The sequence below is a fragment of the Coffea eugenioides genome, chromosome 4 (assembly GCF_003713205.1).
Source record: "Coffea eugenioides isolate CCC68of chromosome 4, Ceug_1.0, whole genome shotgun sequence".
In the NCBI taxonomy this organism is placed as follows: domain Eukaryota; kingdom Viridiplantae; phylum Streptophyta; class Magnoliopsida; order Gentianales; family Rubiaceae; genus Coffea; species Coffea eugenioides.
In genome coordinates, this window is record NC_040038.1 from 17,616,326 (window position 1) to 17,688,414 (window position 72,089).

The following is a 72,089-nucleotide window of genomic DNA, read 5'->3' on the forward strand; positions in this document are numbered from 1 at the left end:
TCTTATTATCATTAGAATTTCGAAATCATTCACTTTTATAACAAGTTTTGATTTCTTCTTTTCCATTGGTAAACTCATTTAAGCAGAAACTCAAATTATCTATTCTCTTCTTCATATTTACATGTTCAACTTTTAAAGATTCATAAACCTTCATTTTTTTCTTTTGAATTTTTCATTTTCTTTCTTCAATTCTTTATTTGAAATTTCAATTTCTTTGTGAGACTCTTTTAACTTATCAATATTGACCTTTAACTTCTCATTTTTTACTTTAATTTGCTTTTTCTCCAAAATACTAGGGGGAAAAGCCCATGCGACTCGCGGGAGTAACTGTAATTAAGGATGGTTAATAATTATTATTTGGTATTTTGTAGTATAAGAATTGAAGTATGACAATTTTATTATGTGATATTAAACAGAAAAATTATAAGTTACATATTGAGTCAAAAAATATAATATGCAATGAAACATAATTATAAGATACGATCAACCACTTTGCGTATAATTTAATAGAATGAAAGACCTACTTATATCTGCTTATGCACTTTAGGAATATTAAAATCTATTGTTTAGTTTGAATTTGATCTTGATATGAGGGCAATCCACCACATTATCTTGTCATATAAGTGAGATTTGAACAATTAGCATACTTGAAGAAATCATTGCTAGTGGAATTTCGATTCTTGCAAGCCAAATTCTTGAATTTATATAGATTCCAAGGACATATCATCACGAGACCTCCACATTAATCAATCAATCAATTATGATTTATTGTATGATTTAGGACATATAACAAATCATCTCCTTCTCGATAGGAGTTACAATAATGAAACATCAGTTTTTGAGCTAGTTGCAAAGATATACAACAACTAACACACTAATTTAGAGGAATAATTGCCTCAAAAAAAAGTACTAAAGCATCTTAACCCACTCAATTCAAGAAAACAATTAAAAGTAATGGAGTACATACTTTAGATTTGCAACCAAATAGTTTTAAGTAGATAGTTAAACATATTGGCAAATTAAATGAAGTGAAAATTGCCTGAATGGAATCGTCAATAAAGTAACAAATGATTTGAAAATTATCGTAACTATAGTTAAAACAACAAAAGAAGTAGATGCAATCTATATATGGGAAAATTTATGATGATAAACTCATTTTAAACCACAAATAACAATTAACAAACGTGATCTCCTTTCTATCAAACCTGTCTAACATGGACAATTAAATTAAAATACTAAAAAATTATTGCACATACAACTTGCAAGATTACATATTTCTTACAACAAAAAAGGAGATTGGTTAAAGAAAACATACCTATTGAGAAAGGTGTTGCAAAATGGAAAAGAGGAGTAGCTAATATAGCAATATTCGAATTCAATAAACTGCATAATTGTGGTGGAACAAATTTGTAAGTAAATGAAATAAATTTGAATAGATGGGTGTTACTGTGACGTCCCCACTTCTCCCAAGGGCGAACCCAAAAGTATCCGCGGAACGCCTGCCCAACTCTCGCCAGGAGTCGGTACGATTAATACCAGATGACGTAAGAAAAGAAGTCACTTCCATACATAGATACTCAATCTTACATTACACGTTTCAAAATACATCCACTTTTCCAAAATAAACAACTCCCATAAGATGTTTAGTCAAGTACATTCTCAAAATTCTAGTAAAAAGAGCCATCAAGTAGGTTTCTCCACAATTCCTTCCTTTTTAACTCCTGTTAAGGAAAACAAATCTAACAGGGTGAGCGGATGCTCGTGAGGCCAAGAAAAAAAATAAAACATGCACATGCGAACATGTAGTTCAAGTTACAAGTAACAATAAAATATGTACAAGAATTAAAGCCAGAAAGTTCAAGTAATTCACAATTTATAATATAACACACTTGTTAAGGATACGGGAGCTCTCAAGAGCTAATTTCCACTTGCTTCGTCAAGACTCGATCCGATACTCCCCCGTGATGACACTCTGTCATTCGAGTACGTATTAAGTCCGTAGAAACTTCATTTACTACTTCCTTCATCCACCATTTCACCCTCTCGGATCCGTAACCAAACACGCACGAAAAGGGTGATACTACACGAGTATGCCGAAGAAGATCTCAAAAGATCAAGTTTTATTTTTAAGAACACGCACAAAAAGGGCGATACTCCACGAGCATGCCGAACAAGATCTTAAAAGATCAAGTTGTGTTTTGTAATATTCTCATGGTTTATCAAACTTCTCGACCAAACCCATGTCGGCTCAAGTCGCAAGATTGGCTAATGAGATTTGGGCGTCCCCACGAGTACACGTATAATAGTCGACGAGATTCACTCCAATCGACATACAAGTCATGTTCACATATAATACACGTATAAGTCAAATAAAAGAGAACGAGTGCGATAAAGTACACACTCGCCTCTTCAAGTTATGTTCACGTATACAAGTAAGATTAATCAAGTAAACATGACAAATCATGCACTTGACACTTACCGATTCAAAATAAGTGAACAAACAAAGTTTTAAATGTTCGCACCGAGATTCCCTTCGAAATCTTCTTGAGCGCCTGAACAATTAACAAGTATTTCTCACTCACAATCATGTATTAATCAAGAAAGAATGTACACTCATTTAGACTAGTCAATACCTTAAACAAAGAACTTTAGCCACTCAAAATAAATCTTCAAAAGTGAGGTTTTATTAACACAAGAAAAACTGATTTCCTTTATGAAATCGAGTTTAAAACGATCAATCATTATCAAAAGATAGGGAAGAGTTTCCAAAAACTCATTTTCCATCGTGTCGGAAAATTTCAGTTTTGCACATCAAACTTAGAAAAATCAGAACTTGCACTCAATAGGTCCAAAATTGAAAAACTTTATACCGTTGGAATCTTGGTTCAAAGTACTAAAAGTTCCCAGAAAACACCATTCCAAGATTCTAAACGGAAGATATTCAAATTTCAACTCAAAGTGGCTAACTTGAGCATACAAGATAGTTTTGATTATGTTTTCGGTAAACTTTGGAAATTCGGCAAAATTCACAGAAAGTGAACTAGCCTCTGAAACTTGTAACACAATAATAATTCTAATCAAGGTTTCGAACACAATAAGCGGAACTAAATTTGGAGTTTTGAGTACCAAAATATAACAGCTCAAAGTTGGCCAAAATTGAAGACTGTTCTGTGGATTTTCCAGATTTGAAAACAAACTTTGGGACTTCAGTTGGGTATCGAAATGGTCTTAGAATAATACCAAATTTGGTACAATTCAACTTCCATATGAGGACTACTTCTCTATCAAATTTCACATAAAAACTCGTACAGGAAGTTAGTTAACAAAACTACCAAGATTCAAGAAATTTCCCAAAGCAAATCTGTCTTTTTGGTTTTCTTTCCTTTTCAAACGTTTTGCACCACGAAATCAGTCCCATTTTGGTTCATTTGTGAAACCAAGGTCCAAAAAACATTTCAAAAATAATTGATAGTTGGTTGACATCAAAATTTTCAAAGCAAAGCATCTAACAAACAACCAAATCAGTTGGCCAGCAAAAAGTAGGGTTTTTCCAGCTCTGCTGCAGTTTACAAATTGTACCGTATCTCACTCAATACAACTTGGAATTGAGAATTATCAATGGCATTGAAAACTAGATTCAAAAGGTTACATTTCATCAGAAGAAGTAGTTTTGAAAATCAGTTCATAGGTAGCTCGAATTCAAGCGACAAGTCAGTTTCTCACTGCCATTCGAACAGAACAGCAGAACAGAACAGGAAACTTTGGTGAATCACTATGGATCACTCAATTCGAACTAAATGATGCATTTTATACCGTTGGAAAGCTACAACTGTCTAGTTTCAAATACCGTAAACGGCACTCGATTTCGACATCTGTACAAAAAGATATGTTTGATCAAAGTTACACAATTCAAGCTATCCGAACACAGTTTCCAGATTTGATTAAATTTCGAAATTTCATGTTTTGTTCAACCAATTCAAATGATTTTTGGTAGAAACTTTCTACACACCATATACAACATATATACATCAGTTTCAAAGTCATTTGAGTATCAAAAATTTGAACTAAATGCACGGCACAAACAGGACAGATTTCGGTCAGCAACCATGCGAAGTTTTCCTTCAACTTTACTTCGATTCTATATCCATAATCATCTTAACCAACACTTAAACAACTCAAATCAAGCATTATATCATCATATCAGCCCATACAACTAAGGTGGGAATTCATAGAGCCCACATCAACCATTCCAACCCAAGTAACAACAACAATAATGAAGCTACAAGATTCAAAACTAAGAATAAAACCCATTAAAGTCAAGAATGAAAAATTGGATGGTGTTGGATGGTTACCTCCTAGCTTTAAGAGAAACTAGAATTTTTTGATCACTAAAACTCCAAGAACACCGCCAAGATGAAGTCTTTCTTCTAACTCAAGTGAATTCCCAAGTGATTTTGAGGTTGGATGGTGATTTGTGAAGGATTTGAAGCAAGATTTGAAGTGAAGTGGTGAAGAGCTTTTCTTCTTCTTCTCCTTGAAGAGTTTCGGCTAGCTTGAGGGGAGGGGGGAGAGAGTGTGCTAATGAATGAAGCTTCTTAGAGAACCTTCGGTGATTTGTGGTTAAAATTTGCACAAAAGTCAACTATGAATAGTACTCGCGCGCGAGGGTTTCGTGTCCGTTTTCTCTCGGGTTTGTTTCACTTGTGCACTAAACCTCTAATGTATTTCCCTTAACATTATAATTATTTACTCGTAGTAGTCTAGAATAAATTTCTTAAATCTCCATTGGGTCGATTTGACGCGAAAACGCGAACTTCCGATTCGCGCGCGATAAGCGAAAATTAAAAGGAATTCATGTAATGATAATATAACTAACTAATACTAGGGTAATTAATCTTAAAAATAATTATTTTAAGAATGAAACATGAGTTCTCAAATCTTCAAGATCATTGCACTCTCGTATCGAATATTGCCTCGAAAACGTGAACTCGTTATTCCTTACCAAACGAGTTTTCGAAAAATAAATTTTTCTAACGAAATATCTTAAAAACATAAATGAGACATATATCCATATAAATGGATTTAAAATGGTTGAAATAAATAATTCGGAGAAAATGAGTGAATAAATATTTAAATACGCCAGTAAATAAGATAAAAATAAGAAAATTTTTCGGATCCTCACAGTTACTATGGTAACGGCCAAGAAACCAAACTTCTCTGCTAATTGACATTAATTGTGTCTTAACATCTATATATCAAAAGTTTACAAATAACTCATGAGAAAGGCTTTAGAAAATTAAGAGACTTGAATGTTAACACAATTAAATGAATAGAAGGGCTTTTACGTAATTCCACTAAAATACAAACTGAATTCAATTGTACCCAATGTTCAATTGCATATCAAACATTGTCACATGTCTAACTTACCCTTAGCTTTAAATGTTTGAAAGGACATCTAAGTAATTACAACAAAACCAAATTACCTATCATGACTGGTATTCAATACTCCAATTGCACTTCACATACTCTTAGATTCCCAAAATAGCCCAACCTTTGCGGTTGAAATCTAAAAACCATCTTTGCCCTAAACTCATTCTTATATAGTATAAGAACATTCATTTAGTTGATATTTTAAGGTTTTATTTAACTCATTAGCTTTTCTTAATTTCTCATATAAACTTCTAACAATTTTTTCAATCATTAAATCATCCATATTCTCTTCATCATTAAAATTTGAAGTTGAACATTCTTCCTCTTCTTCACTAAAATTAAGATTTTTATTCTCATAGGTTTCTTCCAATTTTCTCCAAATCTCTTGAGCATTTTTACGATCCTTTACTCTTTTTAATTCATTTTTATCCAAAACTTTACAAAAAATTTTCATAACTTGTATATTTTGAACTAGCATTCTTTTATCATTTTCATTTAACTCTTTCTTAGTCTTTTCTCTAGTTTTTCCATTCTTTGCGATTAAAATTTTATAAAAACCATCCACAACAATATACCATAAATCAAAATCAATGGATTTAACAAAGGTTTCTGTCATATTCTTCCACACATCATAATTTTTACCATAAAAAATTGGTGGCTTATTTGTGGATCTTCTTCACAGAAAATCGGTTGCCATAATATCTTTTCTCCTAAACCGGTTGAGCTTAATCTCTAGGATATCAAATTTTGATACTAATTATAAAGCCCAAATACAACCTAAGAGGGGCACGTGAATTAGGTTGATCACACAAATCAAGCAAATAAAAGTAAGTTTTCACCTAATAAAAGCACTGTAACTAATTGCACAAATTCACAATTATAAAACAAATGTAGAGTAATAAAGATTGCACAATTAAGTGACAAAAAAAAAAAAGAAACCCAAATCAAAACTTGAAATCAACTCCAATCTAATAGCCTCTTTAATTGATGGTATTGTAAACCACCTTGTATATAAGAACAATCACTCTTGCTCACCCTAAATACTCTTTAGTTGAGTTAAAGGGTTTTTCAACTCTCCTAATTAACTCTCACTATACTACAATTGATTGCAAACTAACTAACCAACCAAGAGTTATTATACAAGTGAAACTCACATTCATAAGATTTTAGTTCTCCTCTTGAGAAACCTCAAAAACCCAACTTTTTCCACATCTATACAACAATTAAAGTATTTTTCTTTCCAAATGTCACTCTTGAAAGCTTGTATTTTGTGTACGCAAAAGTTTCTATTTTCTTCATACTTGGGGGTATTTATAGATAGTGAAACTTTACCTCAAAAGTTTCTCCAACAGAACAAAAATTAGCTATTAGAAAACTAGCCGTTAGTAAAAATTAGCTATTATAGATAGTGAAACTTTGCCCCAAAAGTTTCTCCAACAGTAAAAAAATTAGCTGTTAGAAAACTAGCAGTTATGGGTATTTATAGATAGTGAAACGTTGCCCCAAAAGTTTCTCTAACGGTAAAAAAATTAGCAATTAGAAAACTAGTCGTTAGGAGTACCGGATGTCCGATCCTCTTCTCTGCGTTCGATACGTGCGTCTGATAGTATGTTCTAACTCTTATCAGAAGGCTGATGGAGTTTGTGTGTCCAACAAGTCTTGCATTCAATAGAGGTCAGAATATTGAGGTGTTTTTCACAAATTTATCGCATAGCCAATCCAAGGGATTTGTGTCCGATATGACTGTTCGATGAATTCTCCTGACTATCGACGTCCTACATCCTTGTGAAGTGTTTGACAGTTTCTGTTCGAAATGTTCGCATCGGTTATCCGACGTTCGATACTTCGAAGACGTTTTATACGAGCGTTCAATAGCCTCAACAAATTTTGCTCCATTTGATTCAAATCTTTTTTTCATTCTTTTGGACTTAACACTTGTTCTAGACAATTTCTTATATGAAACTATTAGTCTAAATCATCAATTTGTTTTGTTATCAATAAAATCAAGAATTGATTAATAGAAGTTTTCAAAATTATAGATAAAAATTTATTTTAGTGTTGAGGAACGGGACAGAGCAAGAGGCGAGGTATCCCCCCATCCCACATCCCATTTAAATGAGAGAAAAATTCCCCCATTCTCACCCCACCCTTGCTGCATCACTTTCTTACACGGACTTGCTCCCGTTGCCATCCCTAATTGTCATCCTCACCATCACAGCAAATGAAATCCATGGTTGCATTTTGAGACAATCCTTTAAATGTAAGGGCGTCAAGTCCAATTTACCCTTGTTCTGTTTATTTTTGTGGGTCTCTGATTGAAGTTGAAAATGACCTGTCCACACAAAGTCATAATATGCAATCCTTTTCCCTATAAATACTTGTTATCAGGTAACCAAAACAAAGCAGTCCGACACTGAAAAGTTCCCAAGTGTCAAAGACTCTACACTCCAAAGTCCTAGCTAAGCAAGAAAGATCAAGAAAGTTGTCAATGGCCATCCCAGTTCCTAGCCGACTTCTGTTCATCGATGGTCAATGGAGAGAGCCCGTGAAGAAGAATCGCATCCCGATAATCAACCCCTCTACTGAAGCAATCATTGGTGAGCAACCCTTTTGACCACTGCCCCTTCTCTCTCTCTCTGAATCTGTGTTAGTTAGTTAATCATGAAAATTTTGTTGCAGGGGATATTCCGGCAGCTACGGCGGAAGATATAGACATTGCGGTGGAAGCTGCGAGGAGGGCGCTTATTAGGAATGGGGGAAAAGACTGGGCCGCTGCATCTGGAGCACATCGCGCAAAATTTCTGCGTGCTATTGCGGCAAAGGTGAAGAACTTGATAGTTGTTAGTTCGTTTTGTTTGGATTGGAATGATGTGAAAGATTAATAAGTTCATCTGATCAGGCTTGGATCTTTCTTGCCCCAAATGAAATTGATTTTTGCTGCCATGTGCAGATAGATCTGTTGTTCTGTATCTGTTTGAGTGAGTAAAAGAGGAATTGTGATTGCCCTGAAGTTTGATGTTCTTCATATTTCAGATTAGTTAGAGCTTCTATAAAAATGGAAGTGCTGGAAGTTGCATGCTTAATAAATTTGCTTATATTTTTGGTAATCAGATAACTGAACGGAAGTCTGAACTAGCAAAGCTTGAAGCACTTGATTGTGGGAAGCCCCTGGAAGAAGCAGCCTGGGATATAGTAAGTTATGAATACCCAGAGAAACCTCTTTGCTGTTGTTTTTTTTTTTATTTTTTATGAGTTGCTTATATGGTTATCCATGTCGTTTAGGATGATGTTGCCGGGTGTTTTGAGTACCATGCGGACCTTGCTGAAACTTTAGATTCAAGGCAAAAGGCTCCTATTTCTCTTCCTGCGGAAACATTTAAGGGTTATCTGCTAATGGATCCCATTGGGGTGGTTGGGTTGATTACACCATGGTATTGGCTACTTTTTTTTGTCTGTCTATCTCTCTGTCTGTCTCTCTCGTGTGGTTTTGCTAGTCTTTGGATATGACATTCTTCAAACGGGACTAATCTGAAAGAACTGCTTGTTAAGATGAAGTATTGTCAACAGATTTTTAAACTACTAGGATGGAATATATTATTTGGTAAACAGATGGCCTAGATAAAATTGGATTTGAGTGTGCATATCATTCATTGATGTCAAAGATTGTGTTCGGCAAGGTAAAACCTAGGCACTGTGTACTGTGTAAAAACCAAAAGGGTTAAGAATACTTGTGCTTGCGTCTTCAATATTTGAAAGCGATGAAAAGACCGAGTGGAAATGCCCACGCAAGTAGAGACATGTCTTACTTAATTTGAAACTCAAAGATAACTTGGATTTCAACCATAATCAATCCATCTTTTGTTTAATTAGTGGTATTTTTAAAATTTTCTGGGATGTGATAAAAAGATGTTGCTACTGATTATGTCTTTGGAATTCGCTTTTTTATCCTGGTCTAAACTTTGATTACGTCCACCCCGGCATTAGCTTCCAGAGGATTTATTTGTTCCAAAGAGCTCGGAACTCTGTAGAATTTGATTCTATCTTTGGTTCATGAAGGGGCAGTCAAGGAGTTCTGGGAAAGGGCAGAACTTGCCTTTGTTTCCTCTAGTCTGTGATGCTGAGAATCTTTGAAAAGGCTAAAGCTAAGAATTTGCTGCAGAAAGGAAATGCATCTTAGTTCAAGCTCATTTTGGAGTTGGAATATCATGTGCTAGACTCTTGTAGATTTGGACCAATGAATTCAATCTAAAAGTATTGAAATGGAATTATGAGCCTAGTTTGCTTGTGAGTTTGTTGAAAGCAAATCTTGAATGGTTTTTATTGAACTTTCTCATAGATTTTTGCCCTTTACCACCAGATTAGCTGTCTTTTTGGGCTTGTTGCAAGACAATTTAACCTCTAGTACAAAGCAATATGCAATAATTGATGGGCTGGGAATGAGTTTTTCTGGCCATTATTGACTTAGTTGCAAATGTCGATTATGTTGATGATTTTGAGTTTGAAACTGATGGTCTCCCTGGACTACATTATCCTGTCTGCTGAAGGAATTACCCCTTACTGATGGCTACATGGAAAGTTGCTCCTGCTCTGGCTGCTGGTTGTGCTGCAATTCTTAAGCCATCTGAATTAGCTTCTGTGTGAGTAACTCTCAATCTTCATTTCCTTTTGATTAGGAGAGTTGACGTTCTATGCATTACTTGACTATCCTGATATTACATCTTAGATCCTGCTTGGAGTTAGCTGATATCTGTATTGAGGTTGGTCTTCCACCTGGCATACTTAACATTGTCACTGGACTAGGGCCAGAAGCTGGTGCTCCTTTGGCATCTCATCCCCATGTTGACAAGGTTTAATCACTTGTCTTTTCATTATGGTTTATATGGAGACTGGTGCCTTTTATGACCTAGGGCTATTGAAATGATTGACCATTAGATAGCATTCACTGGAAGTAGTGCTACGGGGAGTAAAATAATGTCAGCTGCTGCTCAACTCGTTAAGGTTTGTTATCACTGCAAGACATCAAAAGTCATTTGTAAAAGTAATGTCATTTGTGGTCAAATTGAAAGTTTCTGATATTAGTAGTAATTTTGTGTTTTCTTGGCAGCCTGTTTCACTTGAACTAGGTGGAAAAAGTCCGATAGTTGTGTTTGAGGATGTTGACCTGGACAAAGGTGTGTGTATTCTGATTACTACATGGCGTTAATTTCTGTGTTTCTCCATTCTAAAGCTATAGACTATATTTCTTCAGCATGAATGTATCATTAAAGGAAGTAAGAAGAAAATGAATTTTTATCTCGAGAAATCCGGTGTATAAAATGTTGGAAATTTTAAAGCTGCCATTTTATAACAATATAATTCTTGAATATGAATATTCAAATATGCTTCTTATCTACTTCATTTAAACAGCTGCTGAGTGGACATTGTTTGGTTGCTTTTGGACAAATGGCCAGATCTGTAGCGCAACATCTCGCCTTATAATCCATGTGAGTAGGAAAGCTGAATGCAAATTATGTTTGATATAGCTTTTCAATTTCATCGATATGCCTATATTAATTTGATGGCTATCACGATTCTGTCTTGCATGGTATATTGCTTTTAGGCAATGCATGTACATCAAATTTATAAGCTCTTTCAGTAAAGTTAAAAATGATTTAAACAGTAGCTTTTCTTGTCCTTTTTCCTCATTGTTTTCCTTCTGTTTCTACTTACACTGAATAGCTGTGTAAGTTTCATTGCCCTAGTGAACTTAATATGTTATAGGGTAAAAAAAAAAAAAAACCCCTGTAGTAAACCTAATACATAGAAAAGCCTCTCGTGATTTCAAAACGTACAACATAACACCTCATCCTTTGAATTAAATTGTAAAGGTGACGGAATCCGTTGAACTTAATGGAAATGACTTATTGGAACCTAAAAAAAAATTTTTATACCTAATTTTTAACAAATATACCTATTCTACCCCTTAACCCTTAATTCTCTCTACTCTAGAGAATAAAACAAATGATTTTTTTGAGCTGTCTTTTGCTTAATTATATCAGGGCATTTTGGTCATTTTGTCTATTTCCGTTAAGTTTAATGGATTCCGTCACCTTTACAATTTAGTTCAATGCATGAGGTGTCATGTTGTACGTTTTGAAACCACGGGGGGCTTTTTTGTTTTTTACCCTGTGTTATATGCAAGTGTAATGTCTAAGCAAGTCTGAGATGCCAGCTGTTCAGGGAATCTCAAGTAAATGAAAATTTCCAGTTTGAGCTTCAGTTTGTAAACAAAGTGAAGAGCTTTCTTGGTTGAGATTTATCGCTAAATCACTTAGTTGGATCCCTAGTTATTCTGGTAAATGGGATGGGGACAATCTGTTCTGGCGCCTGTAGTGCTAATCTCTAGCCATAATCTCTAAGCATGTAATGCAAGTCCAAAAGAGAAACTACTATTTTCACCTGAATGACATTCTTAGTATCTATGATTCCATTAACTGGAGTATGTCTAAGACTACAATGTGCTATGGTGTCTCAAACCTGTCTGACCTTCCTCATCTTTTGCTTCCATCCCAAAATTCACAAGAATTCTGCTGATTTGCCGCCATGTTGAGCACCCATAATGTGTTGGAGTAGTCATTGTTATCTAGGAAGTAGTAACTGGGACGGTAATTTTCCAACCTAGCAGCTCTGATCACGGGATGAACTGAAGGTTCTTACTTTCACTAGCGTTAAGAGCATGTCTTTGAGAATTTCTGTGTAGTGTGAAGTGGTGAAAGAAATGGTAGTATGTCTTCATGTGTATGGCTTCAGCATCTGTTTCTGCACTTTTCTCGTATACTTTTATTTGCTGCATCTCCTGAAGGTGTAGTGACCTGTAAATAATGATTATCTGCAAAATATCAAGCTAAGAATTTATAATTTATTTGCCAAGTGATTATCTTAATTTTTTGCTCACTTGGCCAAGGTCTTATGGTGTCATTTTTGCATCTTCAAATGATGTTGTCATCTTCCTTGAGGACACACACTGTTCTCATAGCAAAAACCATTACTGCCTAGTGTTTGTAGCTCAGTGACAACTTTATTTGAGAACTGCTACCCTGATACTGCATAATTCCTATGCATATTGAGAGAATTTTATATAGGATCTCCTATTATTTCACTTTGGCATGATTATTAGACAAGATGTGAGAATGTAATAGTTTGAGCAAAATCATATACGGCCCGTAGAAGTTAAAGGTCCAAAGCTACCTAGACTGCAAGAGGCCAGTCAGGAGCCAAAGTGCAAACAGAAAGGCATGCTTTTTTAAAGCTGCGGGCACGTTATATGAATGATGATGGCCTAGAGTGATGTAAGAATAACACAATCAATCACCCAATTAACAAAATGAAAGTATATTAAATAAGATTCAAGCAAAAAACGTTGCAATTAGTGTGTTAAGGTTCAAAATAAAATTATGATGCCCTAATAGATAGGTATGCCTAGTGAAACAGAAATAATAACTAGCATAGCCAGCAAAAATAAAGTTTCATTCAAGTCTTAAAGATTCATACACTATTGATCTTCTAATCATCTCATCTCATCAACTAAGTCTACCACATCCAAATCTGTTTCTCATCTGCTAGTACAAATGCAGTAGATCAAATTGCAATTTTCATTTCCTTTGTTCCAAGTTGCTACTGCCCTTGCATTTGGATGGGACTGGGATTGGGATTGGTGTAGAAAATTAACAGGAAACTTAGCTAGCAGCACAAAGTACTAGGATTATGAAGAGTATAAAAATACAAAAATTTTAAGGAAATTAGCTTCTAGGCTGTATGAGAGCCCAAGTTAGCTAATACTACAACTTTAAGTAATTAACTGGTATGAAAAAGTTCTGGCTACAGTTCCTTATTTGGTAGTTATAGGGCTCCAAATGCACTGTTGCCTAAAGTGTCAAAGGACATGCCTAGTACATCTGTGCCAGCTACAAAAAAAAAAAAAATCTAAAACTACTACACTTGTTGAGAGAGCATAACTAATACATACTAAACAACAAAAATCTGAAATCTATGCTTTTGCATTAGAAATCTTAATGATAGCTAATTTCTTTGACTCCACTAGCTTTAGCATAATCATCCCATGTTGAGTCATTATCCTCAATTTACCAAGAAGGGGGAAAATTGAGGCAAAAACAATTTGAACATGGGGCTAGTAAGGTAGAGCAACATGAGAATGACTGCCATAGTTTAGGTAAAAGAGTGAGGATCATTAACCAAAAGAATGAAGAAGACAGGAGAAGAAGGCCAAAATCCAGGTGGAGAGAGACCGAGAGAATTAGATAGTGTGTGTATGTGAGAGAGAGAGAGAGAGAGGTGTCAGAATGGTTGTGTTTCCAGGTTCAGGAGAAGAAGGCCAAAATCCAGGTGGAGAGAGACCGAGAGAATTAGATAGTGTGTGTGTATGTGAGAGAGAGCGAGAGGTGTCAGAATGGTTGTGTTTCCAGGTTTAGCGTTCCTTTTGTAACATTTTCCACATCTTCTAGTATTACAATGTGTCAAAATTGTTGTGTTTCATTAGGGGCAAGCAATGTGTTTGTGTACTGCCGTTTGTTTTCGTGATAACTGGTACAATAAGTTTGACTGGCTTTGTACTTTTAGTTTCTGAATCAACTATCTTTTATTGAGTTCTGAATGTAACCTTGAATGTTTCAGGAAAACATTGCAAGAGAATTTTTGGACAAGCTTGTGGCATGGTGCCGAAACATCAAAATCTCAGACCCCTTAGAGGATGGTTGTAGGCTTGGCCCTGTTGTAAGCAGTGGACAGGTAAGAAAGCTGGTTGTTTAACTGCTCTAGCTGTTGCAATTGAAAAAGACACTTTATTTCTTTTTTTTCTATAAACATACAAGGGCTTCTGAATGGATCCAAGTGAGGCCGTTTGGGGTTGGGGCTGCTTTCACTTAAGAAGGGCTTCCAGACAAATTGTATTAATGTAGAGCTTTTGCTAACAGGAACTTCTATCACAAGCTCAATTGGTGCTTTTGAGATGGGTTTCCATCTCAAAGATCAAAAATGATGCTGGACTTTTTTAATCATAAATGTTGAACTGAATAAGGATAGAAGTACATTTGAAAAATTCAAACCATGTACTGTAAAACAGAGAAAGTACTTGTGCAAGTTGCTTCCAAACAACAAATTTAAGTACTTCCTTTGAAACATGAAGAGAGGTGCTTTGTGATAAGGCATCACTAATCCCAAATGAGGCCTGAGAGTTATATGCTTCTACTATGAAAATACAGCAGAAGTTTTAACTTCAGTGCTTTTGGTTTGACTGGGTCAAAACTGAAAGTAACAGAGATTCTTACACAAGTGTCATAATGGCTTGTGTTTCTTCTTCTTCTTCTTCTTCTAAATATTTATGAGTAAAATGATGCATGTTAGATAGATTGTTGTCTGAGATATTTCAATTGAAATTAGTTCAAAGTGGACTATTAATTTTCTAAGTGCTAATGCACTTATTTTAGTATATCATCTCTTTCCACTACCTTTTAAAAAATCTATGACCTCTTTTTTGTTTAGTGAAAAAGATCTATGATGTCCCACTCAATTATCGAAACCATATGTACAGACCCTAAAATAGAATCCTGATATGATTATATTCCTCATTCTTGCTTCATCTCTAACCTGCTTACTTGTATATACACTCTTTGATCTAATCTGTTAGTGTATCTAAACATAATATCCTTCCACTTAAATGATGGGCTTGCTTTACTCTGAGTAATTCTTATGCATCATATCATACGTTAAATGGATCTGAATATATTTACATGCATATCTTTTGAATATTTAAAACCTATTAGGAATGGACCTTGACGAACTCTCTGTTTGAATTATTGTATGGCTAGGACTGCTGTAAGCGAAACTAATTAGGGAAAGTTTTGTATTGTAGAGCTATCATGAGTTCTATTGAATCCCTCACTGTTTAGCATTTGTGCCATGTGAATTAATGGCTTTAAATTACACTTGCTAGAAGCCATTTTTACATTTGCAATTGGGTTTTCCATATTGACATTCACGTCTGAAACTGAGGAATTCTTGAGATTTCTAGTCAAAATATTTATAGGACATATTTAATTAAGAAAGTTGTGTAGAATAGAGCATGCAAAATGAGGGTATCAGTTATGAGTAGCTTCCAAACACAACTGGATATCTTCTGGGTTGTAAACTTGAAAACAGGCCAGTTTTCTTCTAACCACTGATTTTCAGTGTTGAAGTCAAACAAATGGAGGAGCAAAACTAATATTATCATCACCCTAGAAAAGTTTCTTAAACATTATAGTGAGCTTTCTGTTATTGTTTAGGAAATTTTGAAAAATTAAATTTGCGAACTAGATGACCATGGTTTTGCTTACTATTCTTTTGTACTCATCTGTCATTTTAAATGGATGTTATCATTATAAGCTTTTCTGAATATTGTTTCCGTACAATGTTGTGGACATGGATATTGAGAGTTGATTTTATACTTTCATCTGGTTGACATTTCAGTATGAGAAAGTAATGAGTTTCATATCAACTGCTAAGAGTGAAGGAGCAACAATTTTATGTGGCGGGAAACGTCCAGAGGTAATCTACCTACTTGTATGCAACTGGTCTATTAACACTTGCTCAAGAAGACTAATTTGTTTTACAGAATTTAGAAAAAGGTTTCTTTGTCAAACCAACCATCATCACGGATGTAAAAACATCTATGCAAATCTGGAGAGAAGAAGTATTTGGACCTGTTTTGTGTGTCAAGACATTTGCAACAGAAGAGGAAGCCATTGAATTAGCAAATGACACCCAGTGAGTTACTTCTTCATTTCTCTTAATTATTGTGCATCATGAGACCTGTGTGCATAATAGGGATTAATGTGGTTCATTTTCTTTAACAACTTTTCACAGTTATGGTTTGGCTGCGGCTGTGCTATCCGAAGATTTGGAAAGATGTGAGCGCTTGACAAAGGTGAGAAACTCAACTCTAATGGGATTACTATTTAGCAGGAGAGTGGTTTACCAAAATTGGAGAAGACTTGTGGTTTAATTGTGTTGGCTTCTTGGATTTGGCAGGCTTTTCAGTGTGGGATTGTTTGGGTAAACTGTTCTCAGCCATGCTTCTGTCAAGCTCCTTGGGGTGGTAAAAAACGTAGTGGTTTTGGTCGTGAATTAGGGGAAAGGTAACCTTCTTGATTCTGTAGGAGCTTTGGAAACATGTTAGCTATTAATGTCATTTTCTATATTGTGGAACAAGACAAATTCATTTTAAATCAATTGTTCAATGATATCTGGCTTGTTAGGGGACAAAAGATACTGAGGTATTACCCTACTCGAGTGTTGTGACCCTCGTATTCAGCTCGTTTGGAGAGTAAACAGCAAGCTGATATGGATATGACATGATACTACTATGAAAAATTTAAATTTTTGGCACCTTGCATCTCAATCTTTTTACTATGATATTATTTGTCTTGCTTGTCTTTTTCTTTGTAAGAAATTTTGTGGCACTCTGGTGGTTGTTAGTTCCATTTTACTTTTAACAGCAAGAAAGAATGAAACTTTTTACAGAATTTGACATGATATCTGGCTTGTAAATTTCTTCTTGGGAATCATCCCATGATCAAAAAGGTTAAATGTTCTTAGTTAATGACTTTCACATCTTAGAGCATTTATGGGTTTGCTTGGATCAAATCTTAAAATCTATCATTCCTTTCAGGGGACTCGACAACTACTTGAATGTGAAGCAGGTGACACAGTATGTTTCCAGTGATCCATGGGGTTGGTACAAGTCTCCTTCCAAGCTATAAAGTTCTTTTGTGATTGTACTACTTCAAGGAGCAAGGGAAAAATGCCATTTGGAATGTCTGGAGCAAGGGAAACAAGGCATTAGAATGCCTGGTACCGTATAAATCATGATTACCTCACTGGACTCTTACTTGTTTGCATTGTGGTTAAAACATTCTCTAAAATGTTAGATTGGCAACAAGTCGAAGCAGGACAGTGACAAAATATTTATCGGAATAAAATTTGCTGGTTGGAAGTAGCGCCTGTTTGGTAGCAAATCTTTCAATCCCATTTAGGCAAACTGTTGCTTATTGACATATATCTCTTTATTTATCTGCTTCCATATCGCTCTTTACACCCAGATGCATTGCAGTACCCTGTGCATGAGACTAGGGACAATCGAGGAGAAGGGGAGGATCTTAAGTTTCATGTGCTTTCGTTGAAGTTTACTGTCCATTCAGTGTTAGATTCTGTTATAGTTACAAAATTTAGGATTAACATTTTATGCACTAATAGTTCTAACTTTTTTGGTACATTGTCAGTGTATAATTTTTTTTACACTAGAAGATTTATATCATGTTATAACATAAATCCAAGTTTGAACTTTAAATCATGCATATGTGACATATATCAAAGACTATTAGTTTAAAAAAAAAATCACTACACTGATGCATAAAAAGTTATCCTAAAATTTATGAGTGCATTTTTTAAGATTGATTTTAGCAACTGAAAAGAAAATGTAAATATTGTAGATAGATCAGAAGCATGGACTGTCTGATACGGTTGCCACTTACAAACGGTCAGGCTCTTTTTTATTGTTAATTTTTATTTTTTTTTCACTTGCACCATACATGGGATTGATTTTGCACTGTTCTTGTTGCAATTTGTTTTTTCTTCGGGGAAGAGTTTCTTTTCTATAATTGGTCTTTCAGACAAAAAATTTTTTCGCTTTGTAGCACTGTGGGACTTCAATTTAAGAAGTGGGGATTTTGTTGGTCTTTAGCACGTATTTATTACTTTGTAAAAATACTTTCAACGTAAAATTATCAAATTTCAAGAAGCATTGGTGTGTAGAATTTGAAGTTTGAACCAAGAGGATTTAATAAACTGATAAGATAAGCCAGCCATCTTTGGCATATATTATATCAAGGATCATAAATTTATACAAGAGTTTTATCTACAAAAAGCGATTGAAAATCATGATTAGGGTAAACGATAGAAACATACATGGAGTTTCTAAATTTAGGAGGTATGCATGATTTAGTTTGTATCAGTCGTCATATAGGTATGTTGTTTAGAGTAGGATTTTTCTTAAATTGCTTGTTCTCTTCCATTTATTATATACTAGTGTGAATACCCGTACTACGTACGGTATTAAAAGAAATTAAAAAAAGGGATGAATAAAAAAATTAAAAAAATCGTACCAACATAATTAAAATATAAGATTTGTCTCATAATAGTTCGAAGTATGATAAAATGAGTACATCATTCGAGAATTGCCTTTCTTTGGAAGATGGATCTGGAAAGAATAATAGAAATTTATATTAGAAAATGAATGATATATGAATAGAAATGAATGTAATCGCATGGTTTATTTGATTTCAAAATGAAATAAGTAAACATTATGCATTTGATTTGATAATCTTGTATGAAGGTGTAAATATTCTTCATACCAATCAACATTTTAGTACAAAATTCAATATTGGTGGTTTAACTAACTCTGTTGAATTTTGTGGAGTTCGTACTATAGATGAGAAGACATGATTTTTTGCATGAATTGATCTGTTGATTGAATAGCCTTCCTCCATTTTTCTTAGAATTAAGACCGTACTGAATTCGAAATTAGTGTATTTTTATATAGTTTATAAATAGTATTATAAAAAAAATATGTATCAAGAAATTCTACCTTTTTTTTGCAATTTTTTAAGATAAGAAGCATCACAGCGAAATACAAATCTTGCATGTCTGTCTTGTAGATTAAAATGCAGGCAGGTTATTACTGGCATCTCTGATTTATATATTAACATTGTACATGGTTGAGAAGAAATATTATATACAGTACAGAAAAATATGTTGAAATTAAAGGTACATGAAATTAATTACTTGACAATAGTGTCGACCATATCATTACAATGCATACACACTGTTCTTGCAAAATGACCTTCACATGGGTGTCCACAATTTTTGCATAATTCATAGAACATATATAAGGGATAATTTCAGAAACCTCCCTTGAGGTTTCTAACAATCTCACTAGCCTCCCTGAAGTTCGTAAAATTACACAAACCTCCCTTGAAGTTAAGGTTTTGATAACAAATTAGTCCAATTTAAAAAAAGTAACATTAAAAAAATACTTTAAAGAGAGAGAGAGATGAAACTTTTATTTCATACATAAATACCCCTTATGCATGTATATAAGTTGTATTACTAAAAGAATGAAGATAATTAAAAGTTAAAAATAATTAATACACACATTTCACCACTCACGAAGTTCACATTTGATTAATTGGACAAACACAAATAAGTAACAAAATTATACTAATGATTACAAGATTCAACAAAACAGACTAGTCATCTCTTTTGACATGATATTTACTATAATTCTTGTGATTTTGAAAATAAAAATTTTCAAAATTTGCCTTTTTTTCTCTCCTTTCTCCTTTATTAATATTTGACGATTAAGTAATTAGATCACTAATTAACTATTAGTAACTAATTAATGAAAATAAATGTTGAAAAATTCTTTAATAATGAACGATGACTTGCAATGACAAAATACATCAATTGATATATTTAATGACATTATTTTGTGATTGATAGAACTTAACAATGACCAGAAATTAGTTGTACACAATGTAAGAAGAAGGGTTTTGGTAGAAGAAAAAATACAAGCCAAAAGAAGGTTATTCATGAGAATATTTTCTTTGAAACTCTTAAACTTGTAACAGTTGTAAAGTAATTTTGTAAAAGTAAAGGAGAAATGAGGAAAAGGAAAGACAAAGTTTAGAAATTTTTCTTTCTAAAATCACAAGAATCATAGCAAACATCATGTTAAAAGAAATAACTAGTCTGTTTTGATGAATCTCGTGGTCATTAGTGTAATTTTGTTGCTTATTTGTGTTGTCTAATTTATTAAAGGTGAACTTTTTGAGTGGTGAAATGCATGTATTAATTGTTTCTAACTTTTAATTATTTTTATTCTTTTACTAATACAACATATATATATATATATATGCATAAGGGGCGTTTATGAAATAAAAGTTTTATCTCTCTCCTTAAAGTACTTTTTTAATGTTACTTTTTTTTTTACTTTTTTTAATTGGATTAACTTTGTTATCATTTACTTAATCTTAGGAGAGGTTTGTATAATTTTACAAATTTTAGAGGAGGCTAATGAGATTATCAGAAACTGCAAGGGAGATTTCTGCAATTAACCGTATTTTGAAACGTGATTTCAAAAGTATAAAAGTCTAAATATCATCCAAGAATGGCATGTTGTGTTGCATAGATACCAATTAGAACTTTAGCAAGGAAATAGCCCCGAGTGCAGAAAAGTCAAAATATTCACATGTACATGGAAAAGTTGAGACGAGAAGCGTAATTATTATTATTACAAAGCTAAAACAATACAATACACAGTGGAACGGGAAGATCCCAAACTTGCAATTTATTCAATAGCTATGTTTACTTACAAATTCAAACACTAATTGGAATGTAGTGACAGAACAATTCCCTTTCCGGATCAAGAACAGGCATGAATGGAATTTCATTAGTTGCTTTCCTTGCCACATGCTACGGCTCATCAACCACGGGACAGATGCTTGCCTGGAGTGCTGACCAATTATTTCAGCTTGAATAACCAAGGACGGTGATATACAATTACAGATACAGATGCAGGGAATAGAACTCAAGGCCTGCAGGTATTCAAATCATCTGATATTGCATTATAGTATGATTTCCTCTTGAACACTAAGATTAAGGGTCTTGTTCGGGAGGACAATGCTGTTGATTACTACAACTTCATCTTCAACTGACACAGATTCACCTGTTTCAGAAGCATGGATGAGTTGATGAAATGTCACACTGAATTCAGTATCTGGTTGAAGAATTTAAGTATACAGACAAAGTTACCAAGAATTGTAACACCAAGCTTTGCATTGTAATCTCCTTCAGCCTGAGATAAGAAGATTACCATCACAAACTGTAGTCATCAAATCAAATATAGACAACAAAAGGAAGAAGCACAACAGGCAATATATTATCCAAATGATTTTTTCAATTCAGTTAGCCTGAAAAAAGGGTTTTGTCCAGCAAATGCAAGAATGACATACTGATCGAGAACTAAGAAACCAATATGGCATGACAGCAAAAGGAATACAGACAACTAATGCAACTGCTTCAACTCCAAATTTAGGATTACCATATATTTTAAGATACAAAGGAGAAGTTACTCAATTTTCGTTCACATTTTTGTTATTCTAATTACTGACTTCATTATAAGTTCTTACGTAGCAAAAGATCACAACATTGATGAAAACTTGAACAACAATTTGCACGCACAAGAAAAGCACTGGAAGTATGAATGTAAATCACGTCTATTAGGCTGGTATCATAGAAAGTCCACCTTGTCTTTTTGGGCCTAATCAAAGTAATGATAAAAGAACAAACAAGAGAGTTCATGCAGTAGGGCTTCTTTATCTAAAGGTTTTAAATTCAGAAAATTAAATAGTTTGTACCCTTGGACTTGTATGCCTTGACTTGGTCAACACAGGTCCATTACAATTAAAATTTTACTTCCATCCAAGTGCTATTGAAAATTTTTTCATCAGAAAAGGGTATCCTATTTGTGTAACCATATAGACTCACCTGCACTCTTGACCATCTCCCGATCATAGACTTCCACCCGACGATTGCATGGATGACAACAGCATTTTCCTTCACACCAAAAAGTCAACATCAGATCAATTTGTTATTTGCAAAATTTATCAGTTATTTTGCCGAGAATAATACCTTGATTTCAACGTCATCCAGAATAATACAATTGACAAGCCTTACACCAGCTCCTATACGAGCATTAGCCGAAATTGACACGTTGGGACCAATCTATTCAACAAATAGATAAGAAGTCAGTAGTATGTCTGTGTATTTGCATATGCAAGTCTCTGTGTGTGTGTGTGTGTGTGAGAGAGAGAGAGAGAGAGTAAATGAGAATGTTGGCCTGAGAAAGCAGAGAATCTAAAATTTTGGTTGCATGAAAGATTTGTTGGTTGGTAGCAGGAACTGGAATGGAGAGGGTAAAATGATGAGAAGGTCTGGAAATTCAAAAAATGCATCTGTTATTCTAATAAGATAGAAGGATAAAAAATCTTTTATAAATCAAAAACCACTGCATTGTGAAACAATGAATTACCGGTTGCGCACATTAACACCAATTTGGATCATAGGGAGGTCAATAGCCACAAAAAGGAGCTTTAAAGAATAATAAGAATGTAATAAGAATAGAATAAGAAGACACACAATCAGTTGCTTCTTCCAAGCATCGAGTTAACAAAAGATTATCATCAAGATTAGTATAGTGATAGTGATTCTGGAGGTCAACCATATTGACAACCTCTGAATTCACTACCAGGTATCACCTCTGAATCCAGGAACTAATCATCTCAGGCGTGTATAAAGACTTATTGCCAAGATTCAAGTATCAAGGCTAAGTATACTATAGATATCAAATTTCATCTCTCCCCAAGGTTCCAATCCCAGATGCAGCTCCCGTGCTAGAACTTCATGTACTCTGACCAAAATTAGTTTTGTTTTCTACATCACAATACAGCACTGATCCTCTACCAGGCCCAAATCAAGTATTCTGTGGTAAAAATTGCAGCACCTTTATTTATACAGGAGATGCTTACAGTTGGAATGCTCAAGCATAAAGGCTGCTGTGATGTTATAAGGCAACCAATATGTAGTAACATCTAAAAACTTAAGCCTCTCATAGTTCCTTTGATTGGAAAGAAAGACATTAGAGAACATTATTTAATTGAAGGCATTAGTTAGTAGCTTCCAGGATATTCAGTAACTGTTAGAAGTACATTGCCCCTTGGACAGGCATTCTTGACAGTGATGTACATTCAACTGGTGAAATGAATTGGGGGCCATGCCTAATGCTTTCGTGGTTATATTAAGTTGTCTAGTGTTTGAATATTTTTGGGGCCATGCCTAGTGCATTCTTGGCTCATACATACAACCTCTTTCGTCATAACCATTCAAGGATACATTCATTGTCAGCTTGCATTGTCGTTTCTGCAACTTCATTAACTATACTACAAAGAAAATGAGAAATCAGTTACATGCATGTCGGGGCTTAATTTTTATAACTCATAATATAGGGAAAATAAGTTGTGGATAATAGAACTAGAAACCACTATGTATTTGAATCCCAAGTTCCTCCAAAGGCTAACAAAAGAAGAGCAAGGAAAGAAGCAACAACATAGCCTGATAAATAGGAGAAACAAAAAAACTACGAATTAGAATACTGAAGACATTAATCAAAGAGCCTCCAAAATTTGAGCATCATTACCTTTGCAGTTGGATGAACTTTTGCTGATGGATGAATATAAACGTCACCAGTAATTGTTGCACTCTTTATACCATCTCCAGTTGCTAAAATATGGGGCGATGTGAACCGAAACTGGGCAAGATAAAGGGCAGAACTTCTCAAAGACATTCTGCAGAACATAAACTCAACAATCACAGGAAATTTCCAAGAATCAGATAAGTACAGAACTTGATAAGTATTGTGCATATTTTGTTTACCCAGGAGTTTTAATTTGCTCCCAAAAATCCATGGTTTCATATGTGTATAATTGCTTCTTCCCTGCAAGAGGAGATAGGATGTCCTGATCCAATCGAACAAAATCTGTGGGAAGGCTCCTGCAAAATACTATGCATGAGACAGGAAGCCAAATGAGATTTAAGTACCAACTAAAGTTTGAAACCTATTTACTTATTCGTATTGGTTCCACTAGGGGGGAGTGCCCGAGCATTGCATGGGTGTTTGGTGTCTGGGATTAAAGAGGATTTTTCATTGGACAAATAATAGTACATTCTAGAAAGAAATAGTCATCAAATATGACAAAATTAATAATAGTACATTCTAATTGCAGCACACACTTATACACTTTACTTTATCAATGATCTTGCAATTTACTATTTCCAAAAGGCCCCTATAGATGTCAGTTAAAAATCGCCCAAGAGGAGACATAAGTTGTTTCAAACAAAGGAATACCCTCCAACGGCTAGTTATAGTAACGTATTAATTGCACAACATGTTAACATGTTTTTGTGTTAATTGCACAACAAAAGCAATTAATATGTCTATTAACACCATTTCAGTAATTACACCAACACATAAGCTTATATGAGTTGTACTCGATGCAAAAACGGTTGCAAAATAACTCCATATTCCAGAAATATCCAGATGTCTCCATAAATCAAAGATTTAAATGTACCAAAATGAGGGCATTTCGGTAAATATATCTAAACACATGCTGCTCTCAGTTATATCAAAAGTTTTAAAAAAATTACACAACATTCCATATTTCCCAAAAAGCCTCTATCCATGCAGTTGAAATTCAAACCCCCCCCCCCCCCTCTTTTGACCACAACTCATTCTTATATAGTATAAGGAAACATTTAAGTCTAAACCATAAGAACAGATCAAAAGTAATAATTCTGCCTAGAGATGATTGTAATTTTTATTTCGTTATGGATAAAGCAGGTGACAGTTGCCAAGTAAATGAGTTTTGAGAATTTACTGCTTCCTCCTCTTATTGAAATTCAAAAATTTGTGGTGTTAGATTCCAATATAAAGTTTATTTCACCTCAAGTTTCTTTTCTCCATATAAAATAGCTCAAAAGAGGACTTTATGAAGCACAACACTGATCTAGCTGAATGACATCCATTGTAACAAAAAACAAATCCCAAATGTTGAGACAAGTGTGCCTAATGAGACAGAAAGTAAACAGACTCACACTTCACAGTTCTTCAGGTTCAAAGCCACAAAACATAGGTTAGAAAGAACATCATAGACATATGCATGACAATTTTCCACCCAGTTGGCAAGCAAACAGCAAAGTAAACAGACACACACTTCACAGTTCTTCAGGTTCAAAGCCACAAAACATAGGTTAGAAAGAAGAACATCATAGACATAAGCATGACAATTTTCTGCCCAGTTGGCAAGCAACCCTTTAAAGAGAGGAAAGGAACCAATATATAGTTCAAGCACATTCAAAGTCACATTTCAGGGGTATGAAACTTGCATACTTGCAGTAACAGCCCTGAAAATTGATGCACAGGTAGTTTGAAATAATTAACCACATGGGAATTCCCAAGCTGTAAAGTGACTCAGTCCTTTAAAAATCTCGTAAAATGGTTATAACCAGCATCAACACGCAACAGCATGAAATAAGTTAAAATAAGTTCAATCTAACTTGTGCACTCCATATTTAATTTTCATATAGTCCTAGAATTTTGTCATTAAAAATAACTCCAAGCTAAAATATGTAAATATTGCAAAAGAGTGAACCAACATGAGCTTTTGAGCTTCGTTAATAGCACATTCTGCCACCTTTTATAACTTTCTTTCTGCATTCTATTATCTAATTTATTGCACCAATCTTAAAGTTGCAGACCTAAACAAAACTACTTAAGCATGTCTTGATCTGAATGTACCTTTACAAGGAGCATAGCATTACCTTAAAGATATCAAAGTAAATTTTGAAAACAGGTGACATTAAGTGCAAAGAGTACCTGTTTGGGAGCTGGAGGGCTTCAAAGCTGGATACACGCCTTAAATTAGCTGCAGAATAGTGATAGAAAGTACACATCAGATTTCACAACCTTGGAGTTGTCTTATCAACTTGTGTAAGGTACTTGTAGCTTGTTCTATATGGATGAAACTAAAAGGAAAGAAGTTCCCTCAGTCCAGTATTATATTAGAAATATATTCCATGTCAGTGAACAGCACTGACAAGGATGAAAAACATATATAAACACTTGAAAGATAATTGACGATGGAAATAAAATATAAAATGTCATTGAATATATTATCCTCAATAATATGGAACTAAGCCCTTTAGTATAAAGACCACAACTTGACTCATATCATGGATCTTTTTTTTTTTTTCGGGCATCAACTTACTCTATTGTAATATGCCATAATATATATGATTATATACCTAAACATATATAGACACACATATGGCTGATCAAATAACATAATAAAGAGAATATCAAAAACTAAATTTGAAGCCTGCAATCTCATTGTTGATATAAGAAATGGATCCATTTAACAAACTACATTCCAAATTCTAGGTTAATTACTCCGTTTAACAAACTACATTCCAAATTCTCGGTTAAGTACTAGAATTTATAAAGCAAAACTTATTTGATTGGCAACTTAAATGAAGAAGTTATGAAGAACTAATTTGGAAGCTCACAAGCTCAAAGTGTTGATATAGACAATGAATACTCTGTTAACAAACTATTTTTCAAATGCCAGGTTAAGTACTAGGACTTGTAAGGCAACAGTTATCACATTGACAAAATGCAGGAGCAACATTGAGTAAGTTAATTAAAGCAGATCTGTAACATCTTCGAAGGATTAAATCTGAACAGAAAGCTACTGAGAGATAGCTCAGTCTCTGATTCAAATGAGTAATAGACATAGAAATTTATAAACAATGCAGGTACTTAATTATCTTACTGCAGATAGTATTTAGGGAGAGAAGACTGAAAAATCTTCACAGAAGTAGGACTCACCAAAAACTTCAACTAGAGAAGAAACAAACAACCAAGGATATAACCTCTTTATGCAAGAAGTTAATCTTTACAGTGCTGACACATCAGATTGACAAATCAAAACAAACAACAGCAGGATCTCAAAGCTTTCATGACACAATGCTGTAGTCTTTCTTGAACTAATTGTACCAAAGAGGATAGGCCAATCCCAAAGAATCTCAACAATCAAATATGTGTCTGATAGACCAATCAGACAGCATAATGTACTGTAATAAACTAAATGCTGCTAGCATGAACACGACAACCTAAAACCTAGAACTGACCTCTATCTTTTCTTTGTGTGGATACACCTTGAATGGCTGCAAAAACATCTGGTGTGAATACATAGACACCACAATTTATGTGATCACTCACCTGCATAAAATGAACAAAAATTGGAGTCTCAACCAAAAGCTGCACACATTAGTAAGACACCAAAATCACGGATCTTTTACGCACAAAAGTTTCTGGTTTCTCTGTGTAGTGCAACAGTTCATTAGTAACAGGATCAGCCACCAATTCACCAAACTGGTTGGCTGATTCGGGAGGAACCTGCGTGTAGGAAGTAAAGGAAGATGGCAAAACTCAGAAGAATCACAAATTAAAAGAAGAACTAGATTTTGCATGCCACCTAGAAATATAGCAACCTTGATCACAAGGATAGTTCCCATCCCACCATATCTTCTGTGAGCCTCTGCAATTGTTTCAATCAATAAGAAGCAATTCAAATCCTAGGATCACAATTAGTGACCACGAAATGTAAAACTAGTACGGCATGTGCTCCACTAAATGGATGAAAGCCAATCTTCACTTCTATGGAGAAAAGAGACATTAGGAAGAATAAGCCAATTACCAAGCATATCAGGCAGTGGAAAACTGCAGCAAACATCACAGTTCAGCAGAAAGATATGTGACTGCCATTGAAAACAAAGAAGATTTATTGAGGAGGCTTTTTTTCCCCTTATTTTGTCCTATAGTTCTTGATTTTCCACTTTGCTATTCCTATGAATATAAGAAACAAGAAGGCAACAATGAAGAAACAAACAATTAACGAAGAAGAGAATAGATTAAAACCGGACTGTCTTCCATGATTAGATCCCTAAAATTGTAAAGTCCACCAGCTGATCCGTGCGGCTTCTCCTCCTTCAAGTATCTAACATTGCACGATTGAATATTCAAATTAAGACAGGAAGTGAAAAAGATTCTACTGTACAAATAAAGCAAACCAAAAGTTTACCTGACTGGAACCTTGAGCTCATTAGAGATTGAAGACACAAACAATGCAAATTCACGCTCCTCATAGAAGCCAATAAGATAGATCTGTGCTAGATTTGGAATCTGACAGAAACAAAAGAACGTAAATTATGGTGCAGAAGTAACAAGACAATACACACAAAACTATTAGCATTCTTGGACTATATGCTTTATCTATCAATCAACTTCAAACCCCATTGATCCATAGACACAATGTACAATTCAATAAGTAAATCTATGTTGAAGCATACAAAATTTTAAACAATCTTCGATAGTTTTTTGCAAGAAATAAATCCTTATTAGCATACCCTTTTACAAGCAGAGATTGGATGATGCACCATTGGCTGTCCAGCCAGGGGAAAAAGTGGCTTTGGAATATTAAATGACAATGGCCGAAATCGAGTACCTGCAATATCCATCTTAGCATTATTTCACAAAACAGTAAAACAGCCTAAACATTTTACTAACATTAGAGCTCCCAAGTCATCAACAAGCAGATAGAAGTTTAGAATTTCAAAAAGGAACAAAGATCTTCAAAATTACAGACCATTTGCTACCAAGATCAGAAATCAAAATGTGGAAAATTGAATTGCTACCTTTGGTTGGTCCGCCCACCATGATGACTGCCACAACTTTCTCTTCTGAACTTCCCATCATTCGCACCAAAATTCAGAACCCAGATCCCAAATTCACTAGCGATGGATATCCTCTGACCAGAAGGAATCACTAACAACCCGTGATTCTTCTGCAACTACACCACATATAAAAGAAATTAAAAATGAAAAGAAAAAGCCACTATGGCTACTTAAGCGTAAAAATTCCAAGAATCACGTGATTGATTCCTCCATTATTTGTAGGGATTTTAGGACAAGGACAGAGGGCATACACTACTTGTTTGTCAGTATAAAAGATGGATAGGAACAGGAATAGAACTACTAACTATGAATTACCATCAGGGCATAATTTAGCAATTTAATAAGACTGAAGAAGCCCTTCCAAGTCAGTCGACCTGGTCTCACTGAGGATTAGTATAACTGAATTCCAGTGTTTCGAGTCTTATAACCAAAATGAAAAATAACCCAAAAATCTGAATAAGGGTTGGGGCTGAAGTGGGGTCAGGTCCTTGTATTTGTGGAAAAACAAATTTAATAAGATTAAAGAAGGACCAAATGAAAGAATTGTCAACTCTTTTCAACTAAATTGGTGTTTTCCTATTGTTATAAAAGCAAGGGTAAATTACCTTTTCCCTCTCTATAATTTGGTGATTTATCGTATAATCTCTATATATTTAACAATTTATATTTTAATATAAAGTCAAAATCAAATAAATAAATTGTTAAATGTACCCTTTCATTACTTCTTTTTTTCCTCCAAATATAAAATAGAAGAAGTTGAAATAAAAAATAGGTAAATAAGAACTAGAAAATACCATTAAAGATTTGGTATAATAACCTATAATGAGATATTTGTAGTAAAAAATAAATAGATACTAACTATGAATTACCATCAGGGAATAATTTAGCAATTTAATAAAACTAAAGAAGCCCTTCCAAGTCAGTTGAGCTGGTCTCACTGAGGGTTAGTACACCCGAGATCCAGTGTTCGAGTCTTGTAACCAAAATGGAAAATAACCCAACAACCCGAATAAGGGTTAGGACCTGAAGTGGGGCCAGGTCCTTGTGTTTGTGGAAAAAAAAAATTTAATAAGATTGAAGAAGGACCAAATGAAAGAATTGTCAACTCTTTTCAATTAAATTGGTGTTTTCCTATTGTTATAAAAGCAAGGGTAATTTACCTGTTCCCTCCCTATAATTTGGTGATTTATCGTATAATCTCTATATATTTAACAATTTATATTTTAATAAAAAGTCAAAATCAAATAAATAAATTAACAAATGTACCCTTTCATTACTTCTTTTTTTCCTCCAAATATAAAAAAGACCAAATATAAAAAAGAAGAAGTTGAAATAAAAAATAGGTAAATAAGAACTAGAAAATACCATTAAAGATTTGGTATAATAACCTATAATGATATTTGTAGTAAAAAAATTTTGGTATTTTTTGTTTCTTATTTATTTGTTATATATTCCCCTTTCATATTTATTTATTTATTATTTCTCTCTATCTCTTTTGTATTTGGAGAAAATTAAGATTTTATAAACCAAAGTATAAGTTTTCAAAATCATCTCTTTTCTTTCAGAGAGAGAGAGAGGAGAAAAAAAAAAGTAACAAAAGGATGAATTTGTTAATTTATTAGTTTGATTTTGACTTTTTACTATTGACCATTAGTTTTAACAGAAAAACTAACGATAATACTTCAATCCAAACTATAAGAAGTTATATATAAGTTTTTAAATTATAGGGGGTTATGTGGTAAAATACTAAATCATAGGGGAGTAAAAGGTAATTTATCCTAAAAGTAATACTAACATGAATACTAATTGGGTTAATTATAAAAACTCCCCCTAAGGTTTAACCGGTTTTCACTTTATCCCCTAATATTATTTTTTACTCACTTTACCCCCAAAACCGTTAGTCAACTCTAACATTGCGTACCGAAAATGTCAAAAAAATATTGATACCCTTAAAGGCTAATTATAGTAAATTCCCTTAAAGTATAGCTATTTTGTACTTTATCTGCTGATATCATATTTCTCTTAATTTGTTTATTTGTCCCGAAATGCAACAAAAAGGTTTTTAGAAAAATTTAGCAATTCAAATAATTTTTAATAGCATCTAAGCATGGTATATTAAAGAACAACTCTGAAAATTTTAAACTCCAATTCAATTATATTTCTCTTTTTTAGTATTACCAATGAAAAAATGTAGTGTACTTTACATCATACAATGCAAGTTCTTAATGCTTCAAATCTTTCAATTTGTTTCTTTTTTAAAAAAATTACTTAATCGTTGTAATGTCCTACATTGTTACATTAGGGGAACTAGGGATTTTATATGTTCGAAATCAAGATTTTACACTTTTCTTTCCTTCACTTTAACATTACATGACCTTGGTATTTGAAGAATTGTAAATAGAATTTTTTCTAAAAACAAAAATTGTGAACTCTACAAATATTTTGTTCATTATTTTCTTTTAAGTGTAAAGGGAATGTCATTATATTTCTAAATTAATTATATCTTGTAAACTAGAAATGTGCATTGTTAATACTTTCATTTTTTGTCAAAGCAAGCACAATAATCATATAAAGTTGTTAATTATGATGAGTCAATAGCTAATTAAAAAATGTGAATATCAATTTCTGTTGGATTTTGTTCATAATATCATTTTGCCTGATTCTCTAGCTAATTAATTAATAGTATTATGTGGTAGCATGTAGTCGTCTTCCATTGTGGATACGAGATTAATTTCAAGCAGATTGACAAAAAGTGGCGATTTTATTCATAGGTCTGTAATTGCCATGTACAACTAAGAATTTATAGAAAAATAAACAGCATACTTCTAGCCTAACGTACTGGAATACTATGCTAATTCTATCATTATCATACAACTAATTATATATTTATCATATAAGAATACAAAAACTAATTCTATTTTAATTGTATAGTAATTAAAAGAGATAACAAGATAAAGAATAAGGATGAGATACGCTAACAACCCCCTCAAGCTGGAGTGTGAAAGAACGAAACACCAAGCTTGCGCAACAACCGATGAAAAAGATTAAAACCAAGCACTTTGGTGAACAAGTCAGTAGGTTGATCCTCTAAACGGATGAAATGGATACAAAGCTCATTGGACTAAATCTGTTTGCGAACAAAGTGACAATCCATCTCAATATTTTTGGTACGCTCGTGGAAAATAGGATTGGCAGCAATATAAAGTGCGGCTTGATTGTCACAAAACAGATGCATCGGTTGCGAATGAGAAATGGTGAGATCAAATAATAAAACTTGTAACCATAACAGTTCACTAGTGGTACCAGCCATGGTACGATATTCTGCTTCAGCAGACAAGCGACTCACGGATGGTTGTTTTTTAGTACGCCAGGAGATAGGCGCATCCCCAAGAGAAATATAATAACTTGAGATGGAGCGTCGTGTCGTAGGACAAGCACCCTAATCAGCATCACAATAACCTCTAAGTTGTAAATTATTCTGAGAAGGAAAAAATCCCTAGCCTGGAGAATTCTTAATGTATCAAATGACCTTCATTGCTGCATCATGATGATCAAATGTAGGGGAATGCATGTATTGACTCAAAATATTAACAGGATACAGAATATTTGGTCGTGTGATGGTGAGGGACAAAAGTTGACCCACGAGACGACGATAAGATGAGGGATCGGCCATAGGTGTACTGGTTGAACGCCCTAGTTGATGTTGTGGAGACATTGGAATCGAACTAGTTTTGCACCACTGAGACCAGTATCTGTTAAAATATCTAGAGCATATTTTCGTTGACTCAGAAAAATTTCTTCAAGACTCCTGGCAACTTCAATGTCAAGAACAAATTTGAGGGGAACAAAATCTTTCAGATGGAACTGTCCATGCAAGAATTGTTTAAATTTTTGGCATTGAAAGGAATCATTTCCTGCAATTACCATATCATCAACATATACCAAAACTACAAGAAAACTATTATTAGTCTTCAAGGTAAATAAAGTAATATCTGCCTGAGTTTGAATAAAACTATATTGTTTAATAGCATGGGTTAATTTAGAAAACCAGTCCCTGAATGCCTGTTTATGACCATAAAGAGATTTATGAAGCCGACAAACCCACTTGTTATCAGATGTCAAATATCGAGGGGGAGGAACCATGTATATTTCCTCATGTAAATCATCATGGAGAAAAGCATTATTCACATCAAGTTGATGTAATTTCCAATTTTAACTGCACCAATAGCCATTAAACATCGCATTGTAGTTAACTTTTCTACAAGAGAGAAGTTTTAGTGTAAATTAGTCCCTCCTCTTGAGTATATCCTTTGGCCACTAATCAAGTTTTATAACGCTCCACAGTACCATCTGACTTATATTTAATCTTATACACCCATTTATAACCAATTGCTTTCTTTCCTATCGGCAAGAGTGCAAGATCCCACGTATGATTTGTAGCTAAGGCATCAAGTTCAATTTGCATGGCAGACCTCCACTTTTCATCTTGACTAGCCTCAGAGTAAGTGGAAGGCTCAGTCTCGGTTAATAATGCTACAAGAAAAGCTTGATGGGAAGAAGAAAAATGATGATTGGAGAGACAGGAATTAATAGAATAGGGGGTATCTGATGCTTTTGAAGTGAAAACTGAATTGGAGTGGCAGGAACTATTGGGAAGATCACAAATATAGTCTTTCAAGTAAGCAGGCGGTCTTCGGATCCGCTATTCCTAGCATGGTGGTGAAGTATGAATCTCTTTAACACGATTATCCATGGCAGAGAGCTTATGATTGGGAATTGAGGAAAAAGTGACATTAGAATTATGCACTTTATGACTAGAATTATGAAGAGAATCAACACACTAATCATCATTATCAAGAATAAGTGATGGAGTGTTAGGTGTTAAGGCGGAAGACAACGTCGAAGGTGATGTCCTAGAAGAGATTTTAAAAGGAAAAATTGTTTCATGAAAGTGCACATCATGGGAAAAGAAAATTTTTTTTGTCTCTAAATCATAAACTTTAAAACCCTTTTTATTTTAAGGGTAGTCTACAAACACACAAGGCCTTGACCTAGGTTGAAACTTGTCTAAAAGTTGTAAAGGATTAACAACATAACACAAACTACCAAATACTCTAAAATGATCATACGTCGGTGGTTTGCCAAAAAGCACTTCAAAAGGGGTTTTATTTCCAAGTGCTGATGTGGGGAGTCGATTGAGAATATATGTAGCAGTTAAAATACATTCCCCTCAGAATTTAATGGGCAAGTTACTCTGAAATCTCAGAGCACAAGCCATGTTAAGGATGTCTCTATGTTTTCTTTCGATGACCCCATTTTGTTAAGGTGTTCCAGCACAAGAAGTTTAATTAACAATCCTTTTATTTCTAAAGAATAATTTCATGTCACCTTTAGTAAGTTCTAATGCATTATCACTTCTGATTTGTTTAATTTGAAATCCAAATTGAGTTTGAATCAAAGAATAAAAATTTTCAAAAGCATGACAAGCTTCATTCTTGTGTTTTAATAAATATGTCCAAACTATTCTAGTACAGTCATCCACAAGAGCTAAGAAAAAATAAGCCCAGAACTCGAAGGTGTTTGATAAGATTCCCATATATCAATATGAACCAAATAAAAAGGAGTCACAGATTTATTAATACTTGGAGAAAAAACTCGTCTAGAAGCCTTTGCCAAAAGGCACACACTACATTCTTGACAAATTTTATCAAAACGAATATGAGAAAAGTTGGATATTGACGCCAACTGGTTGTGCGAAGGATGTTCTACCCTTTGATGCCAGAGAACACTAGATCCTGGAATCGTATTAGCTTTGCCATAAGAAGACTTAGCACAGTCTATGGTGAAGTAGTAAAGACCATCCTGTTCCTTGCTATCCCAATCAGTTTCCTCGAGTGTAGGTCCTGAACAACACAAAAATCAAGAAGAAATAGGGCAACACAATTGTGTTCTTTGGTGAGATGACTGACAGAAATAAGATTACAATGAAAACCTGGAGCATGCAAAATATTATGCAAAGTAATCAGGGAGTTCAAATGATGACTACCATATTCGTAAAATTGTTTCATAGTGCCATCGAGTAGGAATATATTAGTGGATTTTTTTTATTAACTAGGTCAAACAAGAAAGTTTTATCACCTATAAAGTGATGAGTAGCACCCGTGTCTAGTAACCAAGTGTAGCAAGAGGACGAGGAATTTGGAGTTAAAGAATGGGTTACGTTACCAACAAAATTAACTGAGCTAGAGCCAGAGTTTTTGTCACTATTCAACAATGACAAAAGTTGTTCATACTGTGTGGCTGTTAAACCACTAATTGAAGTAGTGAAAATTGAAAAATTTGTGGTGTCATCTGAGCACGCATTTGCAGCGGTGGGATTTTTTCTTGAAGACTGCCAATTATTCGGATACCCTACAAGCTCCCAAAACCTATATATTGTATGGCCAGCCTTATTACAATGATCACATCGTAATTTGGGCCATCCAGAAGATTGGTTTCCATTCTGACATGGTTGGCCTTGTTGTCACCGAACATGAAGCATCTTAGAACTGTGTTGAGATGGTTGCTGTTTGACAGAACTAGAACGTGGTTGCTACTACTGCTGAATAGAGAAAACTCCTACCCCATCAGAATCTTGTGGACTAAGAAGACTCAATTGCTTCTCTTCCATCTTAACCATGTTGAATATGCAATTAAGTGAAGGGCAAGACTTAGTTGCCAATATTTGAGATCGAATGGTTTTAAATTTTTCATCCAATCCCATGAGAAATTGGCGTGAGTGCTCTTTATCCATTTCAGCAAGTCATTCTTTCAATCCCTCACATGAGCAATTTGGAAAATTTGAATAGGCACTCAACTCATCCCATAAGGCTTTGAGTTTGGAGTAAAGTTGGTCACTGAAGCCGTTCCTTGAGAAGACAAAGCAATGTTCTTTCTTAGTTCATAGATTCTGGATTCATTGCTTTGACCAAAATGTTCTTCCAAATCCACCCAAAGTTCCCTAGCCGTGTCAAGATAAATGATCGAATCTTGCAGGTTCGGACTAATTGAATTGACAAGCCAGGAAAGAAGTAACCCATCACATTTTCTCCAAACTAATGCTTCACGGTTCTAGCTTTCGGTTGCAGCAATTCTCCATTCACAAATGATATTTTATTTTTGCTTCTCAAAGAATTCAAAATATCTCGTTTCCACCATTGATAATTGTCAACGTCAAGCAACGTTGGGACTAACGAAACATTAGTGTATTCGGCAAAAATTAAAAAAATATGGGAAACTTGGATCACGGAACAAATCACTAGTCGAGGAACATCTTGGATTCTGTGACTCAATTTGCTCCACCATTATTCCAAGAACTTAACAAGAAAAAACAATAAAAGATCAAAATATGGAGGAAAGAGCAAGAAGGATCATTGCTTTGATACCATGACAAAAAGTGGCGATTTTATTCATAGATATGTAAGTGCCATATACAACTGAGAATTTATAGAAAAATAAATAGCAGACTTCTAGTCTAACATACTGGAATACTATGCGAATTCTATCATTATCATACAACTAATTTCATCTTTATCATATAAGAATACAAAGACTAATTCTATCTTAATCGTGTAGTAGTTACAAGAGATAACAAGGAATAAGGGTGAGGCATGCTAACACAAATGGATGAACTTTTCTACTGTGCCTGTTATATAATCTGGATCAGGGGTCTCTTTACTTGCTCTTTATCTAATTCAGTCTAGTTGATGTAATTCTTACAACTTTTAGCGTAAACTTGGATAACTTTAATATAATCGTGAATATTACTCCAATGCAGTTTTATGAATTAATATACTCACGTTTATACAAAAGTTGTACTAATTTATACCAAGTGTTATGGAAAATTACATAAATGGAGATAACTGGACAGTAATTCAACTTGAGATTCAACTAGAAAGGCCCCTAATCCATATAATTTGCCCAGGATGCAGTAGAATGATTAATTATAGCTAGAGCCAAAAGAATATATACAATGGAAATAGGAGTTGTTAATATTATATCTAAGAGTGGTAAGAATCACAATAGTTCCATTTTATTAAAGATCTTGCATAGTGCGTACACGAATTTTTTCAATAAATGTTGTTAAATCAAAATTCTTAATTTATATTGGAATTCAACAAGAAAGTATATTGAAAAACAATTTCTTTAAATATGTAGTAACACTTACTATGTGTAAACGGGATAATTGAAATTGAGGTCGAGAATGCCATTAGTGCTTCTGAGGTTGAGACAGCCAATGACAATTGTACTGCTAAAGTTGGAAGTTTACTCATTAAGCACTAATTCTTGAAGAAAACTTAAAATCTAATCTTTCCTATGGTTTTTTATAATGACTATTACAGAACATATTTGTTAATATTGTATTCATTGGATGGCAATACACATACTTATAGCTTGGTCAGCTTGATTTGCTGTAGCTAGTTTATCATGATGATGAGGAGGTTCAATCTTTTTGGACACAAGAAACTTGATAATTCTTTTGATTAAGGGATCTTCAACCTGATGAGAAACTACGTACCATTCCCGAACTGCGTACCAGAGGGTAATTTTCTAATGGAAACAAATTCATTAACATCTAGCACTGCTTCAATGTACATCCCCTTCTTATCACTTGTCATCCCAATTCCCAACAAAACCTGCAAATGCAAGAACTTTTAGTACTATTTCTTTCCCTTGTTTTAATTGAATATATGTAGACAGAATTAGAACATGCAAATCATGCAACACAAGCCCTCTTGTAATCATTCATTAGACTAGCTAGGAGGGGATGCAGGCATATATTTAACTACACACACATATGTATATGTATGCATGCATGTATGTATGTCTCTATGTATATGTATATACATATGCACATAGGGTAAACTACCTAATGAACCCTTAAATGATTCTAATTTTTAATTTTTGGACTCTCAACAATAAAAAGTGCCACATTGTGATCCTTCCATCCATCTCTACTGCTAAACCTTGTAGATCTAAGGGCAAAATATGATGGATCGAATGGTAAAAATGGGACGGAGAATTAACATTTTATGCTTTTTATAAATGACGGGCTAATTTGAAACTTGAACTAGATGAAGAGCCAAAAGTTAACAATTAAAATAGGCTAGAGACTTCCTAAGTAACTTAGTGTGCACACAAATACATAGATACACACACACGTGTGTGTGCATGTATGTATGTATTAGAGAAGGCCAGGTATATAGGGTGAAATATTTAGTGCCATAAGTTTTACGTGTGTGTGTATCTATGTATGTATTAGAGAAGGCCAGGTATATAGGGTGAAATATTTAGTGCCATAAGTTTTACATGGCATTTGGCTTGAAAGATCGATAGTACAGGGTGAAACTATTCATATTATAGCACTGCTGCCACCTTTCATTTGGAGAACTACACATTTTTTTTCTCATGTTAACGATCTAATAATGCATCCATGACTATTTGAATATAAGTGCATATGTTTAGAAAAATTACAAGAATGCCACCATTACGTACAGGATGGATCAATTACATGCAGGAAAATCAATCAGAGAGGAAAAGTAAAATCTAAGGCCTAATACCTGAAAAAAAATCTAAGCAAAACATCAAATGTGCCACTCTGATATGATTCATATGAAGTAGTTATTAATATGGTATTGATTTAAGAGCAAACATGAGTTATCTATCCTTATCCCACAGAACACTAGTGGGAGTTCTCTGTTTGTTTTCTTGCTTCCAAGTCTTTTCTTCATGATTCTTGTCTACATGAATTAAAAGATGATAAATCCAATACTTGAAATCCTTTTTTATTCCATTAATCACTACACAGAATAAGTCATGAAACCACACAAAAAAGTAGTTTTTTCCATAACAAATACTGTTTGCAAAACAATAATATGCTTCAAGTTTCTATAAAATAGATTAATGTAGTTTTCTAATAATGAGCAAACTAAAAGAGTCTTTGTATTGATCAAAATTCATTTTGTGATAAGATTGCGAAAGAAATTTTTTTCTAGAATTTTCCATTAGTAGTTCTTTTGATAAGTGTCAAAATTATAAGAAATTAACCAAAACTACAAATGAAGAAAATTGGAATGATTGGTTTTAAGATACCAAACTTTCGCAAATATAAAATATAGGAAAAGCCAAATTTTCTTCATATGATTGAATCCATTTGCTATAAAACAAATGAGCTTCCAAGCAAGTGATAAGGCTGTGTAGAGTTTATGCATTGGACATATGTGGCTTTTTTTTTTTAATAAAATAGAGAATTTTATTTATTAGATTGTTTGATATCGTCCAACACGACTTGGTTGACAAAACTTGAAGGAGAAATGCACAAAAATTCAGAAAGGTTGGACATATGTGGCTTAGTTTTGTATTACACATTAATTATGTAACAATTTATAGTGCCAATTGTTAAATCTAGCTTTACATCTTTCAAACCTTTTTTTAAATCAATTGTTTAAGTTGTTGGGTTAGAATTTTGTCTATTGTTTCTTAAGGAGAATAGGAAATTGCTATGACCTCAATCTTTTCAAGAGTTATGAATTGAACCTCGAAGGAAAAATATAAATTCTACAAGCTAAGTATTTTGTTCAATATTTTCTTTGTAAGAAAAAGAAATGTTAGATGATCTTGGTCTATTTAGAATTATGGGTTAATTAGATCTCGTAAGCTAGAAATATCCCTTATTTTATTTCATTAATAAACCAAGCTGCAGTCATATATAGTTTCTAATTATGATTAGGCAATAGCTTGTTCAAATATGCGAATATTGGTACGCTAGATTTTGTTCGTAATATCATTTTGGCTAATCCTTTGGCTCATTGATTAATATTATGTGATAGCATCTATTTGCTCTCCACTATGTGTAAAGTTAACTAATATCAAGCAAATCTTATGAAATTTTCTATTAAACCTACTAGTTAAGAATAAGGATCTTTCTTAGACTTGAGATGATAATTTTTGGGATAATTTCAGAAATCACCTTTGAGGTATTTGATAATTTCACTCGGCTCCCCTCAAGTTTAAGTAATTACACTTACCTCCCTTAACATTATAAAGTACTTATGATGCCCTCCACTTGATAAATAATTCACAATTTAATGCAATAGATTTACAAAACCCAAAAAATTATTATTTCTTTATCTCGAGTTTATTTCTGCTCCTCTCTTTTTGAGATATTATATAGCTACACCCTCTTTTAATATCTTCAATTTTATGGATATCAATAAATTGAAATTACATAATCGACAGAGGGAGCAGATTATGTGTCAAACTAAAAGAAAATAAAGAGACTTGCAATAATAGAAAAATAAATAATGAAATTGCTAATCGAAATAGAAAGAAGAACAAAAAATGTAGAATTTATTGTGTTTTGTTTGTTATCAAGAAATTTTTTTATAAAATGCCAATAATTTGCAAAAGGATCTCTTTATTTGGATTAATAATTATTGGTTATGATTATGTTATAGAGGTAAAATTTATTTTCTACTTTTTAGATGTTAATATTTTTAAAAATATGAGACTATTGTAATGACAGTTCAAGGTTAGATTAGCATGTATTGAAAAAGTGTGGGGGTATTGAGATTTAATTTTGGGGTATAAATTTGATTCTCAAGGGGGAGTATGTGTGTGTCTTTGTGTGTCTATGTTTTATTTTGTTTTTGCGTGGTAAGCATTGATACTGTATATACAATTTGAAATCTTTTGAACAGCTACTTACATTTGGAATTGAAGTTTATGCTTGGATAGTTACCAATAATTAGGATAATCTATTTGTGCAAAGTATAGAAGAAAGTGATTGAATATACTATATTTTTCTTTTTTAGTTTTATTCAAAAGGGCAATTTGGAATTTTTGAGAGAAAATCTAGTTTATTGGACCAACATTGTTAGATAAATAGTAAAAGTGAGGGAAGTGTATGTAATTTTTAAAACCTAAGAGAAGTTCTTTGTTATTATAAAAAATCTCAGGGGATGTTTGTGAAATTATCCCAAATTTTTTTTTCGGTATTAGGCTAGAAGAAGCAGGTAGAAGAAGAAGGCCACCCACTTGAACAAGAGAAGGAACAAAAATAAAATGTCACATTGGCCCATATTGGTAGGCAAACTGTAATAGGTTCCTAGCCTTCATAAACCATTTATATTGCTTTTGATTTTTTGGGAAATCATAAGATAGTTTTTGGACTCTTTTGACTAAGATTTTGTAATTATTATTTCTGAATAATCCTACCCTTACTAAAAATTTGGAGAAACATTAAAGTTACTTGGTTGAATAAATGACTAAAATTATATGAAAATAATTTAATGACATGGATGGCCTTCTTGGGGATTTCGGCTTGGCAAGTGATGATCAAAATTTGGAATACTCATGTAAATCACAATATTTAAAATTATGATGTCCAAATAATTTGTTCAAATTATTGTGTGAAGAACATGCATCTGGGTTCATGATGAGATTTCGTACAAGTACTACAATCAAAAGAATCAACTTTTTTTTACATTGAAGTGATCTAAATCGAGAAAAACATAATGTTTTGATATATATGACTTTTATTTGAAATCGTTCTTCAAACCATTTTTTAACTAGTATAATTTTTTTAATTTATTGATTATTTTAAGGGCAGAGGGGGAACCTTGATGTAATCATGACCAACTCTAGGAGATTTATGAAAATAAATATCTAAATAAAATGGTTTGCCAGAGTAAAAATACTTAGATTAGAAAATTTAGGCCTAAACATTAACAATCAAAAAAAATTATTTTTTGTTATGCCAAAATTTAGCATAGATACAATTTGAAATTAACCATTATGTACACTTAATTTGTAAAATTAACTTATGTGGGAGGGTTGGATTGGGTGGTAAAATGGAAAAGATTATAATTTATAATGACTATTACATAAGCCTGCTGCTTGCATTATTTCTTGCAAGATGCCTTTGCAGTACGACTTCATCAAAACCATTTTTGAGCAATCTAATTCAAACAATCACCTCTAACTTCACAAATATCAAAATATCCATAATATGCCTAATAATTTATTTAAAAAGTTTTTTTTACAATAAATGAAGCTTGCTGAAACTCCTCATTCCTAGAAATGTAAGCAGAATATGCATAATATTGCTTTTTTTTTCCTCTAGAGTGGAACTTTATACCCTATGGCTATTTCCTGATTGTTGTGCTTGTGCCTATTTAACCAGTTAACGAATTGTTGCCAGAAAGGTGTTATAAATATGTCACCTGATTTATGTGAGGAAAACCAAGAAAACCCTTATGAATGAACTGATTGTGGTGAAAATAAAGATGCACTGATGTACTCCTGACTTTTGAGACGACTGCTGTTCATTCTACCTTAAGTAGTCTTAAGGTCTTAAAATTCGCAATAAGAATGACAATCAGAGACATGCTGATAATAAAAATTGATTTGCAAATTGAAATTGAAGAAATACTTGCCAAGGAATATAAAGAGTTCTGAAAATTCATTAAAGTTGCTTTGAAATGTAAGGAGTGCTTGGAATACAAAGAAATTTCATAATAATTCTAAGGAAATTTGTTGAAATTAACATTAACTTGCTTGGAAAACATGAACTGAGAAAGAAATAATTGCATAAAAAGATTGAAATTCTAAGAAAGCTTTGGAAAATCCTAAGCCTAAGAACTCTAGGAAGCTATTAAAAGGAAAAAAGAAATACCAGACTCGCTATTTTTTTAGAGTTGAATTATTATTCCTTGATCTGATGCCTCTTTTGGTGTGTATAAATGTGGAATTTTCCTCCAAAATAAACAGTAGTATCATCAGATAAGACCATCTCCTTAATACCCACATTCATCATCCATGTCAACTATATTGGCCTTCATCATGGGTAAAGGTGACTATCCATTCCTATATTTCAAGAATCATATAACTGCCGCTCTCTTTTAATATGGGATCACTAGTTGATACATCCTTCCACTGCTAACTGTCACATTTATCCCAACTTTTACTAGTATCCAACTAACTATATTAGCTCCTTTTACATTGGCACTTGCGTTGATGAACATATACCAATACGCCTTTGCATGCACCAATGAACATGTAATTATTGGCGACCATCACTGATGAAGTTCTTGCCACTTGCTCTTATCAACCTTGGACCACTTTTGTCATTGATTAATGCTCCGTTGTTGATCAGTTAATTAATTAGAACCCCTCTGAACACTCTATACTCCTAATCGGCTTCTTTCTTATTGATAGGGATAGAATATCATACCAACAGATGCTCCTCTCAAACAATTTATCAGCATTCAACTCACCGATGAAATGTTTGATTAGTCATGATTTTCAAAAGACTTTAATACATATCCCATCTCTTACGATCATTGAATGAGTTATACACATGTTGTCTATCAACTGGGTACCTTCTTTAACAATGTATGTTTGATTGTAATTGATATTGCCATCAACAAAGGTCATTACCTTGCTTTTAGCCGATGAATCCACCAATAAATTGGCTACTAGAATAGGGTGTTCATATTTGGATAATACCAATTTCAGAATCCTAAAATTGGTGCAAACTATAGTTTTGCCATTCTTTTTGATAATAGGAACCACATGAGATAACAATTCAATGTATATGGCCACTTCTATGAAGTCGATGAGCAATAGTCTTTCAATTTCTTCCTTTACTTTAACTACAACTTCGAAAAATATGCCTAGGCAGTATTTATAAGGCCCATATCCAAGTTTTAATGGAATCTTATGCTCTACTAGTTTTTAGTTTAAACCTACCATTTCACTATAATCCTAGATGAAACAGTCTCTGAACCATTGAAGGATACCAATGAGTTGATCCTGCTATACTACCGTCAAGTTAGCGCTGATGAACGTCAACCTCTTGCTATCAGCATCTCGTAGATTGACTTTTATCACTAGGTGATGTCATTTAGTTTAGCTGGTGCAATCGCCAATTCATTCAACTCAATCACATGAGGATTTTTTTCATTTTTCCCTTCATATATGGCATCAGCCCAATCGACTGATGGGTTTTCAGTTGTTTCTCTACTTTGATCTTTCATATATTGTGCAACCTTATTTAGGATGTTTTCACACACTTTCATTCATTCCTTTTCAAGGCAAATTTTCTTTTCTAATTTGGCCTGCATCACTACAACTTCTTCTTCACTCATCATCATTAAATTGAACGTGTGGCTATCCTCAATGGTTGACTCTCAATATTATACAACTTGTTGATTTTTATACTACCCGCATGCCATTAGGTAGCCACAGTAGAAGTTAGCATACTGGCTAAGTTGGGCAGGTCCTCTATTTTACTTCTAATAAAGCTATTTAGCACTATATTGTCACAATAATAGATGGCTTCTATTGCATTTATACAAAAGACTTTAGATCGGTGTGAACCACTTCAACTTCCATAATAGTAATACTTGATAAAGTAAAGATAGAATACACTTGGAAGAATGGATCTAAACCCTTCCCAACAATGCATTATAGGTTGAAGAAGTATCCACCGAAAAGAAGGATGTGGATGACACTTTTGAACCCATTGATAAAGTATCGGTGGCATCTCTAGTGAAGATACTTACAACGATATCCATTTGTATGAAATCCTCAGAAAATTTTCCAAACTTTAGCATCATGTATACAGGCAATACGTTGACTGTAACACCATTATCAATGTGGATCCTTGTGACAGGGACCCCTTTGATATGTGTTTCTTTGAACAATGGCCTTAAATGCTTGGTAATATCATCACCAGGTTGAGTGAGGATCTCCTTATCAGGAATGTTAATACTCTTGATGATTTGGAACTCCCCAATCCTCTAGTTGGGGTTTGCTGGTTTTTTTTGTCCACATCATGATCTTTAAAATCAATTTTCATGGGCTAGCTTATTCTTCATCAGCATCTTGCTCCATGAAGTTTGAATAACCATCCTTGGATAGAAAGTTGGTGGGTAGGGTTATTACTATACTGACTGCATAGGTCAATGAGTCTTGCACCTGATTGTTGTCGATTCCTCAACATTCCTGGGCTTGTTTCCCTCTATCCGGTCAACTGATGAGCCTTCAGCTACTTGATGTTCACTTGTAGGCCGATAAGTCATTTGATTTGCTTTTGCCATCCTCTCCTGCTGCTTCCATCTTTGCAAATAGTATTTTTGAGTTTTTGTCATTTGACTAGTATTCATTTCACATGGAAACTTTAGGTGCCGCATGGTCTGCCACTGGCCAATTTTTGTGTTTATTGATTTTATAACTTTGTTTTGTTCCACTACAACCTTTTTGCTAAAGCCGACATCATCTTGGCTAACATTTATCGATCAGCATCCTCTATGTCAATCTTTCTCTTCATAGTTTTACCACCAAGCCTGACCTCGAGCCAATCAATAAGCGATTGTATCACTCATTTTTCTAGTCAATCCTTAACACTTGACTTGTGTTGTCTATCGACTTGTAGAATTTGCTTCAAATCATTTGTGACTTTGTGCAAGTCCCCTACAATTCAGTAATATTGGTGTTGGCAAATTGCTCAATTAGTTGCGAAATTTGGGTCTCAAGTTGTTTCCGTCAAACACAAATCTAGGGGTCACCATTTACCATGAATGTCATGCACCTGTTTAGCATTAGCTTCTCTAGTTTTTACTTCGCGTACCCACTTCATTCTAGGATTGTATTACTTGAGAAAACCATCCGTGCCACTTGTTGCAACCAATCAATGCACTGATTGCACTGTCCTTTCTCAAAATACTTAATAACTGCCTGGGAATTGACCACTAAAATGGGCTGACTTGAGTGTTATTATTAAAACCAATCATATTGTCGATACTAATCATGTTGATATCGAAAAAATATTGAAAAATGTTCTTCTCTATCGCTGTCCGCCACATATGCTCGTCAATAAACTTGAATAACCTCTTCTCTATTGACCTCTAGATGTCATGTAATTTATAAATATCACATAATTATTGGTTGAACGTGATAAGGTATCATGATATTTACAGAACTCCTTGCCAGCCAAATCCTCGGCAATAGCGTACCCGATAGTTTTTGGGGTACTTGACTCTTCTTGTAGCCTGCAAAAAATCAAAGATGGCCTCTAATTGTGAAATCTCAAAACTATATCTCTATGTACCTTTAACAAGTTTCTTTTTTGGGTTAGTTACAGTTTGACTCTTTATAACACTTTGGCCCCTTGAACTTTAAATAGATACACTTTGCTGCCTTTGTTGATTAAGTCAAATGTTAATGATGAATTTTTCATCCAAAATTTTGACAAAATAACATTAATGCCCATACATAATAGTTCTAGAATAATGCTATACTTTAAATCGGAATATGAAACATTTTATTAGAAAAACACAAAGTCATATGATTTTAAAAAGTTAAAAAATAAAAGATGGTATAATATCAAAGAATTGAAAAATTGTATTGTGGGGAAAAAAGAATTTAAAAATTTTAAAACATTTGCACAATTTTTTCATTGCTTATCTTCCTTCCTTTAAATTGTAAACCGATTTGTTTTGATAATTTTCATTTACTTTACAACTTTCACAATATTTTTATGAGTCAATAAAACGCAATTGGTAATTTCATACCACATTCATACCTTACTTGGTATTTTGTTTGCATTCTACATTTAAAAAAAAACTAAAAATTCTCTAAATACATTTTTCAATACATTTTTATTTCTAATCATATTTTTATCTCATATAAGACACATTATAAAGTGCTATAATAAAAAAATATAAGCAAATAATTTTCATTCAAAATGCACTAATTAATTTTATATTATTTAAAATATGTATTGCTATTGGCATTGAGATAAACATATTGATTTGCTTAAACTTCTTTTTTGTGAATTAACTAAGTCATTTTAGTGGTCAAAGATCAAAATGCATAGTGTAATTATGTTTAAATGCATTTAGCAAACATTAAAGAAATAGGTACTTATTATGTTATAATTATTATGTATGTTTAAGAATTGGTTAGGAATATTTTGGTCATAAAAAATATAATTTCATCTTAATCCTGTCAAAAAGTTGATCACAAAGTGTATATATTTGTAGTTTAGGAGATAAAGTGTTACAAGGGTCCAAGTTCAGGAGGCAAAGTGTAGTTAACCTTTCTTTTTTAGAGCTACCAATGAGTTCTACACTAAAGGCTATTACATCAATGGTTGTACTAATGCTTTGCACATGAATGTTTTGTCACCAATTATTTCAGCTACATGTATTTCCAAAATCGATGCAAAGTCAATGTAGTCTCCATGACTAAATGAGACATTTGGTTTTGTCCCCTTAAAGGCCAAAACCCTTGACTGTTCTGAATTTTGATTCTCACTCTTGAATATGCTTGAAACAGTGGATGCTAGTGTTAACTCTACCAGGTCCCTGAAAAACTATCTTCAAAGTGCGTTATTGTCTCAAAGTTCCTCATCCTCATAATAGCAATGTCAACATATTCTGCTTTTGGTACTTTCAAGTTGTTCCGTATTCTAGCAAGCTTGAACCAATCCAGGAATTGGTTAGTTGTCTTTCCTACATTTTGGACTATATAGTTAACATCAATGAACTTTAATTTTGGCAAGAGACTATGGAATTGCTTATGAAAAGCGTGCTTCATCTGGTCCCAATCCTTTATTGAATTTGGCTTTAACTTGATGTACCAATTAAATGTGATCCCAATTAATAAATATGGGAAGAGCCTCTGGTTCAGAAAGTTATTAGTCCTTGCTTTCCCACATTGAATATTGATGAGAATATATATTTTGGGAGAAAAATCATCAAGCACCAGTATTATGAATGACCAAATAGTATTTATAGTAGTACAAACTTAACAAACTATTTACAAGAATACCCTTACTAATTTATTATCTACAAGAGTATTTATATTCTCTTAATACTTCTCCTCAAGTTGGAGCATATATATCATAAGCACTCAACTTGTTATAAATGTATTTTACCATAGAGTCCTCTAAACTCTTGGTCAACAAATCAGCCAATTGATCTATAGATGGTAAATGAGATGTCTTGATGACTCCATCAAGCAGTTTCTCTTGAATGAAACTTCAATATGTTTTGTCCTTTCATGAAACACTAGGTTAGACGCAATATGAATAGCCGTCTGATTATCACACACTAAATTCATAAGCTGTTTATGCTCAAACCCAATTTCAAGTAACATGCTGTTCAATCAAATCAACTCACACACTGTGTGAACCATAGTGCGGTATTCAGATTCTGCACTTGATTTGGAGACAACTGTTTGCTTCTTACTCTTCCATGATACTAAATTACCACCAACAAACACACAATATCCTGTGATCAAATTTCGATCTAAGGCAGAACCAACCCAAACTGCATCACTGTATTCTTCAATATCAGTGTGTTCATAATTTTGATACAATAACCTTTTTTAGGAGCACTCTTAAGATATTTGAGAATTCATATAACAACATTCCAATGACTGGTACAAGGGGTCTCAAGAAATTGATTCACAACGCACACTATAAACAAAATGTCAGATCTCATTATAGTGAGATAATTTAATTTACCCACAAGTCTTCGATATTGGCCAGGATTATCTAGTAAGGCATTTTGATTTCCTACTAATTTCACATTAGGATCTATAGGAGTATCCACAGGTCGATAACCTAACATCCCAACTTTACTCAACATATCGAGCACATATTTTTTTTAATATAAATAAATTTCATACTTAGACCGAGTTACCTCAATACCCAAAAAATACTGTAAATGACTCAAATCCTTTGTCTGAAAGTTTGCCTATAGATTAGATTTAAGTTTCTAAATCCCCACAATATCATCACCTGTAATTACAATATCATCCACTTAAATAACTAATAAAATCTTATTAGCATTAGAATTCCGATAAAATATAGAGTGATGTACTTCACATCTTTTCAGACTGAACTCCATGACAACACTATTAAACTAGCCAAACCAAGCCCTAGGAGATTGTTTCAATCCATATAAGAATTTTTTTTAAACAACAAACCAACTGCGAATTCTGTTCCTAAACAACAAACCCAAGAGATTGTTTCATATATATCTTCTCTTCCAAATCTTCATGTAAAAACGTATTTTTCATATCCAACTGATGTAATGGTCAATTATAAGTTGCTGCCAAAGAGATAAGAAAACAAACAGAAATAATCTTTGTAACAGGAGAAAATGTCTCTAAGTAGTCTATTCCATACACTTGAGAAAATCTTTTAGCTACCAGACGAGCCTTCAATCTATCAATAAAATCATTAGGCTGCACTTTTATAGTGTACACCTATTTAAAACAACAACAGGTTTACCAAAAGAAAGAGAGATAAGATTTCAAGTACCATTTTGCTCCAAAGCAAACATCTCTTTTGGCATAACTAATCTCCAATCAGAATGATTGACAGCATGGGTAATAGATTTAGGAATGGATATAGAATCAAGTGAAGCAACAAAAGAAAAATATAACAGAGAGAGACGAGAATAAGAAACAAAATTTAAAAAATGATAAGAAGAATAATGTCTCTTACATTTGCATAAAGCAATAGGAAAATCTAACTCACAGGAGGATGTCATACGTAGATTTGAAGATTGAGAGTTAATTGGTGAAGTGTGTGGCATATCAGGAGCTTTCTCAACTAAGGAACGATGAAAATAAATTTAAAAATTAGGACAAGATAACTGAGTTGTGGAATCTGGTGGACTGTATAACTCAAGTAATAAAGATAAAGGGGTTGGTAAAAACAGGAGAAAAAAAAGAGAAACACTGTTCTAACTCACAAAACATACCTTATTTCATAAAAATAAGGAATGGATTCAAAGAAAAAAAATATTAACACAAGTAAAAAATCGATTTAAAACTTGATTGTAACATCTATACTCTTTTTGCGCTCATGTGTATCATAAGAAAATACACTTAATAGTATTAGAATATAATTTATCCACTCCGAGAGCAAGCTGATGAACAAAACATACACATCTAAAAATACGAGGAGATAATTTAAATACAGATTCATAAAAAAAAAATAGAGTGAGGTAATTGACTTCCAAGAATATTAGATGGCATGTGGTTAATTAAATAACATGCGGTTATAACTGCATCACTCCAAAAATGTTTGGGCACATTCATTTGCAACAAAAGTGTTCGAATAATTTCAACTAAATATCCAATTTTTTTCAACAACTCCATTCTATTATGGAGTATGGGGACAAGAGAATTGATGAATAATACCGAATTTAGTCATAAAAGTATCAAAAGGAGTAAAAAATATTCTTTCACATTATCACTGCGAAGTATACATATAGGCATACCAAATTGATTCTTTATTTGTATAACAAATGCACAAAAAATGGAATATAATTCTGAACGATCTTTCATTAAACAAAATCATTTAACTCTGAAAAAGTCATCAACAAAAATTATAAAATATTTAAAATCTAACTTTAAAATGACTCAACTGTGACCCCAAACATCATAATGAACTAACAAGAAAGGTTCATAAACTAGTTTACTGACTCTAGGGGCAAACGAAACACGATGATACTTTCTTAACTAACAAGACTCACATTCTAATGAAGACAATTGACTCAAAGTAAGAACCAACTTTTTCAAATTTTGTAAAGATAGATGACCTAAACCACAGTGAATTTCAAGAGGAGTAACAATAGCACGACACGCAATCGGACCATTGGAGTTGAGAAAATAAAGACCATTATACTCATGCCCTTCACCAATTGTCCTCTTTATTTTTAAATCCTGAATGACAACAAAATTAAGAGAAAAAATAACTGAATACTGTAGAAATTTAGTAATGTTACTAACAGACATTAGATTAAAAGATACATTGGGTATGTAAAGAACAGAAGACAGCGGATGAGATGAGTTAATTTCTACAGTGCCTAGTCCTTTAAATTTAATTGTAGAACCATCAGGCAAAATAACATGAGAAAAGGAAGTAGACTCTTGAAAATTAGAAAAATGTTTAGAGGCACTTGACATATGATCAGTAGTCTCGGAATCAATTATCCATGAATCAAAATTAAAGGATGTGGAGAGACAATCTATAGCATTATCTTTTTGTGCTAAAGAAGCAGAGGAAAGAGATGCGTGATTTGCAATTTGGTACTGCAGAAATTTAACATAATCTTTCTCGAATATGGTAAAAAAATTTTGGAACCCTTGTGCTGAAGAACTTGATTCAGCTTGGTCAATGGTAACCGTATTAGCAAATCAAGGAGGTTTACAAATTAAATTTCAACAAGTATCACGAATGTGATTTTTCAAACCACAATGAGTGCACTTACGAGTGCCTCGACCTCCACGACCTCCTCTACTTTTTTCTCCATGAGAGCCACATCCAAAACTAAGTTACTCTATCCGATTTTTGTTAGCAACTAAAGCAAACTTGTTATTAATTAGAGCACTATTACCCTGGACATTGTCTTTAGATGCAGAATGTAAGATACGAGCATATGCCTCTGCAAAGGATGGTAATTGTTCACCTACTAAAATTTGAAATTTGATTGGTTCAAATTCTGGCTTAAGGTCAGTCAGGAATTTGACCACAATATTTGTTCTCTTTGCCTCTGTATAATTGTAATATTACTTGAGAGACGTTACAACATTTAATTTTTCTGAAATTCTCTTGAGATCAGCAAAGTATTCAGTTACTGTCTTGTTATCTTGTTGCAACTGAAAATATTCTAAAGAAATATCATACGTCCATGAAAGATTACTGCAGTATAATAACCGGACGTAATCCCAAATTTCTTTTATTGTCTCACAATGAAAACACATGTAAGCAATTTGTGACTCCATAGAATTTAATAGTACTCGAAGAATTTGGGCATCCTCTTGAATCCACATTAGTATATTGTTATCCTCCATATGAGTCATCTGTGAGATGTCGTTGTTTTCCTAAACCTGTCAGATAAATTTTAATAGTTTTTGACCACTATTGATAATTAATGTCATTCAACTTTTAATTTGTGATTTGAGACATGACTATTGGCATAATATTAGTGGACGTTACGATACTTTTTGATAAATTTTTAGTCATAGCGAATAACACTTTAAACCAAAAAACAGTCAAAATTCGTGATGAACAGTACCTTGAAACAGTAACACGATGAACAGTATCGCGTGAACAATAACGCAATGAATAGTATCACATGAACAGTATGCGATGAACAGTTTCACGTGAATAGGACTTTTGTTAGATGTTTAATCCTAACCCTAGAACTTTAGCTATGATACCATGAGAATGTGTATTTTGGGAGAAAAATCATCCAGCACTGGTATTATGAGTGACCAATTAGTATTTATAGTAGTACAAATCTAACAAACTATTTACAAGAATACCCTTACTAATTTATTATTTACAAGAGTATTTATATTCTCTTAACAATTCAATTTGCCAATATGTTCAGCAGTCGACTGCTTATCTTTTCTCGAGATCTTGGCGAACTCAATAAATTTATATCCTTTAGGGAAGACATAAGTCCTATCGGTCCAGTCATGGTATGACTTGTAATACATTGGTATCTTTCTATCTTGTATGACATTAACAATCATGCGATTGATTAAATTTTTTATATCCTACTGATTTATTTGATCAACAGCCTACCCATACTCCTTCTAAGTATTCACCAAAGAGTATTCTATGTCAGTATGTAGTGGCATTCTCTGACCACTCCATTCTTTGTTAACAATTGATTGGAGCGACCAGTCATCCTATGACGCTTCATAATGATTAGCACCATCTCATGTATCTACAGATTCATAATGCAATACAGTCTTAACATTTTCAGAACCATAATCCCTGCCTCTCTTGGTAGGGGCAAATATAAAGATTGATTGGATCTAAATTTGTTAGGGGTGTAATCCTGAGCATACCTGGTAGTAACATCAATTTTTCTTTCAAATGCCAAACTTTTTTGTCATAATTGCCTTGCTTTTCCCAGCAACAGTAGTCTCAACATGCAAGTTGTGCTCTATCAATGATTTACTAAGGACCACCGTGGCCCTTTTGTCAACAGGGTCTAGTGTCACCATCTTAACCTATTCCCCATTCTGAGTCTCAACCATTGTAGCAAATCTTTTAAGATCAGTAGCTAGCAAATCAGCCTACATATCCAACCATGATCCTATCACATCGATTAAACTACCAATTTCATAAAAAAGTCCGTAAACTTTATCAACATTATGGCTTCATGTACCGAAGTATTTTTCACTGCCTGGATCTCCTGAGTAACCCTGCTTGACACATTTTTGGTGACCCTTTTTGTCATCGACTCAAATCATACGTCCAACCATTACATGAGTTCCTCAATTATCTTCAACTAGAAAGCCATTAGGTTTCCAGTCAGTCGGTTTGTCTCATCAATAATTACCCTAGCCATGGAATCTTGTGCGTTGACTGGATACTGTTCCTTTTTCTATTCTTTAGGCTCTCTCTCTGCTGGGCAATCTTATCAAAATTAAGGGTCCTGACCTTATTAATGTCTTTGTTTCGTGGCATGATTTATTTTCCTTTCTAATCAATCATTCTCACACGGTCCCATAGGGAGTGACACTGTATTCGTAACGATTTAATTGGTTGATAAACTATTCCTGACATGAAAGGTGTTATAAGCATGCCACCTAATTTGTGTGAGAAAAATCAAGAAAACCTTATGAATGAATCAATTATGGTGAAAATAAAAATATATCGATATACTATTGACTTATGAGATAAATGCTGTTTGTTTTGCCTTGAATAGCCTTAAGGACTTAAAATTCATAACAAGAATGACTGATTAAAGAGATGCAAATTATAAAGATTAATTTGTATACCAAAATTGAAGGAATACTTGCCAAGGATCATAAAGAGTGCCAAAAATTCATGGAAGTTTTTTGAAAATGTAAGGAGTGCTTGGAATCAAAGAAATTTCATAATACTTTTAAGAAAACTTGTTGGAATTAATATTAACTTGATTGAAAAATATGAAATGAGAAAGAATGATTGTATAAAAATATTGAAATCTTAACAATTAGCCTAATTTTCTAAGAAAGTTTTGAAAAATCGTAAGCCTAAGAATTCTAAAAAATTGTTAAAAGAAAAAGAGAAATATCGGACTTGTCATTTTTGTGAAGTTGAGTTATTGTTCTTTGATCTGATGTCTCTCTTGGTATTTATAGATGTGAAATTTCTCTCTAAAATCAACAACAGTACCCGTCAGATAAGATCATCCCTTTATGCCCACGTTCATGATCTATGTCAATATATTTTCCTCCATCATGGATAGTGGAAACTATCCATTCCTATATTTTGATAATCATGTAGCTGCCACTTATATATATATATGTGTGTGTGTGTGTGTGTGTGTGTGTGTAGGATCATCTAACAGATCATTCTACTACTGTGAAAACTATAGGATCATCTAATAGATCTTTCTACCAATATTCAATCAACCATATTAGTTTCTTCTATATTGGCATTTGTGTTAATGAATATATACCAATACGTCTATGCACGCAATAATGAACATGTAATTATCAATGACCATCACTGATGAAATTCTTACTGCTTGTTCTTATCAATCTTGTATCACTTCTATAATCGATTAACATTCAATTTCTAATCAGTTTATTAATTAGAACCCCTCTAAACGTTCTACGCTCCTAATTGGCTTCTTACTTGTCGATAAGGATAGAATATTGCATCAACATACCGCATGCATCTTTGTTCTAATTATGTCTTTTTTTAACTATTTTTTATTCCGTTATTCTTATCATAGTGATATGATTAGGATAATACCTTTTAGAATATCATAACAAGATATATCTTATTTCTGATTTATTCTTGTATTTTATTTTCTTAAATAGACGAAAATTTATTTGAATATATTTATAAATAATGTTCATATACAAAGTGATCAGTTAACATAATATACTGCAAAGTGATCGAGATAACATATATCACTAATATAAAAGGATTTTGACATATTATCCATTGAACCAGATGGCTCACAAAGAGCACAATGCAAGTGGTTCAAGCATAAACATGCATGTGGTGGAACAACTAGAATGATTTTTTTTTTTTTTAAAGAAGAGTCAAACAGATACCAACGTGAATTTTAACACTGGACCTACAACTTATGGATTACCATTCCTCAGAAAAAACATCAAAACAGATACCAACGCAAATTTTAACACTGGACCCACAACTTATGGATTAGCTCGCCCGCCTTCTAAAAAACCCAAGTAACCTTGTACATTGTGTACCAGTGGCCCCATCACGGAAGCCATCTCTGTCTCGGTGTCAGCGACCCCCTCCCCAGCAGAGGGTCCTGGGGACTCGACGGCGGCCACAGCAGCGGCAACACCAGCAGGTTCCACGTATGGAATCATAGCGCCAGCGGAAGAAGGATCCACGAATACTATTTCAGATCCGCCCATCTCCCGGATTCGTTCATTGAGCACCGTGAGCAGCTGATGCTTACGGCTCAACCTCCGCATCAAGTCCTCCAATTCCGAATCCAAAGATTCCGGAACGGCATCATCGCCGTCCAGAAGAAGCGCCTTTTGGTTCAAATCTGCAACAACTTCATCTGTCTCCGACAGAAGTCGGAGGATCTCATTCTTCATGCTCATGGTTGATTGCACTCTACTCACAATTACATCCATCTTCCGTTTTCTTTCCATTCGATCATGAAGTACAGTGAATTTTCTTAAAAGATCTTCAGCATCAGAAAGCAGGCCCCTAAGCGCTTCCATCAGTGTCTCTCTGCTCTGCAGGAAGTCTCCGGGCACTTCATACGCCTGAAGTCGGGGTACGAAAGCATCGACTTGTTCAATTAAAGAACCAAGTAACTAGAATGATTAACTTGTGGGCGTCATCTTCTAATTGTATTAAACAGGACAACCTGATTTTGAGGGATGGCCTCCAATTAATCATGAAAGTTGATTGTAGAAAAAATGTTGATGTTGGTGATTTCGTTGGTTTGAAAAAATTAGATTAATATGAGGCTACTTTAGAATTTGATTTATGCAAATCTGGAATGCAAATTGATACATCAATGATGGCTCCACGAAACAAGATTCGAAAAGACGAATTACAATGGTGGCAAAAGCTTGAGTGATTGATGATCAGAGAAAAAAATATAAGGAATATGTCTCACATCTTTTAGAAATATCAATGATTCTAATTTGGTATCTTTCAACTTCAAGTCACCAATCACATTTAAAATTCTTTTAAATTTCTTTGTAATCTAGGGAGAAAATAATCAGATTATAGACTTTGGTTAGTTGATATAAAGAAAAGGAGAAACAATAAGATGAAAAAGAACACATTAACATACACTTACCAATTTATGAAATTGCATATAATAGGATAAGTTCTATTCGTTGTCTGAACCTTGTTGTGGAGATGCAACAATTTCACACGACTGCTTTTTTTTTTCTTTTTTTTTAAGTTGACAGCTTCTCAACTCCATTTTCACTGTTGGGTTCAGCACCTGACAACTTCTTATCTCCAGCAAATGTCTCAACACTATTCACCCCTCCAGTTCCACCATAAAAAATCTCCACTTTATCAACTCCACCTTCACCACTAGATTTAATATATGACAATTTCTCATCTCTAACAAATGTTTCAACATTATCCCTCCCTTCATCTTCACCATCAAAATTCTCATTCCACTATCACCATTGGGTTTAATACCTGAAAAATTCTCAACTTTAGCAAATTCTGGGTTTAGCACTTCATCAACTCTACCATTACCATGGGATTCAGTGCCTGAAAACTTTCTCAATTCAGCAACTGCCTCCATCTTATCCAACAACTCAAATTTACTTTCACCACTGATTTTAGATTGTGGCATTTTTGGGATTAGTGGAGCGTCAATGCCCAATTTTGTTTCGATCTATCGAATGCTTTCACCATGGCATTGTAGTTCTAGCATCATTTTTTTTGAAACAATTGAAATGTCGATGACTTGTCTGCATCCTGATCGAGTGTTTGGAGGAGGTGGTGGAGGTTGAGTAGAGCTAATTGGCTACTGAAGTGGCTGAGAAGTGGAGACTCCAACTTGTTGCTCGTCCTCTGGTTGTTGTTGTTGGCCACCAGTTCCTTCAACTTGTTGTTGATCACTAATTACTTTATCCTAAATCAAATTTCTGACAAAATCAGTAGAAATGCAAATCTTTTACAGGTGACTTCTCCTAAGATATTGGCGGGCTTTATGATCATTGATTTTAATCCAAAAAATTTCACTTTTACCTTTTGGAAAGGTATGATGAGGAATTGGGTGTATAGAAAAGCATATCGCTTCTTGCTCCTAACCAAAGTCTACATATGCTTGATGAAAATACTGTCTAAACAATAACATTTTTTCTATGGCACCCCTCGAACGATCTAGTCTAAGAAATAAACTTCACTTGTTCGGGTTTCATTGATTCCACTCGTCCTAAGGATGATGTTAGCATCAAAAAAATAAATAAGGAAGTGTTGCTAATAATTTTTAAAATTAAAGGTGTACAAAATTCTTTTCTTATTGTCAGAGGATTCAATATTCACATTGAAGCGTTTAACAGTTTCATTCATATTCCAATTACTTAGAGGAATGAAGGCCTTTTTCAAATCTACTTTTTCTCCCTATTTGGGTACATTAAGTCAACTGCTTATATCATCTTCGATAATACAAAATTTTCTTTCTCTAACAGTACTACAATTTCATGAAATTTGAGATCGTGTGCTCTTTTATCAGAAATATTAGTATAGAACTCCTATACTAAATCTAGATAATAAGAGTTAGGAAGATTAAACAATCATCGCAACCCAATCTTATCAAATGCATCCTTCATATGATAATGGTTGTCAACCATGGGATCAATGTCTTTTTCAACTAGAACTTTGGATTTGGTTAGAATCCTTTCATCATGTCAGGTTTGATTGAATGCAGAGGTAAATCGAGTACGTTCATACTGCTGCTCTTCATTTGCTTGGGTGTTTTGTAGCAGCTCTTTCTATTTAGATGAATTAGACTGTTACTACTCCTTCTCTTAAGATGATATGGGCTCCTCTTCAGTTAGATATTGACCAACAATTATTTTGGTACGACGAGACTATGCGTAGAGGTAGACGCACCACTCTTGTGTTTAGTTAGGGTAGGTCGAACCACATTTTGTTTAGCAGGAACCAATGTAGATATCTTTATTAGAGCCATTAGATTTACATTATTAGGAATAAATCTCAATAAATAGGTAGTTAACATTGATCACATAATTTTAGTTAAAATCACTCAATTTTAAGTAGTTAACATGTTCCTTATATGTTTTTGCCATGGTGACATGAATAGGATAATGTTTCTTAGAATATCATAATAAGATATATCTTTTCTCTTATTTGTTCTTGTTTTTTATCTTCTTAGATGGATGAAAATATGTTTGAGCATATTTATGAACAATGTTATTGTACAAGCACAAGTCATTAGCTAATTGTCAATACTGAAGAATTTATACAAGCTATTACAAAGTGATCGAAATAGCATATGTCATTGACATGGAATGATTTTGACATATTGTTCATTGAAACAGATTGCTCATAAAATAGCACAATGCAAGTGGTTCAAGTATAAATATGCATGTGATGCAACAACTAGAATGAGCAACTTGTACCATCATCTTCTAATTGTACTAAAGAAGACAACCTGATTTTAAAGGATGGCCTCCAATTGATCATGGAGTTGATTGCACAAAAAATGTTGCTGCTGATGATTTTGTTGATTTGAAAAAATTGGATTAATATGAGACTACTTTATAATTTGATTTATATAAATCTAAAATGCAAGTTCACATATCAATCATTGCTCCACAAAATAAGATTTAAAAAGATGAGTTACAATGGTGGTAAAAACTTGAGTGATTGGTGATTAGAGAAGAAAATATAAGGAGCATGTCTCACATCTTTTAGAAACACCAATGATTCACATTTGGTATCATTCAGTTCCAAGATATCAATCATATTTGAAATTTTTTTCAAAATTCTTTGTAATTTAAGAAGAAAATAATCATGTTATACACTTTGATTAGTTGAACCAAAGATAAGAAGAAACAATAAGATGAAACATACACTTATCAATTTATAAAGTCGCATATAATAGGACAAACTCTCTTCATTGTCTGCACTTTGTTATGGAGAAGTAACAATCTCATACGACTCCTCTGTTTCTTTTTTCAAAATTGACAGGTTCTCAGTTCCACCTTCACTTAGCTCAATAACTGACAACATCTCATCTCCAGCTAATATCCCAATACTATCTACTCCTTCATCTTCACCATCAAAAGTTTCCACTTTATCAGCTCTACCTTTACCATTGGGTTCAACACCCAACAACTTCTCATCTTTATCACATGCCACAACAATATCCGCTCCTTCAACTCCACACTATCAAACTTCTTATCTTCATCATTATTATCGAGTTTAGCACCAGAAAAATCATTAGATCTAGCAAACACTGGGTTCAGCATCTCTTTAACTCTATCATTATCACGGAATTCAATGTCTGAAAATTTCTCCACTCTAGCAAATGTCTTCACCTTATCCAACTCCTCAACTCTACCTTCACTACTGAGTTCAGCTTGTTGCATCTCTGGGATTAGTGGCGAGTCAATGCCCAACTTTGTTTCGATCTGTCAAATGCTTTCACCATGGCACTGAAACTCATGCATCATTTTCTTATCGAAGCAGCTGAAATGTCGATGACTTGTTTCCATCTTGATCGAGTGTTTGGAGGAGATGGTGGAGGTTAAATAGGGATAGTTGGCTATTGAAGTGGCTGAGAAGTGGAGGCTCCTGCTTGTTGCTCCTCTTCTAGTTATTATTGTTAGCCACTAGTTCCTTCACCATGTAGTTAGCCACTAGTTTGTTCAACCTGAACCAAATTTTTGTCAAAATTAGTAGAAATGCCAAGTCATTTGCAGGTGACTTTTTCTCGTGCATCGGTGGACTTTATGATCACTGGTTTTAATCTAGAAAAGTTCATTCTTGCTTTTTGAAAAACTATTGTGAGGAATCGAGTGTACGAAAAAATATGTGGCTTCTTGCTCCTAACCACAATCCACATATGCTTGATGAAAATGCTACTTAAGCGATAACATTTTTCCTGTGGCACCCCTCGAACAATCTAGTTTAAAAAATAAATATCACTTGTTCGAGTTTCATTGGTTCCACTAGCCCTAGGGATGATGTTAGTACCGAATAAATAAATAAGGAAGCGGTGCTGATAATTTTTAAAATGAGTGGTACATAAGTTTTTTTTCTTATTGTTGGAGGGTTAAATCTTCATATTGAGGCATTTAAGAGATTCATCCATATTTCAATCATTTGAAGGAGTGAAGGCCTTTTTCAAATCTGCTTCTTCTCCTTGCTTGGGTACATTTATCCATTTGCTCACATCATCTTTGATAATACGGACTTTTCTTCCTCTAATGGTGCTGACAATTGCATCAAATTTGAGATCATATGCTCTTTTGTCAGGAATATTATTATAGAACTCTCGTACTAAGTCTCAATAATAATAGTTAAAGAGATTAAATAATTCTCGCCACCCAACCTTATCAAAAGCATCTTTCACATGATAATATTTGTCAACTATGGGATCAATACCTTTTTCAACTAAAATTTTGGATTTAGTTAGAATTCTCTCATCGTGCCAAGCTTGGTTGGATGCAGAGATAAATCGAGTGTGATCATACTGCTCCTTTTCCTTAACTTTGGCGTCTTGTAGTTACTCCTCCTCTTCAAATGAATTAGGTTGTTACTGATGTTCCTTCTTAGATAAATTAGGCTGTTGTTGCTCCTTTTTAGATGATATGGACTCCTCCTCATTTAAACATTGACCAACAGTTATTTTGGTACGATGAGGTTGTGCAGTGGAGGTTGCTTAGTGGCAGCCAAGATAAATCTCTTTGTTAGATCCATTAGACTTACACTATTGGGAATAAATTTCAATAAATAGGTAGTTAACACTAACTACTCAATATTAGTTAAAATTACTCAATTTTAGGTAATTAACATGTTCCTTATGTATTTTTATCATGGTGATATGAATAGGATAATGCCTCTTTGAATATCATAACAAGATATATCTTATTTCTAATTTGCTCTTGTGTTTTATCTTTTTAGAAGGATGAAAATTTGTCTGTGCATATTATGAACAATGTTCTGGTACAATCACAAGTTATCATTGATAGCACATGTCATTGATCTGAAAGAATTTTGATATATTGTCTATTAAATCAAATGGCTCACAAAGAGCACATTGCAAGTGATTCAAGTATAAATACGCATGTGGTGGAACAACTAGAATGAATTACTTATGGCGTCATCTTCTGATTGTATCAAATAGGATAACCTGATTTTGAGGGATAGCTTCCAATTAATCATGAAGTTGATTGCACAAAAATGTTGTTGCTGGTGATTTTGTTGGTTTAAAAAATTTGGATTAATATGAAACCACTTTAGAATTTGATTTATGTAAACCTGAAATGTAAGTTTACATATCAATGATGGTTTTATAAAATAAGATTTGAAAAAATGAGTTACAATGATGGCAAAAGATTGAGTGATTGGTGATCGGAGAACAAAACATAAGGTACATGTTTCACATCTTTCAGAAATACCAATGATTCTAATTCGATATCTTTTAACTTCAAGTCACCAATTCACTTTTGAAAATTTTCCAAACTTCTTTGTAATCTAGGAAAAAAATAATTAGACTATATATTTTGGTTAGTTGACACAAAGAAAAGAAGAAACAATATGATGAAAAAAAGCACATTAACATACACTTACCAAATTATGAAGTTGCATATAATAAGACAAGTTCTCTTCGTTGTCTGGACTTTGTTGTGGAGATGTAACAATCTCACACGACTCCTTTTTTTTCTTCTTTCAAAGCTGACAGCTTCTCAGCTCTATTTTCACCACTAGATTCAACACCTGACAACTTTTCAACTCCAACAAATATCTGTGAGAACCCGAAAATTATTTTATTTTATCTTATTTCTTTGAGTACATTTTCTTTACTTTACTTTATTTCCTTAATTTCTCATATATTTTTATAAGTGAGTCAAGTTTTAAATCATTTTCTATGTATAAGTTAGTGCATGTTAAATTCGTAATGCATTATGGTAGTAGGACCCATTAACGTGGTATGTGCGATAAATTTTTGAAGATTAGGAGGAGTTTTGTGCAAAGGGATATTATTTTACAAACTGTTATGGGATAATTAGAGGTTGGCTAAATATTTTAGTGATTGGAAGACAATAGGATGAGGATTAACCATGGCAAACCATTTGTCATAAAAGCCTTGGACTAAGACCTTTTGTAACCTTTTATTAACCAAAAATTGACCAAAAATCCTATCATCTTCTCCCCTCTCTTGGCTGACCTTCATGAGCAAGAAATGAAAGAAAGAAAACTCCATTTCCAACACACAAAAAATCTTGTTTGATCATTGAGTTTTCATCTTAACCTTGCAAATCAATCCATAAAAGCTGAATTTGAAGTAGGAGGAGGAACTTTGGTGGAGAATTTTTGGAGGAAAAAGCTTGTGGATGCTTGGTCTTCTTTGGGTTTCAAGGTAACAAAGTCTAGAAACCATCTCTTGTCATTTAACTTGCTTTTGAGTGAATTTAAGGGTTAAATTATAGTGGTATTCATGAAAAATTTCATGGTTCATGTGGTGGATCAAAATTTCCAGATTTGACTGAGAATTTCTAGCTTTGATGAGTTCATTTCAGTTGTGTGATAATTTATTAGCATTAGCATATGATTTTTCAGCTTTCCAATGCTTGTTTGGCTTTATAATAGAAATTTTCAGCTTGTGATTATGAATTTTAGCATAGGGTTTAATTTTTCTAACTTGAGTAGGTGATGGTTATATACTATGTATATGCTTGATTTAGTGAGTTGTTGGTCTGATATGTATATGCTTGATTTGAGGCTGTTTTGTGGTGAGAATGAATCCTTGAAAATGGCTGAAAATTAGGAAAAATAAGGGGAAGTGCTGCTGAATTTTTTTTCTGTAGGAGACTCTGAGCAATCTTGGGAAATCTGGCATATCTTGGTGTAGAAAAATCCAAATTGAGTTCTGCTTATTGTGTTTGAAACTAGATTCAGAGTACTTTCTACCATGAATATTTCAGAATTGTTTTCAGTTCTTATGAATATTTATGATTTTTCAAAATTGACTGAATTTTCATTCTTATTCTGTCTTTCTACTGGATAAAGCAGCCGCTTGAAATTGGATTTTGACTGACTTGTGCACAGAATCTTGCAAAGGTGTTTTCTGAGAAATTGTAACCCTTTGTATCTATTTTCCAATGGTATAAAGTTTATAAATTTTGAACTTAAGAAACTTGAGATATGATTTTTCAAATAACATTACGCAAAACTGAAAAAATTCTGTTTTTCTAAAACTGTCCTTACTTTCATTTCCAACTTTAAATTGGAGTTGTTAAACCATTTTAAGCTTGATTTTATGACTGGAATGAGAAAATTCTTGGTTACTCATGTCTCTTGAGTCTAAATGTTCTCTTTGCACTCCAAAATCATATTTACATCGTTGCACTAATAATTATTTGGATTTTCTTTGGTTCACCTAAGTTTTGAATGGTTGAACTATAATACTTTATCTTGGTTGTTCTTAGGGCTTGTTGGTGATCAAGGACATAACCCGAGGGGCGAACTTTTGACGTTATTTTGCTTAAACTAATGAGTGTCAAGTGCATGTTTCTTGATATCTTAATTTGACTGATACCACGTGTTATGTATTGAATTCTGAACTTGATGAGGCGAGAGTGTACTTTATCGCACTCGCCTTCCGTTTTTGAATGATCTTGTACTTGTTTGAACTTGATTAACCTGTACTTATGGTTGTACTTGTGCTCGACTTGTAAGTGCTAAGCGGCAGCATGTACCACACTCAATCCGAGTGGGAGGTGCCTCTTATCTCGTCTCAATACTTTTATCCTGATTAAGTCAATTGGAGAGTTATCTCGTCGACCCTAGTATTGAGCGGCAGCATGTATTATACTCAATCCGAGTGGGAGGTGCCTCTCATCCCATCTCAGTACTTTTATTCTGATTAAGTCAATTAGAGTGTTATCTTATCGATCATACTTGTTCTTGTTTGGGTATACTCGAGTATTACCACCACTATTTCTATTTGGCGTTCGGGCCCGGTTGAGGGTGAAACGATGGATGGGGATTCGTGTCAAGTGAATTCTACGGATTTGTTATTTGTGTGGTTGACGGAGTGTCAATAAAAGGAATTACATCCAAGATCATGAAATGACAAACTTGTGAATTAGCTCTTGAGAGCTCCTATATCCTCTTAATAAATATGTTTTAGTCCTTTTGTGGCTTTACGTGAAACTATTGTTGCTATTCTATATATGTGCTACTTGAGTTGAATTATTGTACTTATTCTACTTGCTTACTTGATATCTTGGCCTCATTGAGTGTCCGCTCATCCCTTTAAGTTGTTATTCCTTAACAGGAATTTGAAGTGAAGAATTGGAGGCGCTAGACTAGCCAACTTTTGTCTAGAGTTAGTGTGATTCCCTGAGCGACTTTTGGACATTTTGAAGTGTAGATTTCATTTGTATTTGAAATATTATGGTTGTAATAGTTAACGCTATTGCTTAAGAATTGTGGCTGTTGTTCTTCAAGTACTTTCTTGGTTTTAAAAAATTTTTTGGCTTGAAAATCGTGATTTGGTTCGAGTGAGTGCATGGATCCTGCCAAGAGTTAGGTAGGCGGTCCATCAAACCCTTGGGTTCGTCCTAGGGGGAGGTGGGGCTGTCACAATGTCCCAATACTATCCATCCCTTAAGATCCATCATTAAAAGTCCCCACTTTATTACCTCCACCTTCACCATTGGGTTTAACACCCGACAACTTCTCATATCTACCAAATTCCCAACATTGTCCACCCCCTTCATTTCCACCCCAAACTTCTCATCTCCACCATTACCATCAGGTTCAACACCCGAAAATCCTCAACTCTAGCAAACATTGGGTTCAACACCTCTTCAACTCTACCATCACCATATGGTTCAGTGTTTGAAAACTTCTCCATTCCAGCAAATGTCTCCATCTTATCTAACTCCTCAACTTTACCTTCACCACTAAGTTTTGCTTGTTGCATCTCTAGGGTTGGTGGCACATCAATGCCCAATTTTGTTTTGATCCGTCGAATGCTTTCACCGTAGCGCTGAAGCTCTCACATCATTTTCTTCTTGAAATAGCTGAACATATCGATTACTTGTCTCTATCCTAATTGAGTGTTTGGAGAAGGTGGTGCAGGTTGAGTAGGGTTAGTTGGCTGCTGAAATAGTTGAGAAGTGAAGGCTCCTGCTTGTTGCTCCTCCTCTAATTGTTGTTGTTGGCCACTAGTTCCTTCACCCTGTTGTTAGCCACAAGTTCCTCCACCCTGAACCAAATTTCTGTCAAAATCAGTAAAAATACCAAGTCTTTTGCAGGTGGCTTTTTCTAAGGCATTGGTGGGCTTCATGATCACTTGTTTTAGCTGGGAAAAGTTCACTCTTGCCTTTTGGAAAGCTATAGTGAGGAATCGAGTGTATGGAAAAGTATGTGGTTTCTTGCTTCCTAACCACAGTCCACATATGCTTGATAAAGATACTGCATAAGAAACAAAAATTTTCCTACGGCACCTCTCGAATGATCTGGTCTAAGAAATAAACTTCACTTAATTGGGTTTCATTGGTTCCACTCACCCTAGGGATGATGTTAATACCGAACAAATAAATAAGGATGCGGTGCAAATAAATTTTAAAATGAGAGGAGTACAAAATTCTTTTCTTATTGTTGAAAGATTCAGTCTTCACATTTAAGCATTTAAGAGACTCGTCCATATTCCAATCACTTGGAGGAGTGAAAGCCTTTTTCAAATCCACTTCTTCTCCTTGCTTGGGCACATTAAGCCAACTGCTCATGTCATATTTAGTAATACGGACTTTTCTTCCTCTAACGAAGCTGACTTCATCAATTTTGAGGTCACGTGATTTTTGGTCAGGAATATTAGGATAGAACTCCCGTACTAAGTCTAGATAATAGCAGTTAGGGGATTAAACAATCCTTGCCACCCAACCTTATCAAAGGTCTCCTTTATATCATAATGGTTGTCAACTGTTAGATCAACGTCTTTTTCAACTAAAACTTTGAATTTAGCTAGAATCCTCTCATCGTGCCAGGTTTAGTTGGCTGCAAAGGTAAATCGGGTACAATCATATTGCTTCTCTTCCTTAGCTTGGGTGTCTTGTAACTGTTTCTTCTCTTCAAATGAATTAGGTTATTGCTACTGCTCATCCTTAGATGAAGTAGGCTGTTGCTAGTCCTTCTCTTTAGATGATATAGGCTCCTCCTTAGTTAAATGTTGACTTGCAGTTATTATGATATGACGAGGCTATGCGATGGAGGTAGACATATCATTCTTGCGCTTGGTTCGGGTAGCTTGAACTATATTTTGCTTAGTGATAGTTAAGGCAGATCTTTTTACTGGAGTCATTAGATCTACAATATTAGGAATAAATCTCAATAAATGGGTTGTTAACGCTGATAAGTCAATTTTAGTTATATCACTCAATTTTAAGTATTTAACATGTTCCTTATGTATTCTTGCCATGGTGATATGAATAGGATAATGCCTCTTAGAATATCGTAACAAGATATATCTTGTTTCTGATTTGTTCTTGTATTTTATCTTCTTAGATGGATGAAAATTTGTCTGAGCATGTTTATGAACAATGTTCTTGTACAAAGCACAAACCATCAGTTTATTATCAATACTTATGAGTTAACACAAGGTGCTGCAAAGTGATCGAGAAAGCATATGTCATTGATATGGAAGGATTTTGACATATTGTCCATTGAACCAGATAGCTCACAAAGAGCACAATACAAGTGGTTCAAACATAAATATGCATGTGGTGGAACAACTAGAACGAGTAACTTGTGGTATCATTTTCTAATTATACTAAATAGGACAACTTGATTTTGAGGGACGGCTTCCAATTGATCATGAAAGTTGATTGCACAAAAATGTTGATGGTGATTTCGTTGGTTTGAAAAAATTGGATTAATATGAGGTTACTTTAAAATTTGATTTATGTAAATCTAGAATGCAAGTTCACACATCAATGATGGCTCCACAAAACAAGATTTGAAAAGATGAGTTATAACGGTGGCAAAAGCTTGTTTCTCTAATAAATGGAGCTAATGATTTTAAGAAATATTCAATAATTTATCATAAAAGATAAATGAATTCCAAAATCACTTATACAATAGCATATAGGTATAGAGAACAAACAAATGATAAAGAAAAGTAACACAACAAAAGCACATCTTTTCTCTATTTTTAAATTTTTTTTTAAAGTTTTGATGTATACTTAAGTAATTGTTGTCTTATCTTTCCTCCTTCATGCATGAGTTGTACCATAATTTTTTGTGACGAGATGTGTCAATCTTTCATTACATCCATAAAATTCTAATATATTATATAAGCAAAAAAATATTCTAGTAGAGTATAAAATATTGAAAATTAACAACTAAATTAGTTCATCAATATCTCAAATTAAAAATCATGATAGTGAAATGGTAATAAAAGAATCAACACTCACAATAAGGACAATTATCAAGAGTTGAGATTTTACCGACAAAAAAAGTTTAATGAAAAAGAAATCTAAGATTTTTGAAAGCAATGAAACTATTTACCTCCAATTACCTTGGATTAACTGCAATTTTATAAAAAAATAATAAGCAAAAATTTAAGATTTTCGTACTGAAAATCATTTTCTAATTCTTTTTGTAAAATTGTACTACTATATTCATGATTACCTTAGGGACAAAGAGAGATATTAAATTAAGCAAAAAATATCCATAAATCAAGTAGGTTTACATTGAAAAATTATATATCTAGACAACAAGAGAATATATATATATACTAAGAATTGGTAACAAATATTTAACTTTTTTTTGTAACCGACAATGTTGTACTAATGAGAATTCACCATAACTCACACATGAGTGCTCATTTGATGCCACGTGTAGGTTTTAACTTGCTATTGTAGGTTTTACTAGGGACGAAATTATGATATTAAATTTATTATAAACAATAATAAGTTTTTGTATAAAACAATTAAGTTCCATAATTTATGTAACTTTACTCTTTACATAATAAATCTTACTAAACTTTTAGCAAAACTTAATGCCTTTTCTTCAAAACTACCATTTTTAATATAAAATTTACACTTTTTCAAACAAAACATATGAGTTCTAACCACTATATTAGTAAAACCTAATACATCATCAATGACTCTTACTAACTATCAAACCAAATTTATCATTTTTTATACAAAACTTATTACTTTTTTTAAGCAAAACTAATGACTTTATTAACAAATCCTACAATTTTTATAGCAACATTTTTAGTAAGTTTCTAACAAAACATTACCACTTTTTCTATGAAATTTACTACATCATTAACAAATGTTACTAAGTTTCATAATTATGTAAATTACCCTTTAAATAACAAACTTAGTAAGGGGTCACTTGATAAAATCGAGAACTGAAATTAGAAATGTGAAGATTGAAACTTAATTGCCAAGGTATTAATTTGCTGAATCCATAACATTAAATACGTTTGTTAATCAATTGAATCCGACCATTGAATTGAAATATTTCATTTCATGTGTATTATATAGTTGAATACAGTGTTGCGCTCACGGCTGGCTAGTTGGTGGTGTCAACAGAAAAGTCATCCTCGTATGGAGTCTCTGATCACAATGTTGCCTAGCATACTTTGCTGGCATATTTGGTTAGCACGGAATCTTGCAAACTTTGGAAGACAGGGCCTGCGTCGGCAGACCATTTGTGATCGTATCTTGGCGGATGTAGTTGGGGGTATTCTGAGGGAGAGATATGGGGGAGCCCGATGGGTTTGGGTCCTGGCATGCCTTCTACTCCAGTATTTCTAGGTGGAGGCCTCAGTACTCCCATAGGGTGGTTTGTTGGGAGTTCCCGGGTTGTAAGCTAAACACGGATGGCTGTTCACTAGGCAACCCGGGAGTTAGTGGCGGGGGTGGTGTGCTGAGGGATTCATCTAGAGCATTGTTGTTTGGGTTCTCTATTCCATTTGGGGAGCTAACATGTATTCAAGCTGAGGTCAAATCACTACTTTTTGGGGTGCAGCAATGTCCTCTTCAGGGTTTCTCACGGATACAGGTGGAGGTGGATTCTCTAGTATTAGTAAACATCCTTCTACATAAATCGAGGTGCCCCTAGTTAATTCGGCCGGAGCTAGATACGTTAATGGCAATTCAGGGTTTGGAATGAACAGTGGGGCATTTTTTCGTGAGGCGAATCAGGTGGCAGATGCTTTGGCCAAGGTTAGGGCACAGTCTGAGGACATTGCCATTTATACCTCACAGTCAGAATTACCAAGATTGGCGAGGGAAGCCTTGGGTTTAGATAGGTCACAAACTCCCGTCATACGCATTAGAGCTGTTCGCAAATAATGCCTGTGTAATTTTGCTTTGTGGTTATTAATAATATAAGGGGGTGGCGTCCCTCCCCTCATATGGGGTTAGCCAAAAAAAAATTGTATTATATAGTTGAATAGTAATATTACATTTTATTTTGTCTTATTTTAATTTATTTAAATATTACATTTTTATATTACATTTTAAGCTGCATGCTAATATGAAAAGTTTATTTTGTCTGCGTGTGTATGAGACAAAGTATGTATTTTTAGTATGAAAATGTGTGTGATCAAGAATATATACATATATATAAGGGTTAATTTCACTTTGTCCTCCCAAACTTTGGACGATTACCCACTTCAGTCCCTAAACTTCAAAATGGGACACTTAAGTCCCTAAACTTATAAATACCTCCCACTTAAGGAAAATTGTTAACAAATCCTGAATGCCGTTGGTGACCGAAGTGTCCTATTTTATAAGGGTTTATGGATTTAAGTGTCCCATTTTATAAGTTTAGGGACTTAAGTGGGAGTATTTATAAGTTTAGGGATTTAAGTGTCCCATTTTGAAATCTAGGGACTGAAGTGGGTAATCGTCCAAAGTTTAGGGGGACAAAGTGGAATTAACCCTATATATAATGTGTTTGATGGAGTAATTATGTCTAAAAGTGCTTGTTGTAAATGACAATACATGTAGGAAAGAGAGAGTGTGTATATACATATTTATGAGAGAGTGATCTGTGAAGGAAGAGGGAGCGTTGGCTTTAGTTGAGTGGTAAGGTGGGATAGATTGTAAGTATATCGTCAAAAGTTCAAAACCTCCTACTTACTATTACTATGTTATTAGTAAAGGTACCCTATTATGTTGACCAACCAAAAAAAAGTTACCCTCTTAGTTTTTATTAATATTGTTTTTCTTCAAGCTTCTTACTTGTAAACTATTTTGCTTTATTAAAATCACAAAAGTTACCATTTCGTAAAAAGAAACTTATGGCATTATTAAACTGCCCTATTCTAGCCAAACAAACTTCCTTTAGAAAAATTTATCACTTTGTTTGCAAAAACCTTACCGTTCCATTTGCATAACTTGTTGTTTCAATGAAAAATCTTAAAATTTTTTAACTATGATTTGCTTCATTAGAAAATCTAAATAAATTTCAAGCACAATTTACTATTTTTGACAAAGCTCGCTAGTTTAGAGAAAATTCTTGTTGATTTTTGTCTACTTTTCCATTCTTTTACCAAAAGTTACAATTTCATAACTACAAATTAGGCACAACTCACCATATAAATAAGAAATTTTACTATATTTCTATGAAACTTATTATGTTAGTGACAAATTGGTTAACTTCAATTCATAGTTACGATTTCATTAAGAAATCTTACTAAAATTTTAGCAAAACTTAGTAATTGATTGAAGAATCATACGAATTTTTAGTTACACTTGCCACTTTTTTCTATAAAATTCACTAGTTTAGTGAAAATGTAGGTGAGTTTTATTCTAGCCAACCACCTAGGAGCAAAATTTACCACTTTATTAAAAACCTTACTAATATATTAGCATAACTTACAACTTCAGTAGAAAAAAGTTTCCTAAATTGTTGAGTAACATTTTTTACTATATAAGTCAGTAACATGACTCTTTTATGATAAATACTTTCTTGTACTTTTGTGGAAAAAAAAGTTACCACCTTTGAGTGTATTATTTTATTGGGAAAATTACTACTTTTTAGCAAAATCTACTACTTTCTTAAAAAAGAAATTACCAATTTTGAAGCTGAATTTATCGTAGCAAAGTTATCAAATTTAAAGAAAATTTACACCTTTCCTTTTGGTAGTTCCTAAAAATACAAGCGCCAAAACTTACTCTACTCTATAAAAGAAGTAGCTATAGGGCTTGAAATAAGTGTCACTACCAAAAAAATTAGAAAGTGATTAAGTTTTTCTTTGTGTTACATTTTGTGATTCTCTGCAAGATTTGGTATATAAACATAATCATAGAAATCCAAAAAAAAAAAAAGAGGCAATTTTCATCTCTAGATTTGGTATATAAACATAATCATCGAAATCTTTTAAAGCATTCCTAACATAAGCTGAACAAAGTCATTTTTCGTCATCACTAAGTCTAGTTTATTGCTCTTTTGTAGCCAAATGTACTTTTACCTTTCTTATTCCTAGCACTGAGATCTTTCTTTTTTTCAAAATTATAGCACTTGTTGATTATCTCTTGGTTACTGGTATTTTATGGCACAAAAGTTTTGGCACACCCCAAACTTTTCTACAAATTTATGGCACTTTTCATAAAGTTATATATCTTTATAACACTTATCAATGTTTGCTATGAATTTTGTGGCAGTTGGCTAACATGAACCACTTACTGTGGCTAAATTTGGAAGTTTCCTGATTTAGACATAAAACTACCTCTATTCGAGCAACAACCATATTCACATAAATTTTACGTTCCAAGTAACGATCAAACATTCACTTATCTCTTTTTTTTTTGTCGCAACAACAACATTTTTATAACATAATCTATCCTTCTAGGGGGAGAGGGAATCGATAGAAGTTGAATCACCATTGGAG

At 33.6% G+C, this 72,089-nt stretch overlaps 2 protein-coding genes across 3 annotated transcripts; one reads left to right on the forward strand and one right to left on the reverse strand.

Moving 5' to 3' along the window:
* Positions 1 to 7,811: 7,811 nt before the first annotated feature.
* On the forward strand, positions 7,812 to 17,535 carry LOC113767732 (betaine aldehyde dehydrogenase 1, chloroplastic-like). The gene is made up of 15 exons (XM_027311913.1): positions 7,812 to 8,027; positions 8,110 to 8,252; positions 8,542 to 8,622; positions 8,713 to 8,861; positions 9,975 to 10,067; positions 10,154 to 10,277; positions 10,363 to 10,428; positions 10,535 to 10,601; positions 10,837 to 10,913; positions 14,101 to 14,214; positions 15,934 to 16,011; positions 16,079 to 16,230; positions 16,330 to 16,390; positions 16,495 to 16,601; positions 17,135 to 17,535. Exons 1-15 carry the CDS (start codon positions 7,919 to 7,921, stop codon positions 17,223 to 17,225), a joined length of 1,512 nt encoding a protein of 503 aa, XP_027167714.1. The 5' UTR covers positions 7,812 to 7,918; the 3' UTR covers positions 17,226 to 17,535.
* Positions 17,536 to 20,777: 3,242 nt separating this feature from the next.
* Positions 20,778 to 29,333, reverse strand: LOC113768047 (mannose-1-phosphate guanyltransferase alpha). Of its 2 annotated transcripts, none has more exons than XM_027312274.1 (16): positions 29,245 to 29,333; positions 28,891 to 29,045; positions 28,603 to 28,700; positions 28,278 to 28,378; positions 28,115 to 28,193; positions 27,894 to 27,954; positions 27,688 to 27,734; positions 27,500 to 27,592; positions 27,325 to 27,415; positions 26,012 to 26,060; positions 24,013 to 24,129; positions 23,777 to 23,924; positions 22,213 to 22,305; positions 22,069 to 22,137; positions 21,334 to 21,376; positions 20,778 to 21,247 (listed from the first exon to the last, which is right to left on the reverse strand). In XM_027312274.1, exons 2-16 carry the CDS (start codon positions 28,949 to 28,951, stop codon positions 21,147 to 21,149), a joined length of 1,251 nt encoding a protein of 416 aa, XP_027168075.1. In that variant the 5' UTR covers positions 28,952 to 29,045; positions 29,245 to 29,333; the 3' UTR covers positions 20,778 to 21,146. The 2 variants fall into 2 exon arrangements, with proteins under 2 accessions (XP_027168075.1, XP_027168076.1); XM_027312275.1 differs by having other exon boundaries at positions 29,235 to 29,253.
* Positions 29,334 to 72,089: the final 42,756 nt, after the last annotated feature.

Excerpts from the sequence above, each read along its gene's own strand:
- LOC113767732 (XM_027311913.1), top strand. The coding sequence starts at position 7,919 with ATGGCCATCCCAGTTCCTAGCCGACTTCTGTTCATCGATGGTCAATGG. Across the intron at positions 14,215-15,933 it reads CTGTTGTAAGCAGTGGACAG|TATGAGAAAGTAATGAGTTT; the intron begins GTAAGAAAGCTG and ends TTGACATTTCAG. Across the intron at positions 16,602-17,134 it reads GGTCGTGAATTAGGGGAAAG|GGGACTCGACAACTACTTGA; the intron begins GTAACCTTCTTG and ends CATTCCTTTCAG.
- LOC113768047 (XM_027312274.1), bottom strand. The coding sequence starts at position 28,951 with ATGATGGGAAGTTCAGAAGAGAAAGTTGTGGCAGTCATCATGGTGGGC. Across the intron at positions 28,194-28,277 it reads GAGCTCAAGGTTCCAGTCAG|ATACTTGAAGGAGGAGAAGC; the intron begins GTAAACTTTTGG and ends GTGCAATGTTAG. Across the intron at positions 24,130-26,011 it reads GCCCTCCAGCTCCCAAACAG|GAGCCTTCCCACAGATTTTG; the intron begins GTACTCTTTGCA and ends AGTATTTTGCAG.